The following is a 71,300-nucleotide window of genomic DNA, read 5'->3' as shown; positions in this document are numbered from 1 at the left end:
TCTACTTAAAAAATATGGATACTTCAAACTATTCTCTCATTTAGTAGTTGCTCGTGTTTTTTCCCCAAACATTTAGGCACATAGCTATAAAATCCAAAACTTATAGAGCTATTAATTTTCCTTTTTCTCAGATGTGAATGAATGATATCTAACAAGGAAAGTGTGAATATTAAACAAAAAAGGTACTAATATTTTGAAAATATTCCATGGTTATGGCATACCAAGTTGGCAATATGACTAGGTATGACCAACTAATAGTTGTTTACAAGTGTAGTCAATAATTATGTATAATATGGAAACTAATACACTTAATATATGGAACATTTCATCAATTTATTGGCATTTACTTCTTTTATGGAAATTTTTTATGCACATAAATTTTATTTTCTTATTTTTAATTTTTTTGTAGTATAGTACTATTTAAGTATTAAATATTGGAATGAATTTATAAATATGCTAACAAGTGTAATTATATATAATATTGAAACTAAATGCATCTAAAGTACTTTTCGCATTTTTATGCTTTTATTTCTTCGACTAAATGCAATTATATATAATATTGAAACTAGATATGCTAACAAGTAAAATTATATATAATATTGAAACTAAATGCATCCAAAAAATAAAGTATCGTTTTAGTATATTAATTTATTATGACTACAATTTAATTTTCTTGGCATATTAATTAATTAATATTCATCAAAAAATAAGTTTTCTTCCATCTTTAACATTTTACTGTATATTTTATTGAATTTTTGATGCATATAAATTAATTTGTACCGTTGCATAACAAATGTAAGTGTTGTCTCACTATTAATATTTTATTTTCTTTCTTAAATTTTTTTAATTATTTTTTCATGTTATAAAATATATTAAAAGTTGTAATTAATTATTAATTAATATGCTAATAAAGTTCAAATTAATTAATTTCAATTTTTAATAGTATAATATAAAAAAAATTAAAATAAGAAATAAAATTTATATGCATAAAAAATTTCAAATAAAAGAAATAAAGGCCAATAAATTGATGAAATTCCATATATTAGGTGTATTTAGTTTCCATAATACACATGGTCAAAAAATTAGTAGTTGACCACACCAAATCATATTGCTAACTTGGTATGTCAAGACCATGAAATATTTTCTCCTAATATTTCTCCTTAATGGTATCGCATCGCCATATGGATAGCGTCTAATAGTGTGCATATAACATGTGTCGTCACGTAAATAAAAATTACTAGTAATTTACTTATCACTTCTTAGGCTCCCCAAAATAAATCTATAAGTATATGAAAAAAAGAAGAATTTATAAGTTTCATAGGCACAAAGAGAAATAAACACAATCTCACAAAATTATGAGATACGTTTAATGTAAATCTCAGTATAAAATACATGATTCTGCATAAATAAAAGACCATAACAAATAAAAATACGAAACCCTATTTAAAAATTAGATATCCGAAAAATATAGAGATTCTAAACATCTAATGGAATATCAAATTAAAACTACTGCAATGTATTAATTTTTAGCCCATTATGATGAAAAGCAAAAGGTCCAGAAATTTCAACAAGTCCAAAGCCCATGTTTTTTTAAATAGAAAATAGTTTTTTTTTTATCAAATTAAAAATATCAATCACTAAGACCATCCACAATAGGCGCCCAGCGACCGCCCAGCAGAGCGCCGGCGCTGGGCGGTCTATTGCAGCCGCCCAGCGGCTGAGTGGAGAGAGAAACCGCGCAGCGCTGGGCGGTTATGTGGCGCTGGGCGGTCGGCTGGGCGGTCCGTTCGGCGCTATTGCAGCGCCCGGATCGCCCAGCGCACCGCCTAGCGCGAAAAAATATATTTTTTTTTTCGAAACACTATATATACGCGCTTTGTTCGTCATTTTCATTCGCACGACTTGTTTTAACGAGTACTCTCTCTATCTTAATTTCTGTTCAAGATCAACAACGCAAAATGAGTAATGCTGGTGGTAGTAGTGGTGGTAGCGGAGGGGATGCTGAGGAGTACGAACGTCGAATGGCCGAGGCGTTGGACGCCTATACGACCAACGCGATAAACCAATGGATGGAAAGGGCCTTGCAGCCGGCGATACCTCGACCTCCCCCAGTGGTCCACCGCCGCAGTGTGATTGATCGGGATCACGTAGCTGCACATCAGCGCCTATACGAAGACTACTTCGCACAGGAGCCTCGGTTCAACGCCAACCTTTTCAGGCGTCGTTTTAGGATGACCAGGAACCTGTTTATGCGTATTGTCAACGCTTTGGAGTCTCGATATCTGTATTTCCGCTTCAGACACGATGCGTCTGGCAGACCCGGCCACACACCTATTCAAAAGTGCACTGCGGCAATCCGGCAGTTGGCCTACGGAGGCTCGGCAGACATGTGGGACGAGTATCTCCACATCGGTGAGACGACTGCCTTGCAATGTCTGAAGAATTTCTGTCTGGGAGTGATAGAAGTATTCGGTGATCAGTATCTGCGAAAGCCTACCCCCGAAGACTGCCAAGATCTGTTGCGGATGCACGGGAGTCAGCATGGGTTCCCGGGTATGTTAGGCAGCATAGATTGTATGCATTGGGACTGGAAGAACTGTCCCGCAGCCTGGAAGGGGTTCTACACGTCCGGCTACAAGGGAAAGAATCCCACGATGATCCTGGAGGCCGTACCAACGACAACCAACATGATATGGGCTACTACTTGGCGGATGGGATATACCCTAGGTGGCCCGTCTTTGTGAAGACGATCCGATGCCCAGGAGATGCGAAGAAGGCCTACTTTGCGGCACGGCAGGAGTCGGCGCGCAAGGACGTGGAGCGCGCATTTGGTGTGCTCCAGTCTCGATGGGCGGCAATTAAGGGTCCAACGCGTTTGTGGGATGTCCAATGCATTGCTGATATTATGTACGCATGTATTATCATGCACAACATGATTGTCGAAGATGAAGGTGGCGAACTGACCAATTGGGTCAACGACGATAATGAAGCCGGTCCAAGCCACGGCGTGGCCGCCCCCAACGTACGGAGTGGGGTACCTCACGATGAAGCCGGCCTCTTACAAGCACACGCCGACATGCGCCAAACGACGGCTCATATTCGACTCCAAAAGGATTTAATTGAAGAGTTATGGGCACAGAGGATTGACCGCCATTAATTTTTTTTAATTATGTAATTTTTTTTAATTAATGTACTTTTTATATTTTATTAATATTAGTGAATTTTCTCGTTTTTGTGTCGTAAATTTAATTCTATATATTGTGTGATTTTTAATTATTTCATTTTGTATATATTTGTTATAATGATGTGGATAGTACGTGGCTGGGCTATGGCTGGGCTATTGCAGGGCTATTTGCTTGTTTTGATGATGTGACAGGAGGATTTTTAGTGCTGATGATGTGGCAGTGGCTGGGCTATTGCTGGGCTATTCCTATTGTGGATGGGCTAAAGACCTAGTGAAATTGAATTTGGCTATAAATTTTGTTGTAGATTATCGAGTTAATCTTTGTCTTTGAGCTTGTAGATTTGTGAATCCAGATCTTATTGGTAAGTTTATTCCCTTCCGTACACAAATTTGTTAGTTTTTTTGGTTGATTATGGTGTAACAGTGGTAATATATTTCGATTTCAGCTCTGCAATCAGAGAGAGAAGGAAATGGATCCGGATTCAGTGAAATCGACTCTTTCTAATTTGGCTTTCGGCAATGTCATGGCTGCTGCAGCTCGCGATTACCAAAAGGTTCCAAAGCCTTTTTAGTTTTTTTCTTGGGTTAATTTACTTTGATGAATTTCACGCTCTATATTTCTGCTTCGGGAATTTTATGTGCAGAAGATTTAGTAGAATTGATGAATTGCAGGAATAGCTTATGTGAACTGATGTAATTGGGGTATATTTTACATAATTCTACCTTTTTTTCTGGTAATGTTTAGGTTTAGTTTTTGATGTATGAAGAATGAATGAAGAAGATTTTTGGACATTATTCTACTAGATTAATATCTCCCTACTAGAGCATACGGTGTTTATATTAACAAGAGTATATATTGATGATTCGATTGATGTAGTAAAGGGGAAGTTTTATTTGTTATATGGAAAAGAGGCAGAATTGAAATAAAGTTCGAATGCCGAATTTCAAATTAGATGCTGCAGTTTGGTAGATAGTACAGTTGAATGTTGATTTGTGTGATTTTGATTAAGCAAAAGAATGCATTTTGCTAAATACCATGTGCAGGGATTTTGTCCATGTTTATGTGGCAATTGAGGGTTGTGTTCATTTCAATGTTTCTGAAATGGTATAAGATTTAACTGTGAGCTGGAAGGAGATTGGTTTAAGTTATGTATGCGAATAACATTTCTTAAAGGAAGTAAAGATTGTGGATCTCAATTGCTGTAACTTCCACAGGATTTGCTGGCTCAAGGGAAAGCTAATGCATCAAGCTCTGTTCATGACGAAGTGGATTTGGATGAGCTTATGGATGTAAGTAAGTTTTGCATTTACATTATGTTGCTTTATTTTTCTCTGCATATCTCATCTTTTTGCTATGTTTATGCTACTCGTAGGACCCTGAGCTGGAGAAATTGCACGCTGACAGGATAGCAACTCTTAAGGTATCTATTCTGGTTTATTTTTCTTCTTGCCTTTGAGATCATCTGTCTAGATTTTCTTATGAGGCAGAGCTTGCCTCTTACAGAAAGAAGCAGAGAAACGGCAAAAATTGACAATGCAAGGACATGGGGAGTACAGGGAGATAACAGAAGGAGATTTTTTGGGTGAAGTTACTGGCACCGATAAAGTGATTTGTCATTTCTACCACAGAGAGTTCTATCGTTGCAAGTAATGATGCATAATGTCTCTTATTTGCAGTATTTATAAAAAAACCGGATATATTGAGTTGATATTTTCTGTTATGCATGTGATGTTATCATATTAATTTGTTAAGTAGTTAAGTATTGAACAGATAAAAGAAGAATTTATGGTGACTCTGTCACCCTAGTATATTTTGCAATTATTTGAAATTTTATTCTGAAGATCCTTAAAAAACATGCATTTGTTATAATATCTTTTATTGTTGCATTCTCTAGGATTATGGATAAGCATTTGAAGTCCCTTGCTCCTAGACATTTTACTACTAAATTCCTCAAATTGGATGCCGAGGTTAGTATAGAAGATCGTGCTGCATGTGTGTATTGTACAGCATTCAGACTCAACCAAAAGAAGATGAAATTCACGTGTGCTATTTTTTTGGTAGAATGCTCCTTTCTTTGTTACCAAGCTTGGAATCAAGACATTGCCATGTGTCATACTATTCAGGTAATCCTTATTTACCATACTATTCCTAAACTTCCAAATTATTAATTTTTCCATTAGCAAGTGGGAATGTGGGATTGTTCCATTGATTTATAATTGACATGAATGGCTATGAATTAGATATCAATGAAGTTGGAAAGAACTATTGTTATTTTGTTACTCAGATATTTGTTTGAATCTTATCATATTCATTTACAAGTTACTTCTGTGGCATCCTAGTTTTCACTCTGCCACTGCTGTTGTCGAGTAAGATTTCATACTTCTTATATCCTTGCTATGACTTGCTGTGCAAAATATTCTGCAGATGGGTTGAGAATAAGTGATGGTGACGAAGAAGCTATCTTTAGGTGGTATATTATCAAAGTAAAATCAGGCTATGGCATAAAAACCTTAATTTGTTCATCCTAGCTCACTTGAAAATTTCTCTGTTTTGCCACTGATTCATTTCACTTTGTATAATAACATCACCTAAGAAAGTCTGATTCAAGGGGAAAATAGCATTGCTTAGCATCATATCTTTACATACAAACATTCACACAGGCAAGGAGTAGCATCCGATAGGCTGGTGGGGTTTCAAGACTTGGGGGGCAAAGATGATTTCCCTACAAGGAAGCTTGAACTTTTCTTCTTGAAGAAAGGTAACACTGTTCTCCAGAATCCTGCGTTATAGCTGCATTTATTTACTTTGTTGCAGATTCTAAACCTATGATTTCAGGAATTATCGAGGAGAATAAACGAGATGAAGAGGATGATGATTATCTTGAAGGAAAACGTACGTCAGTGAGAACATCAGTACATACAGATTCAGACTCTGACTAAGAACTCACAGAGCAGCTTGCCCCAAGAACTTGAACTGCAGTTATTTTCTGCTTTTTACTGCACTCTTCGATGGCTGTAACTCTTGCTGTATGTGTTATTTTGTTTTGCTGCATACCGCGTGCCGTTTGTGAGCTGGGATACTTGCTATTATATGCAATACTCGTGTAATGAGAGATATAGAGTGGTAAATTTGCAATGGAACAGAGTCTTAATAAATAACTATGACAACTCTGAATAAAAATCTTTCAAGAACATACAACACCAACAGGCAAAAACAATGCATAATGATAGTAACTGTGTGCTTTTGTGATTATTATTAGTGCAGAAAATAACTAGAGAGAGAGTTCTACTTTGGAAATGAGGACTCCATCAGAATCAGCATAGAGCCACTCGCCGTCGTGAATGAGTGTCCCTGCAATATTAATGGATACATGCTTCTGGCCGATGCCCCTTTTGTAGGACTTCAGGGGATGGGATGCCAATGCCCTGACCCCGACATCACACCCATTGATCTCATCCACGTCGCGTATGCACCCATTTACAACAATCCCATTCCAACCCATATTCTGAGCCAGCAGCCCAAGATTTCCTCCAACCAACGCACACCTCATGCTTCCTCCCCCGTCTATCACCAGAATTCTGCCTTCCCCCTTTGTCTCAAGAAGCTCCCTCACCAATTACATTGTCTTCGAACACTTTGAGAGTCACAATTGGCCCAGAGAATGCACGACACTGCCCATACATCTTAAAAATAGGTGGAAGGACTCGAATGTCACCAACTGCCACCACTGATGCATTCGTGTCACAAACCTCCGCAGTTGCTAAAGAACCCATTTTTCCTTCCTCTCCTCAAACTAGTCAAAACCATTGCAACCAAGTTTTAAACAAGAATGTTAAACTCCATAGTTCAGTTCTAAATGCTAATGTATCAAAATTTAAAAAATTCTATCATTCCAACCCCAAGAGGACCAAATTTTCAGATATTACATATAAATTATTGAAGCTATAAATTACTTAATTTATAAGAATTCACGCGATTAGAACGACGATACGATGTCAAATCGAGAGGGAGGAAGAGCTTGAGAACACATCGGTTGTCTTCAACTCTGGAGGTCACGAATTTAGATATAAAAAATTGGGCAAGATGTCTTCAAATACATAAAATTTTTCTATAAATTCTAGTTACGCCCTTGCTTTTGATCAATCTCGTCACTTGTAAAAGTAGCTAATTAAATCTTAATTGGAAACCGAGCAATCAACTAGTCCTATAGTAGTTACAAGAATGGTTAATTTCTCGCCGCACACCTCTTACCTTTAAATCAATATAAATTACTACGCGATTAAAAGCCACAGCACAGCCAAATTAACACTAGAATATGTAAAATCCTGACGTCAAATTCGAGCTCAATTACGACAAAACTTGTTGTAACTAACCCGACAAAACTAAAGTCGAATTGAAGTTTCACCTGTGAAGAAGAAATGAGATGAACAGCATCCACCGATGAAGCCTTCCCAAACTAATTCTGAAACCACAACTTAAATGATACTGAAAATGGTTTCATCTTTTCGTTGGGTGTGCCATCGCGTATGATCCCACAAATCTTATCCTCCCTTTCATGTCAACAACTTGGTTTTGGATTGGCCCCCAATTTACAAGGCTTTAATATTTTATCCATTAATTTTAAAGATATTACTCCCTCTGCCCCAAGTTACTTGAGTCGTATTCCTTTTTTGAGTAGTTCCTCGTCCCACTCAGCATTGTTAAACGGTTAAGAAGAAGAAGAAATATGGTGTAAGGCTTGATGATATTCTCATTCCAATCGTTCTTGTTAAATAGGAGTACAATCATCCAGTTATGGTAACTAAATCACCCTTAGTCTATGCATGATTTGATTTAATGTGTGGGATTGATCCTTAATTTATTCTCCTAAATCTTTCCTTATTCTAACACTCCCCTCAAATTGAATAGTGGGATCCCCGATACTCAATTTGTCAAGAACCTCTTCAAAACTCCTTGAGCTAACTGTCTTAGTTAGTATATCTGCCAATTGATCTTCTGAACACACAAATGGAAATTCGACCACTCCTTCTTCAATCTTTTCCTTGATGAAATGTCTATCCACTTCGACGTGCTTCGTCCGGTCATGCTGTACTGGATTCTCTGAAATGCTTATGGCAGTTTTGTTATCGTAGTATAGCTGACTCTTGCTTGGAATAGAGTCAATCTCTGTCATCAACTTTCTTAGCCACATGATCTCAGTCAAACCACTCTTGATTCGTCTGAATTCTGCCTCTGCGCTAGATAGAGCTACCACCCTTTGCTTCTTACTTTTCCATGTTACCAAGTTTCCCCCAACGAATGCGAAGTAGCCCGAGGTCGATCTTCTATCCACTGGATTACCTGCCCAATCTGCATCAGTATACCCATGGATTTCTAAGACTCCATTTTTCTTGAATATTATTCCATGTCCAACGGTTCCCTTCAAATATCGAACTATCCTTAGTGCAGCTTCTATATGTTCGGCCAGGGGTTGATGCATAAATTGACTTACCACCCCTACGGCATAAGCAATATCAGGTCTAGTATGGGATAAATAGATGAGTCTCCCAACTAATCTCTGATGCCGCCCTCGATCTGCTGCCTCAACTCCATCTTGTATCTTCAAGCCATGGTTTTGAACAATGGGGGTATCGGCTGGTTTACACTCTAGAAGGCCAGTCTCTGCTAGAATGTCCAAGATGTATTTCTTCTGCCTCAAGAATATCCCTCGTGGTGAGCGAAGAACTTCAATTCCCAAGAAGTACTTAAGGTCACCTAAATCCTTCATTTCGAATTCTTTGAAAAAGCTTTTCCTTCAAACTCTTAATTTCCTCTGCATCATCACCTGTAATAATCATGTCATAATTAAACAAGTAGTCTTTCCATCTTGCCTTTTCAGAAAAAGTGTGTGATCTGAGTTGCTTTGTCTGTATCCATAGCTTTTCATTGCGTCTGCAAACCTACCAAACCAAACCCTTGGTGATTGCTTCAGCCCATACAGAGTCTTCCTCAGTCTGCATCCTTCACCTGCCTTGAACTCATCTGAGAAGCCTGGTGGTGCTTCCATGTATATTTCTTTCTTTAACTCGCCATGAAGAAATGCATTTGTGACATCGAACTGGTATAGTGGCCAATCTCAATTAGCACCCGGACCGTGTCCATCTTGGCTACTGGAGAAAAAGTCTCTGAGTAGTCTATTCCATAAGTCTGAGTGTACCCTTTGGCCACCAGCCGAGCTTTGTACCGCTCAATACTCCCATCCGGTCTCCTTTTAATGGTGAACACCCATCTGCACCCAACTGGCTTCTTCCCTTCGGGTAGTACACACATGTCCCAAGTGTAATTCTGTATCAAGGCATCTATCTCCTTTTTCATGGCCTCTCTCCAATGTTTGTTCTTCATTGCCTCATCTGCTGACTGTGGGATCTCTTCCTCATCGTATAGTGTTCCCTCAAAGGCTTGAGCCATCTCAGTTAGATGACCTTTGGCCAAGTTCGCAATAGAGTATCTCGTCTTTCTGTTGATTCTCTCTGGAGAGTATCTCTTCGGAGGTACTCCTCTGTTCACACGTGGAGGTAGAATATATCTCCCAGTATCGGGGTTGATCCCTTCAATATCGTCCGTTTCAACCGCTTCAGGTTGATCACCATTCTCCCCCTGAGACTCGTACACAATATCAGATCCACTAATCTCATTGACAAGAGCAAGAGTACTTACATCCGATATCAGAAGCGGAGAGTCAATATTAGGACTTGTGTCACCTGCCGCTTCAGTCTGTACCACATCAGAGACATGCCCAGCGGAGTTGCGTACTGCTTCCTCTGGTAGGTCTGCTTCTGGTGCACTTGGCATTGACACCCAGCTTAGTGGGTCACTAACATTGTTCCTAGTATCACTCTCCCCCTGACCGCTAAGATAGGTATAGAAGTACTCGGATTCAAGAAAATCACAATTCATGGTCGTGTACATACGATTTGATTTAGGATCAAAACATCTATAACCCTTTTGGTTCACTCCGTACCCCACAAACACACATTTAATGGCACAAGGGGATAACTTTGTTCGTTCATGTTTTGGTATATGGACAAAGACTGAGCAGCCAAAGACTCGAGGTTTTAGGGAGAGATGTGGAGGTATAGACGTGTGTAGGGCTAGGGTATCGGTTGGAGTTTGGAATTTTAGGATTTGGGTGGGTAGCCGATTGAGAAGATAGCCGGAAGTGGCAAGGGCTTCAGGCCAGAAGGTCTTTGGAACATGTGATTCGATGAGCATAGCCCGGGTCATTTCAAGTAGAATTCTGTTTTTTCTCTCGGCTACCCCGTTTTGTTCTGGGGTGTGGGCACAGGTGGTTTGGTGTATCATTCCTTTTTCTAGGATGAACTGTTTCATTTTGGAATTGACAAACTCCCCTCCATTATCAGATCGAAGGATTTTGATGGGTTTTTTATATTGGGTTTGGACAAGGTGATAGAAGTGGACAAAGTGTTCGAAAACTACAGATTTATGCTTCATAAAGTATATCCAAGTCATACGGGTACAATCATCAACAAAGATAAGAAAGTATTTAAATCCTTGTCCCCCAACTACTGGCGCGGGCCCCCAAACATCGGAATGTATCAAATCAAATATGGTTTTAGTACGAGAATTACTCAAAGGATAGGAGTTTCTATGGATTTTATCCAAAACACAAGTTTCACAATACATGTTCGATTTTGGAGTAATATTAGGAAACAACAATTTTAAATAACCCGGAGAAGGATGTCCTAAGCGTCGGTGCCAAAGCCAAGCTTCCCTATCAGCAGACCCGTGAGTTAGCATGGCAGCTCCTTTTTGGGCTATCTCATCCACGTAGTACAGCCCGTTACTTTCAGTGCCACGCCCAATAATCTCTCTGGTCCTGATATCCTGCAGAAGACAGAAATTCGGCTGCATGGGTAATGTACAATTTAATTCCCGGGTCACATGACTGATCGACAATAATTTATGAGACAGTGAAGGAACATGCAGACAATTAGATAATTCTAAGGTTGGAGAAATCTTCACAGTCCCTGCCCCTTTTACAACTGTAAATTCCCCACTAGCAGTCTGAATATGAGATAAATGAGGTTTATGAATTTCAGTAATATCCGACTCATCATAAGTCATCGTGTCCGTAGCCCCGCAATAAAAAATCCACCTATTGATTTTCCCAGATCCGTCAAACATAGCGCACGCTGTCCCAAAATTTTCTAGGACCTTAAATCTATTTTTACATTCAATTGGGGCTGATTTGCAGTTTTTAGACCCTCTGGGGTGTATTTTAGAATTTTGGGAGTTATATTTGGGGCAAAAATGGACAAATTTTTAGGATGGGGTATATTTTGTAAAGAACCAAAAAATTGAGGGTTAGGTTGTAAACCTAACCCTAATACCCTTTTACCTCCCGCCGTCTCACTCGTCTCCTCTCCCTGAGTTCCTCCAGCGGCGAATTGAGCCGTTCCGGCTGCTCTCGGTGGTGCGCCGGTCAGCTGGTCGTTGCCCCGAGTATGAGCGGCCGCGTCGCGGTTGCCCTCGGCGGCGACGAGACTTGCTGTTCCTCCATCCGCTCCAACAGCTGCGGCGGCGTGGCCTTTACTCCACGGTGGCCGAGTAGCCGCCGATTTATGCTTCGACTCCCACCAGTCAAAATAACCCACCAATTCAAAACATTGTTCTTTGGTGTGTTTGCGTTTTCCACAGTTTGTACACACTAATTTGGACCGATCTTCATCCATTCTTCGGTCATCGGAGGTCCGCTGGTTCCACCCCCGTTTCCGCTACTGCCGCCGCGGCGTGGAGCATTGGGATGATTTGGCCTTCTCGCCGTGAACAACCCGGCTCCAATTCCGTCTCCTGGAGGTTTTCCATCTGTGGTGCGAAGGATTTTCGATCGGATATCCTCCCGCTTCACTATGTTGTAGGCCTGCTCGGCTGAGAGAAGTGGTTCCATCTTCAACACCTCTCTCTTTACTAACTCATATTTGTCATCCAGTGCAGTAAGAAATTGATATAACCGATCTCGTTCTATTTCTTCGTTGTAGATTTCGATATCTTCTGAGCATTTCATTCGGTTGGGACGTTTCTGGTCAATTGCCGTCCAGATTTCGTTGAGGTCGTTCCACACCTCCTCCAGTGTGGTGTTCCCCTGTTTTAGGGTGCTCGCCCTACGGTGGAGATCGTATGTTTGTAGCGAATCTCCGCCGCTTTTGTATGTTACGGCTAGGCTATCCCATATATGCTTTGTCGTCGGTTGTTGAGCAACACGGCTGACCAGCTTGGTCTCGATGTTTTGAACTAGCCACGTGAATATACAATGGTCGGCTTCCTGCCACTGTGTAAACGTTGGATCGGTTCTTGGTGGTAGGGTTGGGACTCCCGTAAGGTGAGACACCATCCCCCTCCCACTGATCGCGTTATGCATCAGGATGGACCACACCGGATAGTTCTCTCTATTGAGTTTAAACCCTACTGTCAAGGGTTGAGAATCGGTTTTGTATATGGTTTTTTCTGGTTTGGTTTCGTGATTTTCTGGGAATTGGCTTTGCATAAGGCTTTTACGCATGAAGTTCGAAAAGAGGCGTGCAAACTCATCCGCTTCGGATGTGTTCTGGCCGCCGGTGATCACCTTTTCGGTTTCTGACATTTTTCTACCTTTTACAGGTTCTTGGCCAAGAGGTTGGGAGGGGTTTAAGAGCGATGGTGAGATTGATTCTGAGCTCCCAGAATCGTTGCTGGCTCTGATGCCATGTTAAATGGTTAAGAAGAAGAAGAAATATGGTGTAAGGCTTGATGATATTCTCATTCCAATCGTTCTTGTTAAATAGGAGTACAATCATCCAGTTATGGTAACTAAATCACCCTTAGTCTATGCATGATTTGATTTAATGTGTGGGATTGATCCTTAATTTATTCTCCTAAATCTTTCCTTATTCTAACAAGCATGACCACATTCTTGAGTGACATGTGATTTATATAAAGTTATTGAGTGTAATAAAGTAGAGTACAAAAGGTACCCCACCCGTTCCGTCATAGTTCAAGCGTTATTTTCGGCATGAAGATTAATAAAAAAAATGTTTACTGAGCTAAATGAATAAAGAATAAAGTAAGAAATAGAAAAAAATAGAGAGAATAAAGCGAGAGAGATATTAAAGTAGGAAATAGAAAGTGAGTTAATTATTACTCCACTATATATAAGAATGACTCGACTATGATGAAACTTTCTTAAAATAGAAAAATTACTCAATTATGATGAAATGAAGGAATTAATCAAATATTTTAAAGAGAAGAGATGAAGTTTATTCCATCTTGATTTGGACAACTCCTTTGGAGGATTGCAAGGTAAAAATCACGAAACACATAATTTACGTATTTTTATGTGTATTTGATGTGTTTATCATAGATCTATATTAATTGCATGAAAATGAAATTTATTGCATAATCACCTAAATAAATTTGTTTAGGGGTCTGTTTGACAATTGTGTATTTCCGCTGCGCAATCCCAACACGACATAAACTCTAACATCTATAGATTCTATCCAATTTTATTAAATTACACATGAGTCAAATTAACAAACAAACCTCAATCAACTCATATATCAACATATAAACATACAACACATTGTATGTAATTGGGACCCAGACTTTTACTTTGTTATAGAAATATCAACATATAAACATACAACACATTGTATGTAATTGGGACCTTGACTTTTACTTTGTTATAGAAGTGAGCTTATAAACTTCGTATAATTATTTAGCTTATTTTATAATTTATTGTTATAGTAGTTAGGAATTGATTTACGTTAGTTGTTAAGATTTAATTTTTTTTCCTAATTTATATAAGATCTTTTCTACCACACATATTATAAATATGTGTTGAGTCTTTTATTGTTATTAAGAAAGAATTTGATACGAGTGGTGCACCAGTAATGGTTACCAACACTTCCGTGACCCAAGATGACAATGAAGGTGGCTTGACGAGGACAGAAGAGGTCATCGCGGAGGGAGCGCGAAGAAAGAAGGGATGAAAGGGTCTGACGGAAGTGGAGCCGAGAGGAGATGGAAGACTGAAGCGGCAGTCTAATGCACTTTTTATTAGCACTAAAAATACCTACAAGTATACATGGTAGATCTAGTATAGCTAAAGGTCAGTACCGGGATATCAAACACGGGAAATATAATTGCAACTGGCTATCATATACTAAGCGTCATATACTATCTAGAGAAACAAGAGTTTTGGGTTTAAATAAATAAAACAAATAAATAAAGCAAGTAAATTAGGCAAATAAGGGAATTCCAAGAATAGTGGTTTCACAATTATGGTTATACAAATTCGAACTACAACACCCTAGCATAGTTCACTTCAGTAGGACGAGTCGCCTAAGTTTTGCCCATGCGGTACAAACGTAGATTACTAACACTAGGGGCGTCAATCCTAGATCCGTAACTCCTTAAAGCTCGTAAGACCCTTGAAAATTCCTCACTCTCAATTAACATTGTTGTTTTAAGGGAAGCTAATTGTAGTGTCTACTAAGTGGACCTAACTCGCCAACCTCCTCTCACGATTATTGATAAGGCTCGTTTCATGCATTGGTTTTGGGTGATATTACATGCTTTTTGGGGAGATAATGCGCAAATTTGAGAGTAAGTGTGCAGGTATCTCCTGGGTCAAGTAGATGCTGCAAACTGACCGAGCAGATACAAAATTAGCAGAAAATGAGTAAAAATGTCAAAAATCCGCTAGGTCAAGAAGAATTATCAGGAGAGCAGGTGCACAAGAAATCCGACAGACCTAGGAGATTGTGCTAATTGACCTGGCGGATACAATCGAGCAAATTTTGAAGTGAAATAGCCGAAGCCGTCCAACTGACCTAGGAGAATCAAGTAGGTGGTGGCAGAAGCAGAAGTGGGAGCAAAAGACCAAGATTCGTAGACACCCTTATTTTAAGGGTACAAACGTCAAATCATGAAGAACATACCCTAGGGATTTGAGCTTGAAGCCTCCCTATATAAAGGGACCAACATGAATGAAGAATGGAGCGCTTAACGCTATCATAGTTTGGTAGGAAGCTCTCATAGGCGCTTGCAGCCACTGCTCTCTTAGCTTAGTTTAGATAGTTAACTGTTTTCTTAGCTTAGTTCAATGGTTTCCGATGTTGGATCCTTGCTTTCTTTACCGCTTTTGAAACGATGTAGTTATATCTCGAGTTTCATCGGAGGAATTGACGACTCCGCCTTTGGATCTCGACATATTTCCAGTTTTATGAAGCTTTGGTGTCTATTTTCATGTTGATGATGCTATTTACTCATGTTTCTTGGATGCTTTTCGCAATTGGTGGCTTAGATGTTTAGATCCATGTTGTTTACATGATTTCGAGTAGTTTAGAGGTTGAGATCTAGTTGTTCACGTGCACGATTTCTGAGATCTGTTAGTTTATGTGATGCATGCAAGGTTAATATGTGTTTATTCTGCTTTCTGCTTGACTTAGGAGAGTAGATTTGGTAGTTCTAGCTTGAATTTCTTGTTTACGTTTTGTTTTGACGCATGCTCTGTTTTATTTCGTCAATGGTGTTGCAGCTCTGTTCCATGCTCTGTTTTTACTTGGTTGTTTGGAGAAGATGAAGTAGAAGTTAGTTAAAAAATCAGATCTGCTTTTTGCTTTTGCTTTTTGTTTTTCACAGCTTTTCTGCCAGCTCCGGCTAGTTTAGGAAAAATGGTCCCCACTTGCTTTTGCATCTTTGTCTGCCTATTTTGGGAATTTTTCAGCATGTTCCTTCGGCTACAGGTGTTCTAGTTAGTTTAACTCCAGTTTACAAGTTGTCTTGAGTTTGATTGTCATGCAAGTGTCCGTACTTTTCCCATCCGCTAGGTACAATAGATAGAGTCCAGTTTAACTCCGCCAGTTCAAGTATATTAGAGTCTTCACCCATTTAATGAATGCGTGGCAGCAGCCGACCCCTTTTCCGATTGTGTCGTAGAAATAATCTCGAGTAGGTACATAGTCTATGTAGTTCGACCCCGCTCTTGCCTCTTATACTTAGTAATATTTGTTGCATTAGTGGGAAAATTATAAATCTTGTTGAAAGGATGAACATGTGCATGCGACACACGTGCAAAAATCCTCTCTTCAATTATGTAGCAAGTTATATTAAAGCATCACAGAATGTGTCACTCAAATGTGAAGCATTATCCAATAACTTAAGGAAGAAACGAAGTAAAAACAAAACGGATATTAAATAGCAAAACGGAATTGTATAACCAAAGTAGTTACTAACACATCCAAAAAAGTCTTATAGTTTAACTACTTATAGACAAATAGCAAAAACTACAAATTAAAGTACAAAACATAAAGAAAAAGCAAACAAAACCCAAGGATGAATTTTTATGCAATCTTTAGTCTTCTCTTGCCTTGCTCCAATCTCCAAGAATGGTGATGGAATGATGAATTGTTGTGAAATCTTTAGTCTTCTCTTGCCTTGCTCCAATCTCCAAAAATGGTGATGGAATGATGGATGGAGGAATTAGGGTTAGAGAATGGAGGGGGTAGCCATGAAGGCTCCCCTTTTGGGGGCTATGAATTGGTGAATATTATGAATTAGATTATGGGGAATATATAGGCTTGAAAAGTATTTAAATTTGGTAAGGAAATATTTGGCTTTACAAGATAATGTCCTCTTTACTTTTTTGAATTTCCGCCTAAAATTCTGCACTTGACAGCTTTGTCAGACTTTGGTAGAATGGCCATAACTTTCTCCCTAGAACTCCGATTGAGATGATTAAGGTACCCAACGCGAAGGTATTTCAAAGATGAAGAGAATGACATATAGAACGCCCTGATTGGACTTCAAGATCGCCGGAAAATTAAGTTTGAACTGAGGCTGTCGTGCGCGACCGGGCCCAGCGGGCGCTGGAGAGAGTCAGAACGTTCTGGAGTGGTTTTCAGCGACCGCTGGGTTGCCTTCTGCTCCAGCTTCCGAACTTTGACGTTTTTATGCTCTTTTTTAGCTCTATTTTGCACATTTCTCACAAAACACGTCAAAATACCAAAATGAATAAAAATATGCAAATAATGGACATGTAATGCAACTTTGACACTCAAAATAGACCAAATAATGCCTTAAAATAGTGCAAAATCCAAGCGTATCAACTCCCCCAAACTTAAATATTTGTTTGTCCCCAAACAAAACAAGAAAGAAACATAAAATAGATGCACGGATTGCATAAGGACTAGACGTCGTAATCCCTCCTCTACTTGATGTGATTAAGCATCAAAAGTCTAAAAGGTCTTTATTTTTTTTGTAATGTAGGCTCTTTGGTAGGTGATGAATATTTGGCTAAAAAGTGACTCAAAAATAAAAATATCCCAAGTAGAGTAAAAATGACTCTACTTTTCTAATAACCCAAGACACTCTTAACACTAATTTCTCCTTCAACTCACTTTCCAAACCTTTGATTTTTCTCTCTTTTCTTTTCTTTTCTTTTCTTTTCACAAACTTTCTTTCTTTTTCTTTTCTTTCACAACCTCTTTTCATAAGCATCCTTTCTAGATTAAACACACATTTTTGCATTTTTTCTATTTCATAACTTGCACTTTTCTATATTAGGCACACTACTTTTTATAACTTTCCTCCTTATCTCTCCAATTCCTTAACAAATAAATATAAAAACTATACTAACCCAAGGAATTGTCCTCATTTATTTGGCTTCCAAAGAATAGGCTTAAAGGCTCAAAATTGGCTCCAAATGAAAATTTTTGAGAGGGTTGAAAATTTGGAAATAAAAGTAGCTAAGAAAAGATGGTCTAACGTCCTCCTTCATCAACTTAAACACTATGTAAACTTAGGCAGACTAGGAGCAAGTTTTAGAAACATATACATGCATGCAGATGAATCACACAAGAAAGAATTTAGGCTCAAATCTCACAAGGTATAAGAATGATTCAAGGCGAACAAGCAATTCACTAATTATGCACCTTTTTACCAAACCATCACATTAAAACGTTAAACCATACTTAAACATAGATGGAAAGAATTAAATATCATAGGCAACTCAGTCTAATGTGTCTCTACACACGCGTGTTTCTAAAATTCTCCATGTAATGCTCATGACACAATTCACCTCGGGTTTTTAAAACAAAAACTAAAAACTTAAACTAAAAACCTAAACTAAAAACCTAAACCCACGGTCCACCACTTTATTCCCCAAACTTATTTATAATAAAGTGTAAAATAAGTTTGTAGAGTCGGTAGGGACGTGAGTAAACTACTAAAACAGAAAACATACCTTGAAATTTTCACGTTGAGACTGAACGGGGTAAAAATTTTAAAAATTTGAAAAAAAATGCGGCTGGAAAACTGTAAACGGATAGCGGTCGCTGGTTGCAATCCAGTGGTAGCTGGCGACGAGCCAGAACGTTTCCAGTGAGTGCCCAGCGGGCTGCTGCGTGCACCACAGCGGTCGCTGGGAAGAGTCCAGAACCTGCGAAAAATTTCAATCAAAACAAAAACACAAGAAGTACTTAAAAATCTGGAAATAAATAGTTGGGTTGCCTTCCAACAAGCGCTTATTTTTCGTCTTTAGCTTAACGTTCTTTGAAGTTCATGACTTATCCCCCATCGTTGGGATTCCGTTAGGATGCCTTTGTACCTACAATTTCACAATGTGAGCATAGAATAAAGAAAACTATAGTAGGATACAACACAATATTTGGCAATCCCCCAAACTCGAATCAAATCAAGGTGTAAAAAAATAATCATATGCAAGACCAATTAATCTACCTTGATTCAAAAATCGTCACCCCATCATGATCTCTATCCCCCCAATAATTTGCAAGAATTTTCAACAATAGACCATGACCATGCAAAACAATTTAACCAAAAAAATATACACAAGTCATGCAAGATAAAATAGTCTCACAATGCTATGAACATGAACTATGCGTATCAATAATCAAGTCAACGGGGTATTCAAGTTTCATTCACAAAAAGAAGATAATTCAAGCACACCCAACAAAGATACACAACAATGATTAATTCCATCAAATCCAACTCAACAATTTATACAAGTATATCATCCCCCATCAAACTCCAATTCAAACTACCAAAATTTATACCAACAATGCTTAGAAATTACAAGTAGAACGTACCTTGCATTGGTTGACAGTCGAGCACAAGAACAATTTGATAGAATCCAAAAAATTTGAGTAGGTGAGCAAATTTGAAGTGCGGGTGTGTGATTAATGTGGAGAAATAGAATTTAAAGAGAGAAGGGAAGTGGATGCTAGGGTTAGAAAGAAAAAGAATGAAAGAAGGAAAAGAGGAAACATACTTTAAATAAAAAGTCGCGTCTATCTTGCCACAGTGGTCCCTGATTGTAATCCAGCGGATCGCTGAGGATGGTTTGTCCTCTATGTTCTTCTTTCGGCTGGCCGCTGAAAACAACTCAGCGGACCGCTGACCCTGCTCCAGTATTTTTATTTATTTATTTTTTTAAACGAAATAAACTGAACATAAAATTTTTTTTATAACAAAAATTTAAAAATAAAAACTAAAGAAAACCAAAAAAATAAAAGCAAAATCGGTACACCTCCATTGTTGTGATCCTCGTTCTCCTCAAGTACCTCGAAAATAAAAGAAAAATAAAATTAAATAATATTACACTCTAAATTAGTATTATCAACCTTTCTACAATATTACCTTAAAGCAAGAATAGTCCCCGGTAACGGCGCCAAAAACTTGATACACTTTTTATTAGCACTAAAAATACCTACAAATATACAGGGTAGATCTAGTATAGCTAAAGGTCAGTACCAGGATAACACGAGGAATATAATTACAACTGGCTATCATGTACTAAGCGTCGTATACTATCTAGAGAAACAAGAGTTTTGGGTTTAAATAAATAAAACAAATAAATAAAGCAAGTAAATTATGTAATATGGGAATTCCAAGAATAGCGGTTTCACAATTATGGTTATACAAATTCCAAGCACAACACCCTATCACAGTTCACTTCAGTAGGACGAGTCGCCTAAGTTTTACCCATACGGTACAAACGTACATTACTAACACTAGGAGCGTCAATCCTAGATTCGTAACTCCTTAAAGCTCCTAAGACCCTTGAAAAGTCCTCACTCTCAATTAACAGTGTCGTTTTAAGGGAAGTTAATTGTAGTGTCTAGTAAGTGGACCTAACTCGTCAACCTCCTCTCATGATTATGTAGCAAGTTATATTAAATCATCACAGAATGTATCACTCAAACGTGAAGCATTATCCAACAACTTAGGGAAGAAACGAAGTAAAAACAAAATGGATATTAAATATCAAAACGGAATTGTATAACCAAAGTAGTTACTAACACATCCAAAGAAGTCTTATAGTTTAGCTACTTATAGACAAATAACAAAAACTACAAATTAAAGTATAAAACATAAAGAAAAAGTAAACAAAACTCAAGGATGAATTATTGTGCAATCTTTAGTCTTCTCTTGCCTTGCTCCAATCTCCAAGAATGGTGATGGAATTATGGATGGAGGAATTAGGGTTGGAGAATGGAGGGGGGGCTATGAATTGGTGAATATTATGGATTAGGTTATGGGTATATATAGGCTTGAAAAAGATTTAAATTTGGTAAAATGTTTCCTCCAAGCAATAATAAATATGGTATTTTCGTGCTCCATGGGTTAAGGAAAAGATTTGGCTTCACAAGGTAATGTCTTCTTTCCTTCTTTGAATTTCCGCCTAAAATTCTGCATTTGACAGCTTTGCGCGACTTTGGTAGAATGAACATAACTTTCCCCACTGAATTCCGATTGAAATGATCCAGGTACCAACGTGGAGCTCTTTTGAAGATGAAGAGAATGACATGTAGAACAACCTGATCGGACTTCAGGATGGCCGGAAAATTGAGTTTGAACAGAGGTTGTCGTGCGCCACTGGCCCAGCGGGCGCTGGAGAGAGTCTGAACATTCTGGAGTGGTTTTTAGCGACCGCTGGCGCACAGTCCGCTAGGTTGCCTTCTGCTCCAGCTTCCGAACTTTGACGTTTTTATGCCCTTTTTAGCTCTATTTTTGACATTTCTCACAAAATACGTCAAAATACCAAAATAGATAATATATGTAAATAATGGACATGCAATACAACTTTGACACTCAAAATGGACCAAATAATAGTCTTAAAATAGTGCAAAATCCGAGTGTATCACAGTCCAAGAGGCCTGTGAAGTTTGGAGACTTTGTGTCTCATTAGCCATAGTGTTTTTATTATTTTGATGAACTTTTATATTTTAGACTTATTTATTTTATAATTTGAGTTGAGCGTAATTATAAGCTCCGTGCCGGATTTTCTTGTTGGTTCTTTCCCGGTATGATCGAGTCGAACCAAACCTAGGGTCCTTAAATATATAAATAGGGATTATGTGTGTTGATACTCTCAATCAATATATCAGATATTTCCTAATTTTCTTGCACTTACTTTTCCGTCAAGTCTCTTCTCCACGGCCAAACCCTAGTTGGAGTGGGAATCTCGGTTGCTCGACGGGGATTTATCTCCGCAAACAGACCTTTATCCGATGAACCTCTCACCCTTGTTATCGTTGCGGTTTTATTCGTAATAGAATTATATAAAATATACTTGTAGTATCTTTTATCATTCTCTACGGTTTCAACCTTTTGGAGAAAATCGATTTCTCTCATCTTCTAAAGAAAATTTACTTTTCTCTATTCAATTTTCCCTCTTTTCTCCAATAGACAGTAATTCATAATTAATGGCGTACCTATTATCTTGTGCTTTCATTGATTTACTCTTCTCCTACCATATCTGCCATGTTGTCAAAGTTTTTATGAATATTTTAAAGAGATTTTTTTTGTTATTGTGATAAAATTGAGAGGAGTGGAAGTGGAAAGTTTAAAAAAATAAATATAATACGCATTTCCATATATTTGACATTAAGGTAATAAAGTTGGGAAAATGAAAAAGATAATTTTGTTTTTGTGATTAATGGGAGAAGTGAAAAGATTTCGGAAGCAAAGGAAGTGAGAGCGGTTGGAAGGAATATAAATATTATTCCTTCCGTTCCTAAATAATATACACTTTGAGTTCGACATGAGTTTTAATGCAAAATTGGTAAAGTAAGAGAGATATAGAGAAAAAAAGTAAATAAAATATTGTTAGTGGAGAATGGGTCCCACCTCATTAGAGAAAAAAGAGTTTCAAAATTAGAAAGTGCATATTCTTATCGGACGGACTAAAAAGTAAAGAGTGCATATTCTTGTGGGACGGAGAGAGTATTATCAAGCCACTTTTATTTAGGGGTGGCAAATCGTGCGTGTTGTGTCGTTATCGTGTCGACAAGAACACGACACGACAAGATAACAACAAACACGAACACGACCTGTTAAGAAAACTCTAAACACGAACACGAACCTGAACACGGACACGACCCGCTACCCTCAGACACGAACACGACACGAACCCATTAACGACACTAACCACTTCGGGTCAACACGACACGATAACAACACATGGCACGACATAATAACGACACTATATTAATATTATTTCTTAACGTGTAACATGAACACGACACCATACTAATACTAAGTGCTCCATTAGACTAAATCTAATTTAAATTATAAAATAAATAAAATAATAATAATATTATAATATTATTATTTCTTAACGTGTAACACGATCACGACACGAAATTTTCGTGTCGTTATCGTGTCGACACGATAAGGACACGAACCCAATAAGCTTTTAAACATACCTATTAATTTCGTGCGAGTTCGTATTGTGTTATCGTGTCGTGCCAAAAATTGTCAGCCCTATTTTTATTGATCTAAAATCTAGAAGCGGCATAGTTTTGTGGTAGATATAAATATTAGTATGATTGATGTGTCATTTGTGTTGCAATACACGTTTAGGATTGGATTATTATTTGTTGATCACCTTATTTTGTATTGAGAAGTGGGTTGCCTCGAAAACTTTTGTTTATTTTTCAGTCTCGCCTTTCCTCGTTTCACATTTATTTCTATTTCTTTTACATATCCAGTCCTATTATTGTTATACCCACCTCTACATTAATTACTATCAAAATTAAATATACAAACTCTTATCATATACTTCCTCATCCCATTCAGTGCGTCCATCTTTCCTTCTTTGTTTGTGTCACTCAAAATATCTATTTTCTTTCTATCTCTTTTCATTAAAATATTCAATCACCTTATTCTCTCTCCTTATCCCACCTAAATAAAAATGAGTTACTATAAGTTGCATGTTACATTTACCTTATCAATCATAACGTGACAGCCAGTTCAAGAATATAAGATGCCGTGCCCACGCTACTTTATTCTTTCAATCTTCATTTAAAAATACAATCAATGAACCGACATTCAAATAATTTAATCATAATGATTGCCACCATAAATCATTTCTTTATTCTCTTCACTCACTCTTCTCTTTGTATAAATCTCCCTCTTCACCGCCACCATAAGCCTCTCTCCCTCCCTCTCCTCTCCTCTCCTCTCCTCTAATTAAAACCCTAATTCTCCCCCCCCCCCCCCCCAACCCCCTCTCTCTTCTCTCTGAAACTGAATTTCGAGAATAATATTTTCATGTGGAAGCGTTGGATGATAGAATTGGAATCATCATGTCACCTTTAGTGAGTGAGATCCTCCTTTCCGGATTCACCATCAACTCCTTCCTACGACGTCGTTCTCACCTCGTCCAATCCTTCTCCGTCGTCTTCCTCTACTGGTTCTACGTTTTTTCATGAACACAAACCCTAAATCCCAAATTCTCATATACAAACCCTAATTTCACTTAAAACAAAATTCAATTCAACCATGGCTTCCCCAATCAGCGGCACCTCCTCCGGCTCGAACTCCGATCATCACAACAACAACCTGCAGTCGGAGATGAGGAAACGGAAGAGAATGCTGTCGAATCGAGAATCCGCGAGGCGATCGCGGATGAGGAAGCAGAAGCTTCTAGATGATCTGACGGCTCAGGCGAACCATCTAAGGGCTGAGAACAATCATATGCTCACAAACATCCATGTGGTGACGCATCTCTACTTGAATATGGAGTCGGAGAATTCGATTCTTCGGGCTCAGATGGCGGAGCTGAATCACAGGCTCCATGCCTTGAATGAGATCACCAGCTGCTTGAGCTCGAGCCAGGGATTGTTGCCGGCTGCTGCTGCTGGATTTGTTGAAGATGATGGAGGAGATTTTGATGATTTGTTGAATCCATGGAGTTTGATCCATGTTAATCACCCAATCATGGCTTCTGCTGATGCTTTCTTGTATTAGATGCTTTATGATGATGATTGATTTATGGGGTTTCATTTAATTTGCCATGTTTTGATTAATAATGTATGGTTAATAGTTGGATGGCTTAATGTGTGATGTAATCGAGTTGAACTTCATTAATCATTTCAAGCATTATTAATTGTATAATCATGTATATTATGTTCATTTTCATCACAAGTTTGTTGTTCCAGTTAAGTCTGTATATGGATATAATCAAATGCAAACTCTAAATATTGTACAAAGTATGATATGGTCTGTTAGAAAATGTCAACATATAACAAAGTAACAACAACAAAAATGCCAACGGTTGACGCTGTGTTGACAATGTGTTACATCAAAATCTTGAAATTTTACAATGTGTTGACACCGTGTTAAAAAGTTTGTACAATATATAAATTTGTATTTTATATTCGATGTATTACATAAAACACATCATAAATGTTTTTATTACTGAAATCAATGATGTTGTTCCGATTTACGCAATCAAAGGCAATTGAAAACAATCTAGAAAGTTTGAATTTTTTAAAAGATAATTAAACAAAGTTTGAACAATTTGGGAAGTTTGAGCTTTTAAAATAAACCAATTAACCAATCCGAACAAGACAGGGCTAGGCTCTTTGTCCACTCCAATAGTTCTCTAGTAAAATCGTATTCCTATTGAGAAATCACAATGTGTTCTTTATTATACATATGCAATCTCAACCAATATTAATTGCACATTTGTTTAAGAAAGTGACCTAACATTTGTTGGACTAATCTCTAAAATCACCATATTTTTAATAGTACTCATCTAGGGGCAGCATAGCTTTTGAACCTTCTAATATTGAGCGTGACTTCATCTTTTTCAATTATTGGCTTGCATGAATTGACAATTTTATTTATAAAACTAACAAAACCCAAAAATTCAATCATGCAATAATGCAATATATATACTCATTGATTATGGTTTTTGGCCGAATCTTTTCGTCTTTTTCAATAAATAATAAGTGCATTATATATCAGGGAATTTGTCTAAATATAGACATGATAATTTTGTAACTACACAAGATAAGCCTTTAACTTAATGTTGCATTGCTAAACTATTACTATACATCAAAATTATTTGGACTACTATGTACTTGCAAGAAATATATTTGCATTATGAATCATTTAAAATTATGGAATAGTAAACTATATGAAAGAAAGAAATGATGGGTTTTATCGGCAAGAACAAGTGTTAAAGAGAATATAGAAGAATAGGGTTTTGGAGAATGTTGAAGTAAACTGTTTATTGCTTCAAGAATGTGATGTACAAAAGGAACTTACTCAAACAAAACTCTACATTAGCTATTTATACATCAGTAAAGGATGAAGTGATCGAGCCTTTACTTCTTGAGTAGTTACAACAACTGAGCTCAATCAAGAACTCTCAACCGCCAACAACGGCTAGTAGCCGTTGGACTTAACCACCTTTCAAATCTTGCACTTCTTGATCTTGTGTGTTGCATCTCCACATTAATTCTTCATGCACACGTGCTGCTTCTTCAACCATCCATCTATAACAATCTCCACCTTGGATGATGAAGCAATACTTAAAACTCAAGCTGATGCACACTGACCAATTTACAGCAGTACCTAAACTTTTCCTTGCACAGAGGCTTTGTTAACATGTCTGCGGGATTGTGAGCTGTGTCTATCTTCACCAGCCTCACTCTCCCACTCTCCACTTCATCACGTATAAAATGTAGCCTAACATCGATGTGTTTACTACGTTCATGGAACATTTGATGTTTGGCTAAACACAATGCTCCATTATTGTCACAGTGTATAGTGACTCCAGTCTGCTTCAGATCGAATTCACCAATGAGCCCAAGCAACCATTTACCTTCCTTTACAGCTGAAGTCATTGCTATATACTCAGCTTCAGTGGTAGATAGAGCAACTACGTTCTGCAAGCTTGACTTCCAACATACAGCAGCTCCAAACAAACTGAATATATAGCCGGTTTGCGACCTTCTAGTGTCAATGCTTGCGGCATAATCAGAGTCACAGTAACCTTGTAATGCCTCCTCCTCAGCTCCACCTTGATCAGTAAACAAAATCCCTAGATTAGCAGCACCTCCCAGATATCTCAGAGACCACTTGAGAGCACTCCAGTGCTGTTTGCCATAAGCTGCCATATGTCGACTTGTTATACTTATAGCATAAGCCATATCAGGCCTTGTGCATATCATGAGATACATCAGACTCTTAGAATATGGGACTACTTCCATTTCCTTTCTTTCTTCATCTGTTTTTGCTGACTGCTCCTTTGATAGTTTAATGTGCATAGGTATTGGAGTTGAAGTCTTCCTCATGTTGTCAACCCTGAACTTCTTGAGGATTTTCTGGACATATTCAGATTGGAACAGCCATAGCATCTTCTCACTTCTTACTCTGACTATATCCATGCCTAGTATTCTTCTTGCATTACCAAGGTCCTTCATCTCAAATGCTTTCATCAGCTGCCACTTAACTTTTCTTATCTCCATTGAGTCTGCCCCGGATATGAGCATATCATCTACATAGAGAAGTAGGTAGATTGGAGCCTTATTCTTCTGCCTTTTGATGAACACACAGCTGTCATACAATGATCTAGTAAAGCCAAGATCAGCCAAACACTCTCCAAACTTGAGATACCACTGCCGGATGCTTTGCTTAAGACCATATATGCTCTTTTTGAGGAGACACGCCTTCCCTTCTGACCCAGGGACCTCGAAACCAGGTGGTTGAGCCATATATATTGTTTCTTCAAGATCCCCGTTGAGAAAAGCTGTCTTTACATCTAACTGCTCCAGATCACAATCTCTTCTGGCAGCCACTGCCATAAGCACTCTAATGGAGTTATGCTTCACAACTGGTGAATAGACTTCATTAAAGTCTATCCCCTCTTCTTGGTTGAACCCTTTTGCAACGAGCCTAGCCTTGAACCTGACCTTCTCTGTGGCTGCTGTCTCAATTTTCTTTTTGAACACCCACTTGCATCCAATAACTTTTCTGAGCTGAGCCTTGTCAATCAATATCCATGTTCTGTTGTTGATTAGCGACTCCACCTCTTCCTTCATAGCTTGAAGCCACTGACTCTTCTCTGGTCCATTCATAGCTTCCTTATAGGAATTAGGTTCTGCTGTTTCTAGCTGTTCTGCCACACTGAGGGCATAATAGAGCATTTCATAGTCATTGAACCGGGCTGGTGCTCTTACAACTCTTCTTGGTCTGTCTCTGGCAATCTGATGTTCTGGTGTGGTGTGTTGCTCATCATCAGCTCCAGTACTTAGATGCTCTGAAGCTCCACCTGCTTCCTTATCTTCCATATTCATTTCATCAAAATTTGTATCAAAATCCATGAATGTAGAAGGAACAGAATCTTTATGGACTTTGTCTGGAGATTTTTGCCTCAGGAATGGCATATCATCTTCAATAAAAACAACATCTCGGCTAACAATTATCTTGTGATTGTTAGGCTCAATACACCAGAGCCTATACCCCTTCACTCCCTTTGGATAGCCTAGCATGATGCACTTCAAGGCCCTTGCACTGAGCTTTCCTTGCTTCAAGTGAGCAAAAGCCGTACATCCAAAAGGCTTTAGCCTAGAGTAATCAGATTTTGATCCATACCATTTCTCATCAGGGATGGATCCTTTTATTGCTGAAGATGGGCATTTATTGATGAGATAGGCTGTTGTTGTCACGGCTTCCCCCCAGAATTCCTTACCCACACCAGAGGATGAGAGAAGGCATCTCACCCTCTCAAGAAGAGTGCGATTGAGCCTCTCTGCCACCCCATTTTGTTGGGGGTTGGCTGGCACGGTCTTGTGCCTTCTAATGCCCTTTTCCTTACAGAAAGTATCAAAATCCCTGGACAAATACTCCAGCCCGTTGTCAGTCCGCAGTACCTTAGAACAAGAACCCTTCTCAGTCTGCATTTATGTGCACCAGCTTTTGAATGTCCCAAAAGCCTCTGACTTTTCTTTCAAGATGAACACCCACACTTTCCTAGAGAAGTCATCTATGATGGACATGTAATACCTGCCCCCACCAAGGCTCTTGACAGGAGATGGACCCCAAAGGTCCGAATGAACATAATCTAGAGGTGCAGTGGAAGTATGAGAACCAACTGGATATGGCAGTTTCTTTGATTTTCCAAGTAAACAGTCCTCACACTTCATCACTTTGTCTTGATTGGTTGCCTCTATCACCCCCTTCTTTATCATCTCCTTCAAGGTGCCCTCTGCTGGATGTCCCAATTTTAGATGCCAAGATTTGATATCCGCATGAACAACAGCATGGGATTCACCAGTAACCACTGCAGCATCCAAATAATACAGACTTCCTTTCCTGTGGGCAATCATTTTGATTTGTTGTCCCTTGCATACTTTCATTTCTCCACCCTCAGAAAGGAAGCTGAATCCTTTCCTTTCAAGAGTTCCTAGTGATACAAGATTCCTTTTAACCTCAGGTATGTACCTGACTTCAGTGAGGATCTTTATAGATCCATCATTCAATCTGAGCTTTATGCTCCCAATGCCTCTGATGCTGCAAGCTTTATTGTTGCCTAGGAGAACTGATCCATCACATTCTTTCATCTCAAAAAACCAGTCCAGATTTGGACATATATGGAATGAGCACCCGGAGTCCATAATCCAAGATCCTTGCTCAATCCTTTCATCAACATTCAGTACCTCACCAGGCTCCTCTCCTTCACTGCTGACAAGATTTGTATTAGGCTTATTTTCTGCAGCCATCTTCTTCTTCCAGCCATAGCAATCCCTTTTTAAATGGCCTGGCTTCTTGCACCAATGGCAAGATCTAGTCTCCTTAGATCCAGAGGCTTGAAATCTTAGCTCCTCGCTTTTCTTTGAGAACTTCTTCTTATTCCATTTCTTGATATTGAGAGATTCAGCTTGAGATTCTGGTTTCTTTGTGCCATTATTCTGCAACTCCTTGGCCATGAGTGCAGAATAAACTTCATTATAGGATATGACAGTATCTTTTCCATAAAGAATGGCGTCTCTTAACTGATCATAGGAGCTAGGCAAGGCATTCAAGACCAGAATTGCCTTGTCATCATCATTCATCATGACATCAACTGCCTCTAGATCATCAACGGCCTTGCAAAAGTCTTCTAGCTGTTCAACAATCGATTTACTTTCAGAGAAGCTGTAAGAGTAAAGTCTTCTCTTCATGTATAAGCGATTGGCCAGAGATTTTGCAAGATAAACTTCATCAAGCTTCTTCAAGATACCCAAGGCTGTAATCTCCCCTTGTACCTCTCTCAAAACCTTGTCTCCTAAGCATAGAATGACAGCACTATGAGCCTTCATCTGCATTTCATCGAACTTAGCATGTGCTTTCTCATCCAACGCAGGAGACTTCGCCTTCCCATCTGATTTAGTCGAAGTCAGAACCGACGCAAGACCCTGCTGAACAAGAACTGCCCTCATCTTCATCTTCCACAAGCCGTAGTCATTCTTGCCCGAGAACTTCTCTGCCTCGAGCCTCGCTGCCATCTCTACGCACTTGATCGATTAACTCGCCTCTTCCCACAGACGGCGCCAATTGAAAGAAAGAAATGATGGGTTTTATCGGCAAGAACAAGTGTTAAAGAGAATATAGAAGAATAGGGTTTTGGAGAATGTTGAAGTAAACTGTTTATTGCTTCAAGAATGTGATGTACAAAAGGAACTTACTCAAACAAAACTCTACATTAGCTATTTATACATCAGTAAAGGATGAAGTGATCGAGCCTTCACTTCTTGAGTAGTTACAACAACTGAGCTCAATCAAGAACTCTCAACCGCCAACAACGGCTAGTAGCCGTTGGACTTAACCACCTTTCAAATCTTGCACTTCTTGATCTTGTGTGTTGCATCTCCACATTAATTCTTCATGCACACGTGATGCTTCTTCAACCATCCATCTATAACACTATACTACTATACATCAAAATTATTTGGACTTCTATATACGGAGTAATTGCAAGAAATATATTTGCATTAGAGTGTCCACTATGGAGTGGACGCGGCTATAGCCGCGAGGGTCGGCGGTCGGCGGGCGGACTATAGTGGCGAGGTTGTCCACCCCGGGGGCGGACGCGGCGGACGTGGCGAGGGTGAGCGGACGGGCGATCGCCGGGTGCGGGGCGAGGACGCGGCGGGGGGACGTAGCCGCGCCTATAGGCGCAGCGACTATAGTGCGGACATCCTCCGCGGCGCATGCGGCGCGATTTTAAATTTTTTTTTTCCCTCTATAAATACCACTCCCCACCACCTATTTTTCATCATTTTCACAAAATCCATCCACTCACTATCTACACAACCACTCTCTAAAAAATGCACCGAGGAGACGACGAATCACCCGACTCTCAGGAATCGGGATATGACATCAATCCATCAAACCCCTCGGCCTATCCTTCGCAGCCATCGGGTTTTGGCGGATATGCTTCTCAGCCGTCGGGCTTTGGCGGATATGCGCCTCCGTCCCATCATTGGAGTTGGAATCAATCTCCCCCACCGTGGGCATCGAGTCCACCCCTTCCTCCATCTCAGTCGTGGAGGTCTTCTCCAACTCCGCCACCTTTACAGCGGAATCTGAGTCGTTCCGCATTTGGAGATTACAGACCCAACCTAGACGCGCTTCACCAGCCGCGTCCGGGTTCCCCTTTCCAAGCCAGCCAATCTCCGTTCACCGAAGCAGATCAAGACGCATTTGATACTATGATGGGTCTGCTCAGTTTTGGCATCCCAGATACGCCGGCAGCACGGGTGGAAACGCCCGTTCCGACCCGAGGAGGTAGCGGCAGTCGGGGCGGAGGCGGCAGTCGGGGCACCGGCCACGTCGGTAGGTGCACGGGCAGCGGGGCCGGCATTCCGAGTGGCGAGGGCGGCAGTGGCACTGGCGGTAGCGGTGGCTCTGGTTCTGGGTCCAACCGGGGCAAGCCATACACCAAAGACGAGAGCATTGCCGTGGCGAAGGCTTGGGATGCTATCACTTCGGACTCCGTGGTGAGCACAGATCAGGCCGAGGGGAGCTTTTGAATGCGCGTCATGTTTGCATAAGAGGAGTTCAAACCCGACGGCGCCGAGAGGCGCGACCCAGAACAGCTCCGAAAAAAGTGGGGTAGGATTCTCCATGCGACCAAGCGGTTCGCGTCCATATACGAGAACAACCTTCGCCACGCTGAGAGTGGCCGCAGCGCAGCAGATGTTAAGAACCTGTCTGAGGGCCAATACCAAACGGAGGGCTGGCCGAAGTTCACCTTGTGGGAAGAGTATCTTGTCCTCGCGGATTGTCCGAAATATAGGTCGATCGTGGCAAACGAGGTGGGAACAGCTCCTGGGCCAAAGCGCACAAGGCACAACCTTGCCGGCGACTACAGCAGTGGAAGCGGCTCGCAAGAGTTCGAACAGTCCGACGAACAAGTCGAAGAGCCAGCCGATAGTCACACTAGGCGACGACGGCCCATGGGACAACATGCCTCTATACGCAGCGCCAGAGGGGGTAGAAGTGCCTCCCGCCTATCGGTCGGCGCGTCCGGATCACGCATCCACCAGCCCGCCCCAATCCCACAGCCCACGGTGTTGGCCAATACCATAGACGTGCAGTTGATGCAACAACTGCAAGACGTATGCAGGTCATACGCAGGGGAAACTGACCCGTACGTCATGAACGTCTACAAGAGGCTCATCACTCGGATTGAGAGTCGACTGGGCTTGGTTGATAATGCGCCTGGGGATACCGCGGCCGGCAGCAGCGAGAGAGGAGGAGGAGAAGAAGAAGAGGGAGACGAGGAAGCCGAGTCCGACACCGAGTAGACGGTGGCGGAGTTTTGTAGTTGTATTTTATTTTAATTATTCGTTGTATAATTTTACCGGTTTGCAATACAACGAATATTCGACCCTAATTACCTCGTTTTCTAGTTATTCACACTGCGATTATTTAAATTACATTTGATTGAAACTAAAAATATTTTAAAATGAAAAGTGATTATAAAATTTAGGGGCTATTGGAGGTGTCCACTATAGTGGCGGAAATAGAATTTTGGGGCTGTGGACAACAAAATTGGGGCTATGAACAAAAATTGGGCCGGGGCTATTGGGCGTGTCCGCCTTATAGTGGACACCCTATGATTCGTTTTAAATTATGGAATAGGATTGTCATTCTTAAATAAATGCCCCAAATTTAAAAGAAATGAATCTGTGGCAGGTTAATGTCGTGTACAAAAAGATATTTTAATGCCATTTTCAAGAAAACCATGTGCATGACACCAATAGGAATCATGGGAACATATTACATTAGTTTATTTGACTAATTTCCTGTTGTTTTTCTCTAATTAAATTTTGAAAATAATGAAATTGATCTTTAAAAATCGCCCTTTTGAATATTAGCAATTTTAATAACGAACTACCCATTTATTTTAATCTTATCCTCGACCCTTTTTTTGCAAAAGTTTAATTAATTGTAAAATGAAACCCTTCTTTAGTGTTTGATCACATATTATAAAAAAAACATATTAAACGTAGTTGAGCACATAAACTGCATATTATATTCTTGCACTAAATATTAAAAGCTAATAAATAATTAATTTTAGGTTTAAGTGTGTTAATTGCAAGCAATGTGTTTGGACGATAGACCCATAACCATAATCATTTTAATGCATTTCATACTAGCGTGTGCACCCAAAATCAATAAATAAATAAATAAGAAAAAGTGGGCATACCACATGCCACCCCCAATCAATATACAACTACAAATTAAATTAGCAGAAAATAATTCTTTATTTAGTATATGTACCTCATCGACGGAGTGGGTGATTCATGCACTTGCAAGTTGCGAGACAAAAATATTAATTATTAATATCTATTATATCTACGTCAAAAATAATTTACAATATATTTTCACCTTCCCAAGAAATACAGGGTGTCCCATTTAAGTCGCACTTATGCTTTGTTTGCTAAAGAATTAGGTCTTGAATTGTGGGATTTTTTTTCATTGCTAAGTGCTAACCTTATCATTTTCTATTTTTTTATTAGTACATGTTACGGTATCTTCCTTTTTAATCCAAGTTTGCTTTGCTGTTGGTATTTCTTTCTTGATTAATGCAGTACGTGATTCTTGATATGATTTATTATTAAACTCGATTATACAACTGCGCTCTATAGACCCCCGTCAGTCGTCTCTTATTTAGACCATCCACAATAGGAATAGCTCAGCAATAACCCAGCCATAGCCTAGCCACTGTCACATCATCAGCACTAAAAATCCTCCTGCCACATCATCAAAACAAGCAAATAGCCCAGCAATAGCTCAGCCATAGCCTAGCCACATAATATCCTCATCACTATTAACAAATATATACAAAATGAAATAATTAACAATCACACAATATACGAAATTTAATTTACGAGACATATACGGGAAAAGTTTAATAATAATATTAAATTTTAAAAAAGTACAATAATTTAAAAAAATACATTAATTTTAAAAAATACAATAATAAAAAGGAGTGTCAATTCACTCCTCGTCTCCGTCGTCGCCGCCTCCGTCGCTGTCGCCACCATCGCCGCCGCCGCCGGTCTCCCTCCGTGCCGCCTCCAACTCGTCCTGCAGGCTCATGAGCAAGGTTTGAAGCACGCTCTTCTCCACGGGATCCGTCGCCACCCGCCATTCGGCCATCGTCTTGATCAACTGAGCGCTCGTTTGGGCGCGAGCGAAGAATTTGAGATCCTCGGTGGATTGGCCAAGGGGGGATGCCGACTGGACCTCCTGGGAAGCCCCGGCGTTCCCCCTCGCCTCCCGCTGAGCGCGCTTGCGCCCCATCGGGCGAGGTCGGCCACCGACCGAACGCGGTGTGGGGAACTCCTGCGTCGTCTCGGGGAGGTCGTGGGAACCACCGCTGCTGCCGCTGAAATCGCCGATATAGTTCAGTCGTTGCTTCTTCGGCCAGCCAGAGTCGACACCTACTCGGAACTTCTCGGACTCGTTCAGCACAAGATAGCAGTTCCAGTAGGTGAAGTCCTTGTATACCCCCTTCAGTGGGAAGGCTTTCTCAGCTATTCTCCTGCAGTCCTCCTCCGTTTGGCCACTGCTCATCATGCGGAGTGCGTTGGTGTACAAACCCAAAAATCGGGAGACCGCACTCCTGATTCGGTTCCAGGCCTTCCGGCAATCCTCCCCGTTGTGTGGCCTCCCCTCCGGGCAAAATCTCATGTAGACTGCTGCTATCTTGCCCCACATGTTGACGATCCTCTGCTCGTTCGAAACGAGAGGATCGTCGCAAACACTCACCCACGCCTTGCAGAGCGCCACGTTCTCCTCGTCCGTCCACCTCGTCCGTGCCTCCTCCTCACCCGGCTGCGACGACTCGCCGACCTTCTTCTTGCCCTTCTTCGCGGGGGCGCCACGCACCCGCTCTGCCCCTCCCCCTTCAACGAGAGTTTCCGGAGCTCCGGGAGTATCAAACACCAAGTCATCTAAGGAGAAACTATCAAACCCCAAGGGCGTTTGGGTCGATGTGTGCGATGAACCAGTCGAAAAATCTAAACTGGGGCGATAGGCATCCCCCGCCGTCGCCGGGGACCCCCCATAAGTCCACTGTGCAGCCGGTACTACCCCCGGAGTCCCCTGTGTCGGCGGTACCCCCCAGGCATCATCTGCATCCCGGGTGCCCATCCCGGTGGTGCCCACCCCGGTACCGCCGGAAACCCCCCGGCAGACTCCCCCCCATTGGCATCCCGGAATACATCTACTGCCACGGGTACATGTTGTAGTACCCGGGCATCTGACCCCATCCACTTCCCACGGGGATCGACGGAGTTTGTGACCCGCTACTCCCGAAACTAGGCTCGTTGTTGAGATCCATTTCCCTTGTTGATCTTGTACAGAAATTAAGATAGAGAGAGTACTCGTTAAAACAAGTGGTGCGAATGAAAATGACGGGTAAAACGCGTATATATAGTGTTTCGGAAAAAAAAATTAAATTTCCCGCTAGGCGGTGCGCTGGGCGATCCGGGCGCTGCAATAGCGCCGAGCGGACCGCCCAGCGCCACGCGACCGCTCAGCGCTGCGCGGTTTCTCTCTCCATTCGCCCGCTGGGCGACTGCAATAGACCGCCCAGCGAACCGCCCAGCGCCGGCGCTCGGCTGGGCGGTCGGCTGGGCGGCATTGTGGATGGTCTTAATTGGCTTTGGGAATATTTCTTAGATGATGTACTTGACATATTAAATTAGAAAGGTGTTAATACTAACATACTTATAATTAAAATGATTAAAATTGAACGAGTTTTCTTTTTTTCCCGAGAAAATCCGGAGTCTTCTTATACGAACTTATAAGCTTATAAAATTTAATGTAATTTTCAATAGCTGCCGTTTTGTTAAATAAGTTTTATAAAGTCTTAGTAAAAATGTTATATACTACTCCTCCGTCCCATAACAGGAGTCATATTAAGTTTGGGCAGAGATTTTAAGAAATATAAAGAAAAGTGGATTGAATAAATTAGTGTAATGTGAGTCTCACTTATATATACCCCTTTCGTTCCCTCATAGTTAAGGCGTAACTTTTCAGCACGGAGTTTTAGAAAGGGATGTTGAGTATGTTAAATAAATAGATAAAAAAGTAAGATGGAGAATAAAGTAGAAAGTGAATAGAGTAAGAGAGAGTAAAGTAAGAAAGAGAAAAAAGTTACTGCTATATATGGAAATGACTCAACTATGAGGGAACTTCCTGAAATGGAAAAATGACTCAACTATGAGGGAACGGAGGAAGTATTAGTTTTGTAATAAATGTGAGTGGAATAAGTTTATGAAATGTGAGACATACTTACCATTTATAGTAAAAATGAAATAGAACTCTTATTGTGTGATAAACAGAAATGACAAAATATGACTCTTATTGTAGGATTGGGGGAGTAGTATTTTAGAGGGAAAAAATAAGCTTTACATTTAGAATGTATATATAAATAGAGGAACAATATGCTACATACCTTTACGTGAACTCCTTTTGTGAGCAACACTTTCGTTTGACGCACGTTTAGAATTGTACGTTTCGATTTATATACTTAGTTTGATTCTGATACATTTAAAAGTTATCGAAATTTTTAATTTCATAAAAATCAAAGTTCGATTTGCTCATTTTCTCTATAATTTCAAATAAATAAATAAAATAACAAATCTAGCTTTTTTATGAATTTTATGAAATTAGAAATTTTAATAATATTTTTTAATATATTAGAATCAAACTAAATATATAAATAAAAACAAACAACGTTAAACATGTGTCAAACGAAAGTGGCGCTCACATAAGAAGCTCAGTTAAGATATGTAACATATCATTCCTCTATCTAAATATATACTTTGATTAGTGATAGAGATTAAGAAGTAACATCTCACTCATAAAATTGTTAACTCATTAATTTTCACATAATATTTCCATTGTTGTTGCGAAACCGACAATTAATGAACTTAGACATTCAAAAAAATCTTAAAATCTCTATGTTTCTTTTTGTAAAGGCAAGTGATTGTTGGCCCATATAAGAACGTTTGGGCCATTAGAATTAAGTAGCAATGGCCCAATTTTATATGGGCCGGATCAGCCAATATACCTGAAAACCCGTCATAAAATTGTATTACCCGCCAATTTCCCAAACCAGCCCTATCTGAAAATGTCGCCACCGTCTTCCGCCGCTAAACCGCCGGTTTCCCCCGCCGCCGACTCTAGCTGCTGGCAGTTTGCATGGGAAGCTCAGTCTCACGCGTCAATACTCCGGCTACTCCTATTCAAAGCAAACACAAAGCCCTCAGCTTTCACCCCCAAAAATCCTGTCGTTTCGGGGATGCGAAGGCCAAACAGAGACCTCGGTTTTGGTTCCGGTGCCGCGTGTCTTAATCGACCCGGAATCTCCGCTCAATTTCAGGGTTTTCGATGATCACATTGAGGTTAAGCTCGTTTTGTTACTTCCGGTCGATCACCCCCTTGTTTCTAACTTCGATTCAATCCTCAACGTCGAGGAAAACAGTGATGAGCTTCGCACGCTTTCTGTGGATTCTGGTAAATAAGAGATTTCCAATTTGTTATGTGATTTTTGTTTGGGGCAAAATTCTACATTTTGTATAGCGTTTTCGCTTCGCATTTGATTAAAAAAATTTCTTTTTTTTAATCGGAGTATGTTTCCAATTTATGACAACCTAGGACTTGCTACATTTTGTTTCCAAATAATCGTGTCTGCTTTAAATTTCAGATTTAAGGAAACTGTTTTGTATGGAGGAAGTGCATTTCTACTGCTAAAATTGCTCTTCGAAGTTAACGAAGGGTCTCAGGTAGATATTCGTTTCATTTCTTATGCTTATCCAGATCTTCAATCTCTTTCTTTGTTGATTATGTCCTTGTAGATGGGTTTTGAAGTAATTTAGTGAGAATTTTGCCCACGCACGAAAAAAAGACTCATGTTTTATATGCCAAAAGCTTAGTTTTGATGGATTAGGTTTCTCAAATCTTTTTATCCACAATTTTAGAATGTGCCACTGCAGTTTCAGTATCTGTTTATTCATATAAACATTCAATAATACAACTGTAACGCCTTACCTTATGTGTGAATGGTAAATTATGTTATGATGATTATGATGAAAGGTAATTTTGGCCCTGATTTGATGTGTTGGTCCACATGCTCTCTTGAGCCAAATGACCAAGCCAAAAACGTGTACACCTTAATAATACCAAGGGCGGTGGAGACCTAGACCTTTAATATCTAAAGGTGATACCGATATATAGTGACAACGAACTTGCATATATGATTATCCGAATATGTTGCAGATGTTTCAGGCAAATGCCTTCAGTTAACTGGAGAGAAGTCGCTGATAATTGGTTTGGAAACTGTTGCTGCACATTTGGAGGTGTAAGTGAGAAGCTGGTTGCGGAATATGCAAAATCATATACGTGTGTCCCAGGTGTGTGCCTTTTGAATTCAACATCTGTTGCTTTGAGCACAGGTGATATTTTAGGTTGGAAGTTACCTGATATGCAGAGCAGGCAAACTTTTGAGCCTGATGTGAATCCCCAAAGCCATGACTGTTCAGACACAGCTTCACTAAATGAGTTTTGTAAAAGAGTACCAGCAGATTGTTGCGGAAATTACAGTGATGGGTTTCTGGGTATACAAAGCATCACAGAAGTCCAGTTCCCTGAAGATAAACTCTCAACAGATGAAGAAACTGAGACTCTGAAGAATGCAGTTGATAGTGATAGTTTATTATCCACCTTTTCTGCTTTACAGATTGAAGAAAACAAAAGATTAATGAATGAAGAAACTCAAAATTGTCATATTAGTTGTTGTACTTCACATATTTCAGAAACCTTTTCTAAGGTGCAAATGAATGGAGAAAATATTGAACTTCTTGAAAACCAGAAATTGTTTCTGGATGGTTATCTGGGGAATGGTTTCATGATTCGAACTTCTGAACTTTCAAAAGATTTCCGCTGGAACTAATATTTATGCCCACAATGCTCTTGTTTGCTTGGAGCATATCCTTGTTTTGATGATAATCTACCAGTAGATGGTGGAGTTCGCCTATTCAAATGCTATATTTCAACTTGTGTGCCTTCCACTGGATCAGGCAATGCATTTGCGTGAGTTACTCAAACTATAGTATTGAATCTAATTGGTAATTACTTTAGCATCATGATGTTGAAATGTATGGTCTATGTGCAATAGGTAATTTTCTTCATGAAACCATATGCTAAAGACCTTAATGACAGGACAGATATATAGTTGGATTTTATCTCTTTGTTTTCTGTAACTGTTTACCTTTCTGTATGAAATAAAGGGCTTAAGACTATCCATGATCCTCTAATGTGTGTGGTTTTCATCTTCATATAGGAATTACTCCCTGGAGAGAATGTTTTCCAGTCAATTGCTCTAAAATGCAGAAGATGAACTATCGTTCAGGACAATAGTTAGAGACAGTGAAGCAAAATTGCCTTTGTTGCAAATTGTTATCCTGAACCCTAATTCATGGGGCTGTTCTGGAAGTTTGCACTCTGCAGAACCAACTGATAGGTTAGTTTTGCAGCCTGTAAGTAGAGTGCTGTTTACTACCTCTGGTCATGGCATTGATTCAATGTAAATTATTTCTCTTAGAATGTGTTTTGGGGTTGGAACAGGGTTTATATGGTTGCGCCTTCCATTTAAGTGGAATATTCTTACAACTGTACTCCTGGCTGATTTGAGCGAGATATGTGGATAGAATCTGTCAATTGTCAATCATTGTACAAAATACTCCCTCCGTCCGCATGAAATGTTTGCATTTTGGCAGGAGGTTTTATGCATTGCTATTCTGTGAGTAAAGTAGATAGAATAAAGTAGAAGAGAGAATAAAGTAGGGATGATGATGTACATCCCAAAAAGAAAAATGAGTCACTTTAAATGAGACGGAGGGAGTATTGTAGCTTTTTGAATCTTTAGTTTACTTTTTGGTTGTAGGTTGAGTAGCTGATACTATAATGATACAACACATACTCAACCTATTAATACCTCTACAATTATGATAAGCCGAATGCCTAGCAAACAAAGTGAAAACAGTCTGCAGTGGTCCTGTGTCTTATTTTCACTTGAATCTGAGTAAAGCAAAAACAGTCTGAACTTGTCCTGAGAGCTTTTTTTTCACTTGGGAATCTTTCTTTCCATTGTTTTAGTGTTTCTTATGACTTGTGTTACATTATGATAGTGAATTTCTATACCCTTCAGAATGCAGATCCAGATTGTATTTGTATATGTAGTTGGTATGTGTCTGAGAACAATTTATGAATTCTTGCTTGAAATTAGCAGAATCATCTGGAGATTATATACTGTCTCGATGTTTTAACATAATCTATTGAATCTTGCCATACTTCATGAGCTGAATATGCATTTTAATTTCTTGAATATAACTCAGGACTTTGGACGAGTGGATGAGAAAGAATCAAGCGGATGAAATTTACATGTTCTCGTCTCAAATGTCCGAACACTAACACAAGTGTTGGAGCTTGCGAATGGCCTATCTCCACCATCATGTAGATCACTGCAGGGCTTGCTTCTATCATCCCTAGCGAGAGGACTGGTCTGGTCCCAACATATGGAATATAACCTGGCAAATCTCAAGATCAACTTTCCAACCTATTTTATTGCTCACTTGTACGTGCTATGCGGCATATATTTGTGTTCATAGCTTCTGTGAGGTTTACTCATCCCCTCCCCGTTTCCTCTATACTCCACTTTTATATAAGAAGTCGAAATCTATCTCTGCAGTGCCTTGTGTATCATTGGGTCTATATCTGTAATACTACCAGTATTTTTTATGAAACACTAATTGAAATAGACAACATTACGTGAAGGCATATATTCACAATTGATGAAACATATTCCTTGAATTTGAACGTATGTTGCATTTGTGAAAATGGAAAACCTTCGATCAAACTTGCTATAAGGGTCAATAACTCATTATAGAATCCAATGTTATTCTCTGATTGGCTTTTAAAATAGTACTTCCTCTGTCCGCCATTTTTTGGTCATTAGTTTCCTTTTTGGTCCGTCCACCAATACTTGTCACACCTATTTTTGGTAATGAACCTCACATTCCATTAACTTCATCTCCCTCACATTTTATTACTCTCTCCGTCCCATAATAAGAATAATATTTTGGCATTTTGGTTCGTCCTACAATAGGGGTCACATTTCACATTTATCTTAAATGATAAGTACGTCTCACGTTCCACTAATTTGCTTCACTCACATTCCATTATAAAACCAATTTTAAAAAGTAGATTTCATATCCCACTAATTTTTCTAACTCACTATTTTTTACATTTCTTAAAACTCGTGCCCACACCAAATGTGACTCCTATTATGGGATGGAGGAAGTATAAAACTAATACGTAGTATATAAAAGTATGACCCACAATTCACTAACTTTTTCCACTTACTTTTCTTTACATTTCTTAAAAATCCATGCCAAGCCAACTTTTGACATTTTAAGTCAGAAGGAGTGATGTGAATCCGGGTGTCCCAAAGAAGGATCGAAGAACCGGATTTGAGGACAAATCATTTCGCAAAGAAGGAGAGGATGATGTGAATCCGGGTATTCACAATCATAGGATACAACGACATCGAGTTCCATGGGTTGATTGTGGTCCGAGAAGAAGGTGGAGACATGGCAAGGAGCCAATCCGGATTTGGAGGTCTGATTCAAACCAGAATTTGCCTTTGAAGATAAATTCCAAATCCTCTCCTAAGAAGACCATTGTCTTCATCGTCGAAATAGCTTCGCATGAGTATCTTGCACTCCTCAATCGGATCCCGGATGAGGAAGTTATGGTCGTTTTAAGAAAGCCGCGCAATGCAAAACGAAACGCGCGGGCGGACAATTTTGCAAGGGGAAAACGCCCGACCGGACGTTTTGACAGAAGAGTTCGCCCGACCGGGCGTTTTGCATGAGAAAAAATGCCTGACCGGGCTTTTTGCGTGACTTGCGTTTTTGGACTCTTTTTGTGTCTTTTATTTAGCATTTTTTTTTTCTCTTGTATAAATACCCATGTCTAAGGTTTTTGTGGGCAGACTTTTGAACATTATTGAAGAACAAAGACTCCTTTGTGAGCACCCATCTTCATCATTGAAGATTTATCCAAAATCCCTTGTGGCTGCATTTAATCTATTGTCGGGCTTAGATTATTTGTTAAGGTATGTTTGCTAGTTCTTGTGTTGCTAGTTGGTGGAGCCATTAGGTTTTTGTTTGTGAAAGTAGCCATTGAGTTTTCTTTCTTGAGCTTGAATCTAAATCATAACACTTATCATCTTCTTCTTTTTTTCCATCTTTCTATTGTCATATTTCTTGTTTTGGTTATTGGATATTATTGCAAGAACAAATTCGGGCAACATATGTTTCTTGAATCCTTAAGATTCACATTAAGGAGGGAGTACTACAAATCAAGAAACCCATTGTTTCCATTTGTATTGGTGTCCATATTTGAGGGCATCAGCAGTGGGGCGCCCTAAGGCGCACCCTAAAGCCCGCCCTATGCACCGCCACGTCAGGATTTTATCCTCTTATCCTTCCACCTGCAGTGGGGCGTCCTATAAGCCGCCCTAAGTATTTTCTTTATTTGAATATTTAAATAACTACAAAATTTGGAAAAAAAAACCTTCATTTCATTTAAAATTAATACATTACAATACAAATTAAAAAAAATACGCATTTTTGTTTGTGAGAGTTATCGAAATATTCGTATGGAATGTGAGCGATGAGAGAAATGTTTGTATGAAAAATAGAATGAGAAACGAGGTTTAATAAATAGACAAAATTCGAAAAAAAAAATGCGTTGCAACGTCCGCGTCGCCCACAGTGGGCGGACGATGGCGCGGACGATGTCATATCGTCCGCACTTCCTCCGCGGACTATCTGTCGGGCGAGGATGACGCATCGTCCATCGTCCGCGCATCCACAGTGGCGGACGATGGCGCGCCCGAGTCATCGGATGGCCTATCGTCCGCCCCACTGTGGGTGCCCTGATAGCAAGGATGATTTTCCAGGCCCTCCATTATTGGGGGGTGTTTAGTCTTTTTGAACACCTGGCGGTCTCATTGGCCAAGCTTCGAGCTTGAAAGTTGAGAAAAATGTTGGATTGATATGGTAAGTTACCAAATACTCCTTCCTCCAACTCAACCTTTGGAAGGATATATAAATAATTTTGTGAATTATGAAATTTGCCGACGCCAAATGGCAAATATCGAAGTGCCACTTGGGGGTGTGCATTTAGTTAGAGGTTGATTTGTATGGCAATAATTGAAGGTCTCGTAAATCCTTGTTCACCTCAAGATCCAATAGGATGATGCCAACTCACCCTTCCATCATTTATATTCAATCCATGCCGACACTCAAATCTGCTACCAGAAATACCTAATCGCTACCATCACTTTCCTTCGCTGATTTGTCGTTTTATGTTAGGATATTTTTGTGATAATGCTGATTTTTAGTTAGAATTCACGCCCCACTGTCCATGCTTTTATTAAATAACTTCAACTGAATTTTAGTTGGAATTCACGCACAAAAGTCCATGCATATTAAATGCTATAACTTCAATGAAGCCACAATTTTAGTAGTGGCTATAAATTATCGTTAATAGTTCTGAGATATTTTTTTTATTGTACTATATTTTATTAGAAACAAGTGGGACATGCGAGAGATATAGATGAGAAGTGATACAGAAGAAATTAGAGGATGAACGATAGAACCTAAAAATATATACAAAAGTTTGTGCCAATATCCAAAAATGGATAACTAATTTTGGAAAAAAGAGTATAATTTGTGTGTGCTTATCTGTAACTGCAATTACATGTGTTTTGATAAGCTTTTGTATAAGGATGATGAAAAATAATTGTATGGTAAATTTTTGGTTAAAGTTGAATCTCTGATATTGTAGTCTAGCGAAGTAGTATTATTAAATACTCCCTCCGTCTGTGAATAGGAGTCTCGTTTTCCTATTTTAGTTCGTCCGCGAATAAGAATGTCGGTTCACTTTTACCATAAATGGTAATAGGGTATCACATTCCACTAACTCATTTCACTCACATTTAATTAAAAATTACTATAGATATGTGGGACTCATATTTTATAAACTTTTTTACACCCATTTTTTTAATATTTATTTTAAAATTCATGCCGCCAAGAAATTTGACTCCTAATGGGGGATAGATGAAGTAAGTAGATAATGAAGGTGTTACTAAGAGCATCCACTACGCGGCGCGTCGGCGTCCCGCGTCCCGTCCCGAAGAGACGGGTTCGTCGCGCGCCGCGTTGCAGCAAACGTCCCGTGTCGTCTCGTCCCGCGTCCCGTGTCACCGAGCTACGCGACGGGCCGGCTCGTCACGCGCCTATGCGACGTGGCGCGACCCGGCGTCGTGCGTGACGCCCACTCGCCGGCCCGCGAGTGGGCGTCGTCACGTGCTGACGCAATAAATAATTTTTTAAAAAAAATTCAATTTTTTTTTAAAAAATTAATAAATTAATAAAAAAAATTTCTAACGGTAATAATACCATTTTTTTTGTTTTTTTTTTAATTTTTTTTATTTTTAAATTAGTTTTTTTTCTCTATAAATACTCCTACATTCATCCTCATTTCACACACAACTACACATCTATTCTTCTATCATCTCAATTTCCTCTCAAATTTCCTCTCATCACAAGATGTCCGGCGAAGGCAACTACGGCGGTTCCGGCTCCGGCGGGTGGGATCTCAACGCCTTCGGCGATTGGGAGACCATGATCAACACACTGGGCGGTTCCAGTGCGTCGACGCCGGGGTCCCAGGGTTCGGAGACGCCGGGGGGTACTAACCACCCAACTTTGATGTTGATGCATATGCCCTTCCCTCGCCCCGCGGTATTTGCAGGGATTATCCCAGATCCGGGAGGATTTTCCCGTTGATCCAACGCCGGGAGTAGGCCGAGGCGGTGGAGGTGGGCGAGGCGGTGGAGGTGGACGAGGCGGTGTACAACCCCAGGCGGGCGAGGACGAGGAGGAGGAGGAAGAAGAGGAAGAGGAAGAGGATCTAGGCCGACATCCGTACAACAACCAGGAAACGTTGGAGGTGTACAACGCCTGGATCACCGTCTCGTACGACCCCATCGTCGGGAATCAACAACCCCGGAAGTGTTTCTGGGTCTATCACCAGATAAAGCCGAAAGGCTCCCGCAAGCGTAAATACAAAATGTTCCGCTCTCACTTTGACCGAGTCGACCGACATGTCAAAAAATTCTGCGGCCTCTACTCGGCCGAAGCGGCGCGCTACCAAAGCGGCGCCACTGCAACCGACATTTTAACGTCTGCTTTGCGCGCCTACTACCAGGACACCCGTCAACAATTTAGATATGTTGATGTTTGGCAGGCCGTGAAGGACAAGGAACGGTGGGCCGGAGGTTTCGCTCCAGCTCGGGCTCAAACTCAAAGCGCACGAAGCATACGTCGAGTGGTCAATACTCGTCTGGTGGTGACACCGCTGAGGGCATCAGCCCACATGAGGCTGAATCGCAGGAGTTTGCGGATACGGTCGGCGATGCTGGAGGATCCAGCCGTGAGCGCCGTCGACCGCAAGGGACGAAGGGGGCGAAAGCGGCTAGAGCGAGGAAGGGCCGAGGCGAATCAAGCCAGGCGGCCTCGGGATCGGGCTCGCGGGGGGGCTCGGACACACTTATGGTGGCGTACATGACCGCCACAATGGCGGACACTTCCCGCTTCTCGCACGCCCAATTCGCGGCCTGGTGGAACGGAATTGTGCATATAGCAGCACAACTTGGCCTTCCGACTCCCCCTCAACCTCGACCGCCTCCGGAGGATGATTAGCCGGCGGAGTAGTTTTTTTAATTTTCTTTAAATTTGTATTTTAAATTATGTTGTGTGTTTTTTTTATGTTGTGTTTTTTTAATAAAGTGTGTTTTTTAATAAAGTGTGTTTGTTTTAATTGAATTGGGTTGGAAAAAAAATAAAAAATGAAATTGAATGAATAGTAATTTAAGGGACGGAATAAGGGACGGAGCGTTGCAGGTTCCGTCCCTTAGTTAAGGGATAGAGGAATAAATTACAGTATGGCCCTTAAATAGTAGTCAAATAGTAGTTAAGAGACGGTATAGAGACAGCGTGGATGGCCTAAGAGGTGTATCCAACTTTAATTAGCTACGTACACGTGTCTCTCTGTGACATGCAACACATCACTCTCTTGGGCTTGTTGGAGCTCCAACATCCTCTATATATAGCGAGTAGAAACCTCATTTTATCATCGCCTCACACTTGACACATACTACAATACAATACCAATAAAGTTAATTTGAATATAAATGGCGGAATACGGCAGGCAGACCGACGAGTACGGAAACCCGACCCGCCAGACCGACGACGAGTATGGCAACCCGACCCGCAAGAACGACGAGACCGACGACCAGTATGGCACCCGCAAGAACGATGAGTATGACAACCCGACCCGCCAGGCTGACAACGAGTATGGCACCCGCAAGAACGACGAGTATGACAACCCGACCCGACAGACCGACAACGAATATGGCACCCGCAAGAACGACGAGTATGACAACACGACCCGACAGACCGACAACGAGTATGGCAACCCGACCCGCCAGACTGACGACGAGTATGGCAACCCGACCCGCAAGAACGACGAGACCGACGACCAGTATGGCACCCGCAAGAACGATGAGTATGGCAACCCGACCCGCCAGACTGACGACGAGTATGGCAACCCGACCCGCCAGACCGAGGAGTATGGAAACCATGTCCAACGCCCTGGCGGAGGAACTGACTCCTACGGATCTACCGGCGGCATGAATCATGGGACTCAGGGTGGAGGGATCGGCACCGGCACTGGCACTGGAGGAGAGTATGGTACTGAGGGTGGAGGAATCGGCATCGGCATCGGCACCGGCACTGGCGGAGGAGAGTATGGTACTCAGGGCGGCGCAGGAGAGTATGATACTGGAATGGGGACGGGCGGTGGGCAGCACCGGCGCTCCGGAAGCTCGGTATGAATCTTTTAATGATAGAAATCCATGGTTCCATCTTAAATCCAATTAGTGATAGGAGGAGAGACTCATAAGACTTTATATAGTGATTTCAGTTCTGTGTGGAATAATTATATTTATATATATAGTTTCAATTGGCAACGGTGAATTTGTTCAATTGTGATTGTGGTTTTATAACATTTACATAAACTGCAGGAGGAGGATGGGGAAGGAGGTAGGAGGAAGAAGGGGCTGAAGGAGAAGCTTTTCGGGGGCAAGAAGGAGGAGGAGCAGCAGAGCTATAATGAAGAGTAAGGAATGATGGATAAGATGAAGGAAAAGCTGCCTGACCACAATTGAACATATATACTACATACACCTACAGCTTCACTTCAGTTGTAGTATAATAATAATGACAATAAGCCGCCTGCTCTTCATCTTCATGTTTGAGGGAGCTGGCTTGGCCATGTGTTGTGTCTCTCTGTCTGTACCTGTATTTGTATTTGTATTTGTATTTGGACATGTCTTCTTTTAAGTCAACATAAATACTACTCCTCACTTTTCTTGCTGTTTATATCCATCCAATTCCATTTTTTACCTTCATTTCATATACTTATAATCTAGTGTTAATGATGAATATATAGCCTTACTAAAAGATGAATGGTTGTGGTCGTTATATGGTCAATTTATTAGTAGTAATCACTAAATTTAATAAATCATCCAATCTGAATCTAATCTATGAACAAAATTCTCAATCCAAACACTGAACAAAACTTTCTACTCCTATCTTAAAACTCGAGCATGATTCACTTACCACACATGATCTATTATTGACACAACATAATTTATTTTGATTGATATGATACGACACAAATTTGATTTACACAATTAAATATTAATTTTAAACGTGATTTACATATTAAAAATTATTGAACCTTAATAATAAAACTAATGTATATATTTTTTAAAGAATTAACATTAATAAAAATAAATTTTAATTTTTTGTGCGTTATCACTTGCCTGAACTCAATCTAATCCAACTAGAACTCAACCCGAATTACTGGAACTTGTTATGTCGATCTAATAAAGACATAGACGTAATGAAGCTTAACCCAATACTTATTAATTTTATGTAGTGTTCATGTTGTGTCAAAAATTATCCGCTCAGCATCTAAGTTGAAATTTATTCGTTTTTTGGGAATTATGACGTGGCCATCCATTTATTTTTAATTCAAAATATACAGGAGTTCCTAGATGAAATAATGGAGCATATCTGCAAAGTTGTGGGCAATGTCATGAAAATTTGAGGTAGTACTATTGCATTATTCTTGTTTTAACTTAGTGCTAAAATGGTCACATATTCTCAACTTTGTCGAGTGACAATCTGCCACAGTCATGAATCCTGTATGAGATTAAAAAGAATCAACGCCTTCACAACTACCTATCAATTGACGGTGGTTTCCTTCATATTTACCATCTTGCTCGTGATAATAAAATTTATGTTTTGTTTGATACTGTTTAAATTTTGGAATTGTTGTATAGACACTATTTACATCTACAAAATTCGCAAAATAGTGTTCGTGAGCAGATTTAGTTGAAGGATTAGTCGATAAGGAGATGGCAGGTCGATACGATCAGAATCCATTTGCTGTAAGTGTTTCCTCTTCATCTGGTATCAATTGTTTAATGTTTGGTGGGATTAGCATTTTTTACTTTTAATTATTTGTGAATGTAGTTTTGTGTACTCTTGACATGAAGAATTTGAATTTAAGATAGGGTTTTTGAGGATGATCAGACTTAGGCTGACTATGTGGCCTGATCTAGTAATTCAAGAGCTCTTGCTCAAAAAATATACGGATTTGAGAGCTACATTTGAGAGGTTTCTAATAGTGCCTTCGGATTGTAGTTTGAGAAAAAAAATGAATGATAAACATACTCTATTTGCATTTGGAGTAATTCTTGTTATGAATGATTGTGGATTTGGGAAATTTTGTATCTTTTGTGACTCCATTTATGAATAATTTTCTTTATATGCTTCAATTTGAGAACCAAGTAGTCTATTGTGGTTATTTTAGATGATATTGTCTATGGAAGAGAGTCTTGTTGTTTACTTTGTAGCAAATAGCAAATTTTACTTTATAATAGAAGGTTTATTGGTGGTTTCCTTTTCTCTTAATTTGCCTATCTTTGGATGAACTAGCAGAATCTTTTCTTTGGGGATCAATATTATTTGTGAGATATGAAAGTGAAGATCTATGTTGGGAGAACATGCAGAATCCGAGTAATGAAAGGTATGCATTTAAAAGTTATATTCGCATATACCCAATTACATTTACAAATTGCTACGAGTACTTACTAGGAAACTGTTGCCACTCTAAAGGAAACAAATATCAGATCGATTGGTATTGTGTTTGAATCGACTGCTATTGTTGAAGAGGTTTGTTACTGCTAGCATAATTTACTTGGTGTTGTATTTAAATTGTTTTGCTATTGCTATATGGGGCATGTTCTTGCAAAGGTGCTAACAGGAAAAGAGAAGACCAACGGAGGAAACACGGTGATGAGGCTGCAAGGGATGGTATAGCTGGAAAAGAGAAGACTGACGAAGGAAACACAGTGATTAGGACTTATCATTTTTAGTACCAGTATTGTTTTTACAGAAGTAAAAGATGACCAACACTTATGCTTAGTTTGTGTGTTTAAACACATTAGATTTGGTGTAATATGATTTGATACTTTTGATATTATTACAATTTTCCATATCATTTGAATGAGTTAGTTTATTAAATTTTGTTGAATAATAAAAAATAATTTGATAAATTTTGTAGATTGAAAAAAAATGTAAATAATTAGTATTTGAATGATTGAAACATAATTTATAAATATTTGAAGGATAAAAATATAAATTATAGAGATTTTGATGAGAAAAAAGTAAATACAATACAATTAGGGTGAAATTGTAATAATAAATATTTATTGGGGTATTTTGTAAATTTTCGTTCAGAAGTTAGTGTAGTTTAAGAATATATATTGAGGCATTTTCAAATGACATTACACGCCATGTTTCATGGCACTCTTCGAGTGCAGTAATACACAATCTATTCTTACTCCTAACCTCTTACTACAGCTACCCACTGCTGCACTTGCATCAAGTGCCATTATAGATGAAGTGTCAGCAAAGTAATTTTCTAGTGACAATTTTAAGTGTCATTACAAGCCAATTTTCTAATAGTGTTTTAAGTCAACATAAATACTACTCCTCACTTTTCTTGCTGTTTATATCCATCCAATTCCATTTTTTACCTTCATTTCATATACTTATAATCTAGTGTTAATGATGAATATATAGCCTTACTAAAAGATGAATGGTTGTGGTCGTTATATGGTCAATTTATTAGTAGTAATCACTAAATTTAATAAAGCATCCAATCTGAATATAATCTATGAACAAAATTCTCAATCCAAACACTGAACAAAACTTTCTACTCCTATCTTAAAAATCGAGCATGATTCACTTACCACACATGATCTATTATTGACACAACATAATTTATTTTGATTGATATGATATGACACAAATTTGATTTACACAATTAAAATATTAATTTTAAACATGATTTACATATTAAAAATTATTGAACCTTAATAATAAAACTAATGTATATATTTTTTAAAGAATTAACATTAATAAAAATAAATTTTAATTTTTTGTGCGTTATCACTTGCCTGAACTCAATCTAATCCAACTAGAACTCAACCCGAATTACTGGAACTTGTTATGTCGATCTAATAAAGACATAGACGTAATGAAGCTTAACCCAATACTTATTAATTTTACGTAGTGTTCATGTTGTGTCAAAAATTATCCGCTCAACATCTAAGTTGAAATTTATTCGTTTTGTTGGGAATTAGGAAGTGGCCATCCATTTATTTTTTTAATTCAAAATAGGTAAATTTTCTCATGTTGATTATCATGTCAAAAACATGTCACATTCAAATTCAAGGAATTAATATGTATCGGTTACGAATTAATTACAATGATTAATACATTGACTTATAATCCCGCACAATGTGGTGGAACCACAAGCCAACCTTAGATACTACCCTCTGTTTCACAGTAACAGTGGTAATAATCAACAGATAATGAAACTAAATGAGATCAAAGGCTTCGGATTAAACAAATTATTAATGAAAGCACAAACGAGTTATTTTGAAAGGTAACAACTTTTATAATTAAAATTAGTTTTCCCCTTTTTTCACAGATAAAAAAATTTATGATTAAAAAAATTTATAATAAAAAATACAGTAAATATCACACCTTTCTTTTAGGCGCAATCCAATTTTCTCTGATTTGCAAGTTGGACAACTGAATTAGTTTATATTTTGCATGTGTCTCATATAGGTGTAACATTTTAAGAGTTACTATAATTATACTGAATAGTTTTACACCCGTGCGATGTCATATCAATATTTTTAAAAGTGCAATTAATTAAAAAGACCATAAAGTTTAATTAAATTCCGGTCTATCCCAAAACATACAAAAAAATGTCCGATTAAATCATAATTTTAACGATTTTCTGAATTGTATCTTGAATTTGAATTTGGAAAAAATTGAAAGTGACGTGAACATCAAGAACATATGACGTTGAATAAATTATTAAACGACACCGTTCCATTCCAGATTTACGTCTTCATATGAATTATTCTCAACAATTTCTTTGCATATCTTTTGTTTATGTTTTTGTAAAAGACGTAAATCTGGAGTTGAACGACGTTATTTAATAATTTATTCCACATCATTGTTCCCGGCGTCCACATCACGCTCAATTGTCCCCAAATTCAAATCCATTGGACGATTCAGAAATCGTCAAAGTTATGATTTAATCGACCATTTTTTAAAGGTAGTAGATAGGCCATAATTTGACCAAGTTTTGTAGTTTTTTTAGCTATTTTAAAATGTCTTATAGTAAAACAACATAATCTTATTTTGTAGCACACATATGAAATTTTAATAAGACAACGAATCAATGAATTATATACAATGTTTAGACAACGAATCAGTATTAGATCAACTGTTTACCTCACCGGAATAAGTACTCCATGATGATATATTATCAATAACAATTTTTTTTATACTACTTAAACAAAATTAAATTATCAAGTATCTTATTTCTAATAAACTGTTATATCAAGGTATATCTAGCTAATTGGCATATACACAATCATAATTTAAATTTACTGATTTTGTGAACAATAATAATTATTCTAAAATTCAATATGACAATTAAAAAATATTATTATATAAATGTTCTAATTTTATTGTCATAACCAATCATTGTTTGAAAAAAAGTATCTTTTCAGATATTTAAGACAATAATGAGTATTAAATATCAAAGTTTTTATTAGTTTTTGCTCTATAATTTTATTATTATTATACATGTATGATTAATAAATTTCAATATAATAAAAGTACTCCTTATCTAAAATAAATACTCATTTTGTTGTTTGATAAGTGTGCATTTCTTTTCGAACTCAAAATTTATGAAAATAGTACTCCTAGTATTTAGTTAGAAAAGTGGAGAAAGCTTAAACTAGAGAACACACAAAATTTTATACTCCATAAGAGCATCCACAATGGGGCGGACGACGGACGATGGCCGTCCGTGCCCTAAACTTAGTCCGCGGACGACGGACGATGGCCGTCCGTGCCCTAAACTTAGTCCGCGGACGAAGCGCGGACGATGCAACGCGTTTTTTTTTAATTTGAAAATTTTGTTTATATAAATACCCCATCTTCATATTTCATTTGTAACTTTTCGATTCACTTTTCAACTCTCAAATTACGCTATACAATGGATTCCGGTGGATATTCAAGTCCTGGTAGCCCGATATTTGGAGATGGCGCACAGTGGCCGAGTACACAACCTGGCGAATATCGGTCGTTCGACGACAACATGCAGTACGACCCCGACTTCAGTACGGATTCGTAGGTCTCTCTGACATGGAACCGTCTCCAACTCGCCCTGCCGCCCTTTCCCGTCGCGCCGCCGCCACCCCCTCCGCCGCCTCGCTAGAAAGAAGCGGACCAAGCACTGCGCATACAAGTTGCCACCTCCGGCAACGAATGAAGAGTACGCCCCCGGCCGTACGAACTACCAGCCGGATGAAACCCTCGTCTTGGCAAGGTGTTGGGTGGATATATCGGAGTACCCAATATTCGCGAACAACCAAAAGCAGCTCGCGTACTGGGAGCGCATCGCCGAGCGCTACAATGAGACGAAGCCGCCGAGCGCGTACAAGTGCCAAAGGGAGCAGCTCCGCAAGCACTGGGATCAGGTGAAGAAGCAAGTCAACCTATTCGCAGCGGAGTACGAGAAGTGCTCGAGGGATCAGGGAAGCGGCGAGAGCTTGAGTGACGTGCGCGATAGAGCGCTGTTGTCGTACCAGTCCATGTACGGCGACTTCAAGCATTTCAGCATCTGGGCGCTCTTGAGGGACAAACAGAAGTTCTAAGGCGGGATTCTACACACCGGTGCGACAAAGAGGACGAAGACCACCGACACTGGTGGTTACACGACTAGCGAAAGCGGAACTTGTCCGGTGGACCTCAACCGGACGTGAACGGAGGAAGAGAATTCCGGCACATCGATGTCCTCCCGGCGGCGTCTCATAGGCGTCAAGGCTGCGAAGAACAAGGGGAAGGCGAAGGCGACATCCTCCTCGGCTGCCGCCCCCCATCGCCGATCCCGACCCCTACCTCGCCCCCGATGACAATTGCCTACTCGGATTTGCCAACGGTCTCGATGGCGCGGACGTTCTTGGATATGCACAACGCCCTTATGAAGCGTACGAATCCGACCATAGACGAATACCTCGATGGGTTGATCGATGAGTTGCGCCGAACGTTGGGGCTTTTGTAGAATAGTCAATTTTTTTATTTATAACCATTGTATCTTTTTTTAATCAATGTATTATTTACTGTTTCTATTTAATCGTTGTGTTTTTTAATTAGTTTGCATTTATATATTTGAAAACATTTAAATTAATTAACAATAAAACCTATAGGGCCCCTTAGGGCGCTTCACTACAGGTGAAAGGACAGAGGAATAAAATGCTGACGTGGCGGTGCATAGGGCACCCCTTAGAGCGCCCCATTTTTGGATGCCCCTAATTACAAGAATACCAATTGCACAGGGAAAAGACAAAAAAGAAGAGTAAACAACACAGTAGAGGTAGTGAATATCGTAAAATGCTAAAATAGAAAAAAAAGAAAAGAAAGAAACAACAACTAAAAAAAGTCGCCCAAAAAAGAAATTGCCGCGCAATTCGCTGCCGGCACCGGCACCGGCTCCGGCTCGTCTCCCTCCTTTCCAAACCTCACCATCTTCCTCAAATTTCTCAATCCTGAATAAACAAGCGTTGCGCGCAGATCAGTTCCGAGCGGCATCCGCCTCAGGTCATCTGTGGTTTTCTGTGTATGCAATGTGTTCGATGAAATGCTTCTATCATTCCTAAACTTGAAACTGTGGAATTTTGAATTGATATCGTAATCCAAAACTATCACCTTGGTGAAATTTTCCACAAATGTTTAATTTCAAACTTGGGTGGGTTTCAGTACTAATTTCTTTGCGATAATTGTGTTAATGTGTGTATTCGTGTAGCTGATCTGAGTGTTTCCCTCCACAGATTGAGTAAGAAATTGGCTGTGGAAAAGGTTCATCATGTTTGCAACTGCAGTCAGGTTTATTGCTAAGAAACCAAAGCCTAAAATGAAGCCAATAGAACTCAAGACTCCTCCGGAGCAAACGCAGACAATCACAAGGGTTATATTCGACGTCTTGAAGGAACACGGCCCTCTAACCATTGCAGACACATGGGAGCATGTTAAGGTACTTGTATCTGAGCTAATTAGAATTTTATGTTGATTTAATGCCTGCTTCTGCCATTGAAAGATATACACGAAAAATTATCCTCTTTGTCAATATTAGGTCATGTAAGATTTTATCTTTATCACATTCTTGATTCATAGTAATGAAATGTCGCTCGTGATCATGTACCAATGTGCACAGTGAGAAGATCAAAGTGATTCTTGTAAAAGAAATTCATTATAATTATGCTTCCTGCTGTGGTGAAGAAGTTCATTATCTCTTGTTGGATATCTGCTCATATCTATGCAGATTCCTCACCTCCATATTGAGTACATGGGATTTAGTATTTATACTCATAGCTATTCAATTATCTAACAATATAACCTTCTTTAACATAACATTATCTGAGCAATCATGTTCTGTTGCCGACTGAGAGATTAGTACGCAACATTGATGGTCGAATTGAAACTCTTAAGTGTCTGGATTTGGTTTGATTTTGTTTATGTTCATAACATAAATATACCTATTTCTCATGATCATATCTGTGTGAAAGAGTGGTTGATGATGGTTTTGTAACCTGATTAGGGTGTTGGGTTGAGAGGACTCTCAAGCAAAAGGCACATGAAAATAGTGATGAGATGGATGAGAGAGCGGCAGAAGCTGAGGTTGATATGCAACCATGTTGGCCCTCACAAGCAATTTTTATACACTACATGGTTCACAAAACCTGATGTCAGCCCAACACGCCCTAGCACGAGGCCGGGAACCAACGACTCTTCAAGACCCAAGCCATGAGCATCTTACATTATCTGCAATCTCGTTTTTGTGGAGTAGCTCATGTTTTTATGACTGATTTTCATATAGGAAAACGTCAGACAATAACTTCCATCGATCATTTTCTTGAATCACGATCGTTCGCCTACTTGTCATGAACTCTTAAATTGTCGGGTGGGGCAAAAAATAGGAGAGGCTGCGAACCCTTAGTAATGTTGAATATGGGATAATTATACTATTCATACAAAATGTTTCATCATTGTTTTATATTGATATAAAAGGGTTTAAAGTTTGCATAAATAATGGAGTACCAAAAATTTCATTTACGTTTCGATTTAATACATTTTGTCATATATATATCTAAACACCTTTGATTTTTAGTTATGTGGTATATAAAACCTAAAATAATGATGAAATTTTTTGTGCCAACATATATTAGTAATGAAATTGTTGTATTAGTGTGAAACAATGTTCACATATTTTGTACTTCATATAGGCAAAAAAAAGTTGACATTATCTACATACAATAGACTGAATGTGTTAAAATTAAACATGAATGAAATTTTTTAGATTATTCAAATTTTTTATACTAATATAAAAAAAATGATGAAATATTTTATATGAATATTGTAATTAACAATGTTGACTGAGAATGCCTTGGCTAGACATGTTGTGGTTGTGGTTGTTGTTGAAAGCCCATTAAGTGGGTAATATAAATTGTTGAAAGCCCATTAAGTAGTTTCCACTAGTAGCCTAAAATATATCGCCGATCAGATTCCGATGTCGTTACTCGCCTAAGATATTCAGGTGATCTTCATTCGTATCTCTGCTCTCTCTCGATTGATCGATCGAATTTCTCGACCTTTTACGAGTGCCCATACCTGAACAATAAATTTAATCATTTTGAATGAATTACAATTTGTAACAAATCTGAAGCTCAAAATTACACCAAGCTGCGATTTTATTCCGGCGAAATTGGGGGTGGAGGATCATTTATGGCTCTAGTTGAACCTGTTATGAATTTCTGAGCTGGAAAATTGGTTATCTGTAGTGTTTTTGGCTGTGTATTTCATCTCATGTTGATTTCGGATAGGATAGATTTTTCTGTGGATGCGATGCATGGATTATTGGCTGCGGTACTTACTGGTAAGCGATGTACTGCTGCTTTGAAATCAAAATTTGAAGCATTTTGTTTTCTGTTTTATCGATACCTGTACATTTGATTTGGTGCATATTTTTCAGCTGCCATTTTTGGCGCAATTGGAGCCGGTTGTGTGGTTGTACCAAGCACTAATTGCTACGTCTTCGATAATACCAGCCATATCTATGATTTTGTATCCTTTAATTTGCTGTACATGTTTCGGTAGCTGAATACAAACAAAATGTAATGTTTTCGCTTCTTGGGACAAAGTTATTTGGTTGTGCATGTAGCTTTAGTTGATTCTGATGAAGGCATAAAGCTTAATCTTGCAAACTGTGTGTTGTAAATTTGTAATGAAGGATGAGATATGTGAGATATGTATGTAGCTAAAAACAATGTCGTCTATGTGAAAGTGATCTTTTGCTTGCGATCTTGAAGGGGCTCTTTCAATCAAGGGAGGCCTTGCTGTTTAATGGAAACGACCTGTTTATCTAATTTCAAATTGTTTTACCTTAAATCTTTGTTTAGAGCAGTTTGTTTGGACAACTTTTCGAGTATGATGATGAGAAGGTAATGCCATTTAGGGATTAGGAGATCGTAAAATATTGAACTTAAGTCTGTCTCACAATGTGTTTTTCAGCTGCAGTTGGACTAGTGAATGACTGTGCTTCTGATATCATTATATTCATGCAGGATCCTGATTTGGTAGTACGATTTTGTAAAGATGTCGAGACTAGAGCCCGAACGGTAGTACACATATACTACATAGCCTTCTCATTCTTTTCAAATTCCATTAAAAGTTGGGCAGTAACATTTTTACATAAAGTTACTTGTTTGACCACACCAAAATGTGAAACAATATGAAGAACATGAAGAAAAAGTATAATAAAACACTTGAAGTGTCATATCTTGGAGCTGAAAAAAAATTAAATGAATCATGAATGTACATATATGTTTGATTTATGCTATACTTTCTGTTGCAAAAATTAATAGCTTGAGGCATGTCCAATTGTCCATTTTCACAGTTTTGTGTGTGTGTGTGTGTGTGTGTTTGGGAGTAGAGTGTTGTATTTTCTATATTGAGTGTGATGGCCTTGAGCTATGATTCTTATTTGGTTTATATGTGTTGTGAATTAATAGGGATATGTAGATTATGGAAGATATGACAGTCTCAATTATTTCATTGCCAGTGCTGGCACTGGTAACTTTCTTCAGGTTAGTTTGACTGCTTATCATGAGTTTCTGTTTGTTTACTCAAGTCACAGGAGTTATATTTGAGGTACTTATGGAGGTTAGTTTTACTTACTTCATAATCAGTTCTATATGTGCATAGCCTTGTACTTATTGTAACTGCAGGAGTTATCAAATGGTGATCTTCTAATTGTCTTAATAGCTACGATTAGTTGAATGGTGCAATGATTGAGATGCTGTAATTTACAAAATAATATGCTATATTTATCTTTTTGAAAGTCATTTGTTTTAAATTTCAAAATGAACTCCCTCCCAGAAAATATTGAGCTCAACAGAAATCTCCTGCAATTGCATGATAACAAAATCACTTTTGAACACTTCAAAAGTCTTGTCGTTGTACATTTCCAGGAATACTTTAATGGTGACATAAAGAACTGTGAGACAACTTATGATAAACTGGGACGCACGGCTCAGGTAGAGATCACTGCTTCACAAAATTTTGCATGTTTCATGTTGGTTCATTCTTTTCTTTTTGTTAGTAATATTACTGAAAAGTGGGGTCATGGAGCTATCTTTTCGGTTCTGCTTGTAGCTAACCATATTATATTTGACGAAAATTACTTTTTCCTCAACTTTTAGGTAAATATAATATGTGGAAGTTGTCCTAATGGACGGTGTGTAGGTATGTGAAACTTCACTGTCATCTACATTTAGAACTGAAATCACAGGAAGATCTCTGTAATTCTTTATGCAAAAGCTTTTTTGTTCATGCCAATGGCTACCATCTCCATTGTAGATGCTGTTTTTAGTATCTTGCACATAGAATGGGTATCCTGATTTGAAATTCTTCTTTCAAGACAATACTTTTATGAAAAAGTATGTGATAGGCTTTGCATTTATGATGTAGCTGGAATTGGATGCATTTGCAGTGTGACATATGAATCTACTTGCAGGTAAAATTCTAGACTCCTCAAGTGAATATATGAGCTAAAATCTGAAGATGAACTTGCAAAATTGGCACATGGGTGGTCAATTTTGTGAAGAGAAACTAGATAAATTGGAATAGAAACATTAGCTAGCATTCAAATGGTTATAGGTGCATAGTCTTGTTGAGAAATTCTTCCTTATTTATCCCTGTTACTTCGACAGTATGTTCTTGTGTTTCCAATTTCTCTGATCATGTGGCTGGTTTGGGCAGAGTACTCATTGATCTCGCCCTACCTTGTGTGAAGCCAGGCTTACGAGTGTTTGAAGGCTTCACAGTTGGTTTTCATCCACGGTCATGGGAAGTAGTAAGGATCTCTATAATTCTGTGAACTTTGCCTTGAAAACCAATTTTGGGGTAGACCAATTTACTAACTACATAAATCACTGATTGTAGGTCTATAATGGCATGACACAAGTGGGCTATGAAAAGGCTTATGATGAATTTAGGTACTACTTTTAGTCATTTCTTCGCTTTTGTATTTCTTTCTTTTTTTGGTAAGTATCAAGATTCAATGCTCTCTATTTTCTACTAATTTTTTAGTAGTATAATTTTTTGATATGACCAATCGTTTGTGAATTACTGCTACAGCTTCAGCACTGAGCAAAGAGATGTAACCCTATACCTAACAGCAGTTGCTTCCTTATCGAGTTTGGTGCAGAAACCCACAATCAAGGTTCATCATTTGTGTATTTGCATCAGTCTACCTAGCTTTTTGTTCTTTTCTTTCCTCTGCCTTTTTTTCTCCTCCTCTTCTTGTTCTTTATCGGATGCTATCTTTCTCCAGGTTTCTCCACAGGAAGGATTAGTGGTTAAGTTGTCTGGTTCAGGAGCAAATGGCAACCCACCAACAACCTTGTCTCCCACAATGATAGCTGTGGATTGGAGATGTAAATATCTTCATGAATCATATGATAAATTGGGATCAGTTTTGTGTTGCTCCTACTGATATTTTTTCGCTACTTCTATTTAGGTGAAATAGCCCGAGACAAACCTTATGAAGTTAATATCACAATTCCAGTATTGAATTATGCTCCAGTTCAGTTTACTTTTGCAAAGTTATGCGGTGAGCATGGAAATGTCAATATTCAACTACTCACTAGTGTGTGCCATAGCACTGGCATCATTTTACATATGCTCACACTTGGTTGCTAACCAAAAATATGTTTTTGAGCTTGTTTTCAGCATTTGCTAATCTCTTTCCACTCTCTTTCTCCGTCAATGGCTCCTTTCTAAAACTGTATAGATCACATTCAGAATGAACGTGGCGAATCTCTGAGAGGATGGGGTATATTTGGAATAATTTCATGCATGTATGTCAATATACTTCTTGAATTCTGCATTAAAACTCTTACCGATAGTGGAACTTTTAACTGCACAATGTTGCTTTTTGCAAACAGATTAATTGTTGGTTTAACACTCTCATGCGTTGGAGGTTTCATCTATAAGATGCGAGTGCAGAACCTGGTACGTTATCTGACATTTGATTATGCTTGTTTCATATTGTTGGTGAATATAGTTCCTTCAGAGCTCAAGATAATTGAATCCAGCCTTTCCCGTGTCCCTCTAATCATTACATGACTCGTTGTTTGAATTGTTGATTAAGTTAGTCTGACACCCATCATTCTGCATATTTCAAGTTTTAACCTTCATTTGCAGCGTGGGCTCGATGCTGTCCCCGGAATGGCGATATTATCTGCATGTTTGGAAACTGTAAGTATACTCCTTTTAAGTTTGATGTATCTTAAGCTGCCACTGTCTTTTAAGTCGAGCTATTTAATGTGCTTCTACGAGCAGTGACTACAAATAGCCAGTAATCTTATAGTAGTTCATAATATGCTTATATGGCTCCGTGATTTGATGTAAAATACACAGGCAAGCGGAGGCTTGGGAGGACCTAGGTATACGCGCCCAGACGAGGCAAATGATCCTTTCGTAAACCAAGCTGCACGGGAGGAGCAGGCAGCTTCGACTCGTCGAACTACATCAACAAGTGAGAAAACTTACGGGTCGATCTGATTACGCATCAAGATTTTTCTACCATGATTCCCGCTCCAGCTTAATATTGCTTTCTTTTCAAGTACTAGTAATTATTATTTCAACAACACCCCATTTTGTTAGTATGAGGTTGTTATTTCAAGTAATGTCAAAAGGAACTAATCTAGTTGAAAAGAGAATAGCGAAGGTAGAATTGTTCTGTTTCGTGTGTACATTTTGTTCACGTAAACTATATATTTACGCAAATTACGCAAGCAGAGATAGTTGTGATGGCGTTCACTTCAAGATTTGATTGCGTTGCTCTGGTCTTTAATCCTTGTAAATATTTGTCTTACTCCAAGATCATTGCCAATGTTTGGTCAATTTCTGAATTAGAAAAAGCATACATGCCTCGATAACACAATCACTAGCTTCAATCAATGGAATATAGTAGCATTAAATTTGATTCAATTGCATTAACCTTTACCTAACCAAAAAACTACCTTGAAGCATTATATAATTTCGACAGAAAGGTTTCAATTTGGAGCATATATTTGTATAATTTGTACATAAATTTTTCTGAACAGGTCATGTTAGCATGGAGGATTAGGAAGTAGTCAAAATGGATGTGTCATGTTATGGTATAATAATAGAATCTTATAAAGTAAGAAGTAAATTATATAGTAGTATATCTTTTGACAAAATCAGAGGAGCAGTTGCCCTACTATTATGTCTGCATATGCCCTTTACAAACCAGTCAATTGATTTTTTAAGTCACATGCAGCTACCAAATTAGTCAATATTAATTATTTTGAGTTAAGCACCTTTTGTCAACAGAGTAGGTGATGGATGTACTTCTCCTCTAATCAAATATTGTATTTCAAGTTTATATTTTTTTCATGCGAAAAAACTCTTAAAATCTTGTTACACGTGGCCTTGATAATGATTCTATCTCATCTAGTAAATAAGTGTGGATAACTCCACTTTTCGTAATGTCTTTTAATGGAGTGAGTGGTTCATTTCTAATATGGTATCAAAGCAAGTCCAAGTAGATGAAATGTATCTTTCTCTCTTATCTCTTTTGCCTAGTCCACATCGATGATGGATCTTTTTATCTCTTGTCTCTTGTCTCTTGTCTCTTGTCTTATCTATCTCACGTGTAGAAGTCCGATGTTGATTCATTCCGGCCCACATTGACAATGGATCTCTTTATCTCATGTCTTGCCTACCTCACGTGCGGAAGTATGATATTCTAGTTCATACGTGCAGGGGCGTGTTAAAAATCATTTAAAATCTTATCTTATATCGACTTGATAATAATCTTATCTTATTTGTATAAGTGTGGAGAACTCTCCCCTTCATAAAATCTTTTAAGGGGGTGTGCGACTCATTTCTAATAGCTCAAATCAAAAAAGACTTGAGAAGAATGAAAACTCAGACCATACAAAAATGCTAATCTCTATCTTGGAGACAGTAGTAACCAATCCAACTAAAAATCCTACCAACTCCAATTATTACTCTGTGTGTGTGTGTAATGTACCTCTATAAATACTACTGACATTCCATATCTCATATCATCAAACAAGCTTTTCCTTCTTCAATAGCAATTGTGCAACAGGCAATACAAAAATGGCTAAGTTCATCATACTCAACTTGTTCTTCATCATAACTAGTCTCGTATCACTTGCCCCTCTCTGCTTCTGCCACAGCACCAATGGAGGCTATCTCTACCCACAATTCTACGATAGATCATGCCCACAAGCTCTCCAAATCGTCGAGTCCATCGTCGCCAAAGCCGTCGCTAAAGAGCCTCGTATGGCTGCCTCACTTCTCAGGCTCCATTTCCACGACTGCTTTGTTAAGGTATCACTGTAGAAATATGCACAAACACATAAAATCAGTTTTTTTCACAATGAAGTAATCTTGGTTGTTTGTTTTTGAAGGGATGTGATGCATCACTTCTTTTGGACAATGGTGGAGGCATAACCAGTGAGAAAAACTCAGTTCCAAACAGAAAATCGGTTCGTGGATTTGATGTGATTGATGAGATCAAATCTGCACTCGAGAAAGCCTGCCCTCGAACTGTTTCTTGTGCAGATATCCTGGCCATTGCTGCTAGAGATTCCACCGTGCTCGTGAGTTCGTCATCTTGGACTAATTCATTTGTTGAATTTGCCGGGCCGAGTCACTTTTCGTGCATAATAAGTGACCTAGCCCGGCCAACATATGTATCAAGACAAGTTTGATAAACTTAGGTAATAACAAAATATGAGATATAACATTTAAATGTAATACAATTTCAGGCCGGTGGACCAAGCTGGGTGGTCCCATTGGGGCGAAGGGACTCGAGAGGCGCAAGCTTGAGTGGGTCAAACCACAACATCCCTGCTCCAAACAACACCTTCCAAACAATCCTCACCAAATTCAAGCTACAAGGATTGAACATTGTTGATCTTGTAGCATTATCCGGTAAATTAATTTATATGTTTAGTCACTAGGGGTGAGTCGGTACGGTATACCATTACTGAGAACGTCATACAACACTGAAAACTGCAATATGACAAAAATATCATACCTATACTAAAAAATCGGTATGGTTAATTTTTGGTAAACCACAGTATAGGAAAGCGTCATACCGCATACCGTACCGAAAACTGCAATATGACAAAATATCAAATTTTTGGTATACCGCATACCATACCGAAAACTACAATATGACAAAATATCAAATTTTTGGTATACCACAATATAGGAAAATTAATATTGTTACCGTACCAGTGCGGTATTTCGGTATTTTTCCCTAGTTTAGTGTACTAAACTCCATCAATTCTCACTTTTTCCTTTGTGAGGGTTCAACAATCCACATCAGAACTCCACATTAGTACGATATTATCAGGCATTGCACTTATATATTGTTTGCACATTTTCTAATTCTCTGATGCGGGATGGTTTGAATCTCAACATTTACAAAGTTGCTAGCTATTTGAACATTATTTTTTATTGCAGGAAGCCACACCATAGGAAAGGCAAGATGCACAAGCTTCAGACAAAGGCTGTACAATCAGACTGGAAACGGGAAGGCGGATATGAGCTTGGAGCAGTCGTACGCGGCCCAGCTTCGGACGAGGTGCCCGCAGTCCGGGGGCGACCAGAACCTCTTCCCCCTGGACTTCGTCTCTCCCACGAGCTTCGACAACAGCTACTTCAAGAATCTGCTGAGGTTCAGGGGGCTGTTGAGCTCGGACCAAGTGCTGGTGACGAAGAATGAGGAAACACTGGAGCTGGTGAAGAGATACGCGGAGAGCAAGGAGGTGTTCTTCGACCAGTTTGTTAAGTCGATGGTGAAAATGGGGAACATTTCGCCATTGACGGGCCGCAGAGGAGAGATCAGGACCAACTGCAGGATGATTTCTTCTTGAATCAACATGCATCATCTTGTCTTTTTATTACTACTCCATAATTTATTCTTCGAGATGTGTAGTATTTCTTTGCTTTGATTATGTGAAATCTTATTGTTGTTGTTCTACAATTATTAATGGGAATACTATGTTGTGTGTATTTACCTTGTTCCTAAAAAGTACTGAACTCCAACCTTTTTAGTCCGTCCCTGAAAAGTTTTAAATTTTCTAATTTTAGAAATTTCTTTCTCTCTCTAATGAGCTGGAATTTATTTTCCACTAATAATACTTTAAAAACTTTTTTTCTTTTTATCTCTCTTATTTTATCAATTATGCATTAAAATCCGTTCAAACCAAATGTTCATACTACTTTTCAAGGGCCAAGGGAGTATAATTAACTCAACATTGTATATACTCCATTTATCCATAAAAATAGACTAGTTTTACCATTTTTTATAGTCTCCTATAATTAGATAAAGTCTAAATATGAAAAGTTTTTCAACAAATTATAATCATACACATGATCTTTCAATTCACTAATGCCATCCGCAACGGTGGCAGCCGTCGCCACCGCCGTCCGCGCCGCTGGAACGGATGTGTCTCGCCGCCGCTGCGCTCGTGCCAGCGAGCAGCTGACGTGTCGCGCGGCGATTGGGCAACGGCATAGCCGTTGCCTTTAAATGTTTTTTAATTTAAAATCGGTTTTTAATTAAAAAAACCGATAGAAAATAAAAAAAAATTCACTTCCCAAAAAAAATATAACCGTTTATTACCGGATCTCAAAAAACAATTGGGGTTGGTGCCGCCGGATGCGTAGTCTTCCTCGGGTAATATTAGCCAATAATCATGTAATTTTTAATTTTTAGGAGTTTAATTATGTAATTTTTAATTTTTAGTATTTTAATTATGTAATTTTTAATTTTTAGGATTTTAATTATGTCTTTTTTATTTTATTTGTAATTTGTAATATTTATTGTGGTTTTTTAATGAATTTTAGTATTATGGAAATGTTTTTGTTTAATTGAATTTTAAATTAATTGTGCTCGTCCTTGCGGAAGAGCACAGCTGTGGGTGTTGTGCTCTTGCCAGAGAGCAGACAGAAAAAGTGGGGTCGAGCCCACAACCGTACCGCTGGCAAGAGCACGGTTGTGGATGCTCTAATACTCATTCCACTGTCCTTTTTTCTCTCCTTATCTTTCTTCGTCTCTTTCTTACTTTATCTATTGAGCTTTAAAATATGTATCGTTTATATGTTTGTCAATATCTTTTTCAAGGAGGGAAGTACTCTACATTATTGTTTTGATTTTCATTAGAGCATCTCCAATGGCGGACGTCCGGTCGAATGTGCGCGACGGGCGACCGGGACGTCCGCCATTATGGCAGGGGAGGTCGGATACGGACGTCCCGTGAGGACGTCGGGTGTCCTCGGACGTCGGCGCGACGGGCGGGCGGACGTCCGCCATTGTGGCGTGGGTCGGACGTCCGGGTCGGACATCCGATTTTAATTTTTTTTAATTTTTTTAAACTCTATATATACGGCTCGTTGAATTTTATTAGTGCATCCACAATGGCGCCTAGCACACGGCCTAGCCGAGAGCCTGCGCTAGGAGAACCATTAGAGGAGCCGAAAACCGTCGAGCGGTTTTCCGGAAATCAATTTCGCCTAGCGCTAGGCTGTCAAAATCCACTGGGCTATGCGCTGGGCCATCCGCTCGGCTCCATTGCAGCGCCCGGATCGCCCAGCGCATAGCCCAGCGGATTTTTTATTTTTTATTTTTATTTTAAAATTTGTAAAATATTTTTAACTATAATACATATAATAAAAAATATTAAACTTATATTTATTCTTTTATCTACTATAATAAAAGTTATATTGAAATTAAAATTTTTAAAGTATTCACAAATTTAATTTTTATTATAGGTAAATTTTTTTATTAATTTTAATTTTAATTAATTTTTATAAAATATTTTATAAATTTTAATTTAATTAAATTTTATTAAAGGTAAAAAATATCTTATAAATCTTAACATTTAAATAATTACATCAATCTGGTTAATTAGATTCATTATTAAATTATTAATTTGGACAAAACATATTTTTCCAAAACATATTAAGTAATGTACTTTTTGCGATTTTGAATGTCATTTTTTTATTAATGTACTTTTTAAAAATTTTTGTACTTTTTTTAATTTATTGTACTTTTTTTAAAAATTAAAATAGTATTATTAATGTTTCCCGTATATGTCTCGTAAATTAAATTCCGTATATTGTGTTATTAGTGATGTGGCTATTGATGTGGCTGGGCTATTTATGATATGGCTAGGCTATGGCTGAGCTATTTCTGATATGGTAGAAGGATTTTTAGTATTGATGATGTGGCAGGAGAAGTTTGTTGCTAGGCTATGGCTGGGCTATTGCTGGGCTATAACCACTGTGGATGCTCTTACTATGTAATTTTTTTTTCAAATCATGTATGTTTTTTTAAATGAAGTTGTTAATTTTTCCCGTTCGTATTCGTGTTGAAATTTTATTTCCGTATACGTAAATTGTTTTATTTGTGAATTTGTGATTTTTTTATTGATGGAAGTCCTAGTGGGAAGGGCGATGGGAAGGGCGGATTGTGAAGGGGATGTCCTAGTGACGTGGCAGTGGGATGGGAAGTCCTAGTGACGTGGCGGGAGGTGTTTTCGGGATGTCCTAGTGGATGTCCGAGTGGGACATCCGCCCACTGGAGATGCTTTTAGTTCTATATTTGGCCTTTGAATCCATCCGGGTTGAAATTAGGATCCAGATTCAAGATAACCCACCCGTATCCTTAAACCCTGTTTGTTCATCACTTCGATTCCGCATTTCCTCAGCCAAACCCCTAATTTCCGATTCTTCAAATCCATCTCTACCGCTGCAAATTACTGCTTTTTTCCGATAAAATCTAGGATTTCTTCGGCAATGAGACACTATTTCACCCGCTTCCTTTCCCAATCCCTCACCCGCCGCCCCAAATCCATCACACCCAGTCCCCGAATTGCAACCCCGCTGAAAAGCCCTAATCTGATTCGACGATTCTCGGACACAGCTCAGGAGTCGAAGCCTGCCCCATCACAACCAGTAGATGAAATCGTTGACGAGCTTTCTGGTCTCACACTGCTCGAGATAGCTGACCTTGCCGAGGTTCTGAGGCAGAAATTGGGGATTGAGGAAATGCCGATAATGGCGGTTATGATGCCCGGGATGGGATTCGGACCGGGAATGGCGGGGGGCAAGGGGAAAGGCGGTGGAGGCGCGGCCAAGGAGGAGGAGAAGAAGGAGAAGACGTCGTTTGATTTGAAGCTAGAGGGTGGTTTCGATGCGGGTTCGAAGATTAAGATTATTAAGGAAGTTAGGGCGTGTACGGATCTGGGGTTGAAGGAGGCCAAGGATTTGGTGGAGAAAGCGCCTACGTTGCTGAAGAAAGGCGTGACGAAGGATGAGGCGGAGAAGATTATCGGGAAGATGAAGGAGATTGGGGCTAAAGTGACCATGGAGTGAGGTAAAGCTGTTGATCATAGTCATTGATTCCTGATGTTCTACTTAAAATTTGTAGCTGAATTTTTATTTTTGGTTTGGATTTGATGGATTTCACTATGTGATGGATCCAATCGAAATTGCTACTGAAGCAAGGATGGATTTTTATGGGAAAATCCATGTATTGAACTTGAAATAGATAGGTAAAAGTTTAAGGGTAAACACAAATTTGCAGTATTTTCACTGCCATTTTGGATATTTTGCTAATTTTTGTTTGACATTTGTTTAGTTTATGCAATTATAAACTAGTTCATGTATAGTTACAAAAATATTGGTGGAAACTAGTTGGAAAAGTGGCATTGTCTGGTGCACTGAAGTGTTAATAAGGACACCATAGTGCAATTGTGTTAACCCAGGTAATGCAGGTTCTGGGTATTATGAGGAGTGGAGGTTTTAAGTCCTTGTGCAATTTCGAGATATTAATGTGTCCATACTATGATGAGTTATCTATGATTGCTCATAGCTTAATATTGCAATCCACTATTTCGATGCTGGTTTATCTCTTAGTTGATCTTGTATGTCTTAAGAGCTTTGAGGAATTTTTCTTGAAGTGCTTCGTAGAGTTTTTGTGTTAGTGGTTGATGTTGGTGATGAAATTCACCTTATTCACAAAAAGGATAGCATCTGTTGTAGTTTAAGCTTCATAATTAGCTTCTCAAATGAGATTCTGTTTTGGGTGTGTCGTTATATCTGTTTCTGAACTCTTTTTAGTGAAGGTTCTGTAGAAATACTCAAGTAATACATGGCTGAGACCTTGATATATGATTGAATTTCCTTTGTCTTCCAAAATTCAAGATAGCTGTTTCATTTCAATCTTTGGTTGTGTTTGGTGTTCATATTGTTGTCTTGCTGGATCTTTTGATGGTTTGTCCATGTGCCACAATCACCACTCCGAGCATTGTGCTAGGAATCATATGATACGCCGGAATTTGAAGTCATTTCTTACTTTATACAACTTGGTACTTAAAAAGGGTTGATGGGCCATCTTGAAGCATGAGTTTCTACTTTGAGTTAGGCACGTGTACATACTATTATTCCACACGAATGGTGTGTCTGAGTTGCATATTGAATCATTATATTTTGGGGTTGGATTGAAGAATGGCTTTGAACTTTTCTGCACAGTTCGTGAGGCACACAATTTGTCCATTTCTTTGCAGTCGAACTTTGGTTTCACGGTCATGCTAGTTTCTCTGAAGTGAATCATTTTGACTACTCATATGATCTCTCAATGATTCTTTTTAGCCATTTTTGCTGCAACAGCAATGCCGGCTTTTATCCACGTACACAAGCGACTTGATGAGCAAAGAGAGGAACCAGACTGATTTTCTGGTGATTCAGTGACTTGGGCAGAAAACCTGGTTGCAGCATCATACTTGAACGGTCCCAAAAATTTGTGTGGTTATTATTAGTGTAGAATTGCTTTGGATTTACATTTTAAAATGTTACTCCCTCCGTCCCGGATAATTTGCCCCATTTTTCTATTTCAGTCCGTCCCACGTAATCTATCACATATCACTTTTTACCATTTTTGGTAGTGGACCACATATTCCACTAACTCATTCTTACTCACATTTTATTATAAAACTAATATATAAAAGCAGGACTCACATTCCACTAACTTTTTCAACTCACTTTTCATTACATTTATTAAAACTTGTGCCCGGTCAAAGTGAGACGAATTATCCGGGACGGAGGGAGTAACATATTTTTCAGTATTTCTCTAATTGAGAGGAAATTGATTGAAGGCAATTGAACTCGGAGGCCTAGTGTTCAAGTTGAGACCGAAAAAACTTAGTCAAAGCATAAATTGACACTAAGCACTACTAAGATTGCACATAAGAATATATTTCTTGCATTTATAGTAGTAACATATAGCAACCGATTGCACTTATACATCTCATTAATCTGTATACGTCCAGGCTCCAGCATAATCGAAAATCAAATGGATATTAAAGAGCAACAACGAGTAGTAAAAACTGGTCCTTCATAATTTAAATTAAATTAACAGGTTGATTGCAGTATGGCCTTATCAAATTAAACACATATTTTCAAGAGCGCAATTAGGGTAAACAATATGATCTGTTTAATTTGGGCGATATTGATCAAGATATCATTTCTGCGATGAGGACCAATTCTTGACTTCCGATGATGAGTGTGCGGTGTGCCCAACATATACGTGCCGCTGCCGCCTCTGCCTCTGCCGATCACAATCTCACATTTCATTAACTCCTCACTCACATTTTATTATAAAAATGATACTAATATATAAAAGTAGGACACACATTCCACTAAACTTTTCAACTCACTTTGCACTATATTTCTTAAAACTCGTGCCAAGTCAAAAGGATTCAGTTAATAGTGAACGGAGAGAGTGTAACTTAATTAATGTCGAGAGACCTTATTGGCAGATAAAGTTACATTTTATCACAATAAAACACGCGAAACCAACATGCTCGAAATTAATGGATTTGTGTCGAACCTTATTAGGTTTATATCCTTATCGGGTTGACCCGTAATGAACCTGATAGTTTCAGGCTGGGTTCGAGTAACTTGCTAAAAAAATATCACATTTAATTATTTTTACTACGCCATCCGTTCCATAGAAGATGTCACACTTGTGAAACGACACGAGATTTTAGGAGGTTTTGTTTTGTGTGTTAAATGGAGAGAGAAAATATAATTTTTATATTAATGTGAGAGGGAACTTTTTCCAAAAACAGAAATGTGACATCTTTTGCGGGACAAACTAGAAAGGAAAGTGTGACATCTATTATAGGACAAAGGGAGTATTATTTTTTGAAAAATTTTACTTATTCTATTCTCTAGGTTCATGTAAATCAGGTTTTTATTGTGTAAATTAGGTTAGAAAATAGGTTTAATTTTGTAATATCAAGTTTTAATAACGTAAGTTTGGTTTGTGTCGCTGTCATGTTGGGTCAACCCGTATTACATCATGTCGTTATCGGGTTCATGTCGGGTGCAAATTATGTTCGGGTTTGAAGGTAGCGATTCTTGTTGGGTTGAAATTTTTCTTAATACGTTGAATTCGGGTTAGGCCTTATTGGTTGAGTTGTTATCAGATTGATTCGATTTACGAATCAACCCTTAACAGGTCAAGTTTGGGTTAGGCATTATTGGGTTGTTTCATATTAGGTTGACTCGATAACGATCTAACATGCATGATTTGTCGCCCCTAAATAATACTCACTCCATCCATAAGAAGTGGTGGATTTGTTTTGCCCACAAGATTTAGGAAAAAATATTTATTACTCCTACTATATTAAGTGGAAAGAGAATAAAATAGGAGAGTGAATAAAATTGAAAATAAAGTAAAATAAGTGAAAATATAATGGATAAAGTATAT

The 71,300-nt window shown here is 38.9% G+C and overlaps 6 protein-coding genes, 2 long non-coding RNA genes and 2 pseudogenes across 9 annotated transcripts; 9 read left to right on the top strand and 1 right to left on the bottom strand.

The window, feature by feature from the left end:
• The first annotated feature begins 3,390 nt into the window (after positions 1-3,390).
• LOC121767264 (thioredoxin domain-containing protein PLP3A-like) lies at positions 3,391-6,343 on the top strand. Its single transcript, XM_042163502.1, has 9 exons — positions 3,391-3,546; positions 3,631-3,738; positions 4,400-4,474; positions 4,558-4,605; positions 4,689-4,831; positions 5,080-5,152; positions 5,247-5,308; positions 5,846-5,943; positions 6,021-6,343. The coding sequence occupies exons 2-9, from the start codon at positions 3,655-3,657 to the stop codon at positions 6,122-6,124; spliced, it is 687 nt and encodes a 228-aa protein (XP_042019436.1). The 5' UTR covers positions 3,391-3,546; positions 3,631-3,654; the 3' UTR covers positions 6,125-6,343.
• On the bottom strand, positions 6,333-7,752 carry LOC121767265 (annotated as a pseudogene).
• A 15,996-nt stretch (positions 7,753-23,748) lies between these two features.
• LOC121767791 (bZIP transcription factor 44-like) lies at positions 23,749-24,656 on the top strand. Its single transcript, XM_042164118.1, has one exon. The coding sequence runs from the start codon at positions 24,027-24,029 to the stop codon at positions 24,492-24,494; it is 468 nt and encodes a 155-aa protein (XP_042020052.1). The 5' UTR covers positions 23,749-24,026; the 3' UTR covers positions 24,495-24,656.
• A 12,512-nt stretch (positions 24,657-37,168) lies between these two features.
• Positions 37,169-40,862, top strand: LOC121766793 (annotated as a pseudogene).
• A 5,448-nt stretch (positions 40,863-46,310) lies between these two features.
• Positions 46,311-47,614, top strand: LOC121769292 (stress protein DDR48-like). The gene is made up of 2 exons (XM_042166048.1): positions 46,311-47,061; positions 47,257-47,614. Exons 1-2 carry the CDS (start codon positions 46,366-46,368, stop codon positions 47,353-47,355), a joined length of 795 nt encoding a protein of 264 aa, XP_042021982.1. The 5' UTR covers positions 46,311-46,365; the 3' UTR covers positions 47,356-47,614.
• A 1,645-nt stretch (positions 47,615-49,259) lies between these two features.
• Positions 49,260-49,627, top strand: LOC121768014. The gene is made up of 2 exons (XR_006043263.1): positions 49,260-49,331; positions 49,421-49,627. It is a non-coding gene; the product is annotated as an uncharacterized LOC121768014 (long non-coding RNA).
• A 4,638-nt stretch (positions 49,628-54,265) lies between these two features.
• LOC121767550 lies at positions 54,266-55,982 on the top strand. The gene is made up of 3 exons (XR_006043133.1): positions 54,266-54,496; positions 54,727-54,929; positions 55,494-55,982. It is a non-coding gene; the product is annotated as an uncharacterized LOC121767550 (long non-coding RNA).
• Positions 55,983-56,439: 457 nt separating this feature from the next.
• On the top strand, positions 56,440-61,282 carry LOC121769061. Its single transcript, XM_042165729.1, has 18 exons — positions 56,440-56,489; positions 56,776-56,828; positions 56,925-57,016; positions 57,352-57,393; positions 57,517-57,570; positions 57,964-58,038; positions 58,423-58,488; positions 58,654-58,696; positions 58,922-58,967; positions 59,213-59,306; positions 59,396-59,448; positions 59,591-59,675; positions 59,787-59,889; positions 59,973-60,065; positions 60,246-60,312; positions 60,400-60,466; positions 60,659-60,712; positions 60,875-61,282. Exons 2-18 carry the CDS (start codon positions 56,798-56,800, stop codon positions 61,016-61,018), a joined length of 1,209 nt encoding a protein of 402 aa, XP_042021663.1. The 5' UTR covers positions 56,440-56,489; positions 56,776-56,797; the 3' UTR covers positions 61,019-61,282.
• A 1,276-nt stretch (positions 61,283-62,558) lies between these two features.
• On the top strand, positions 62,559-64,518 carry LOC121767204 (peroxidase 72-like). Its single transcript, XM_042163420.1, has 4 exons — positions 62,559-62,839; positions 62,920-63,111; positions 63,280-63,445; positions 63,983-64,518. Exons 1-4 carry the CDS (start codon positions 62,606-62,608, stop codon positions 64,393-64,395), a joined length of 1,005 nt encoding a protein of 334 aa, XP_042019354.1. The 5' UTR covers positions 62,559-62,605; the 3' UTR covers positions 64,396-64,518.
• Positions 64,519-67,168: 2,650 nt separating this feature from the next.
• On the top strand, positions 67,169-69,388 carry LOC121769538 (50S ribosomal protein L7/L12-like). Of its 2 annotated transcripts, none has more exons than XM_042166377.1 (2): positions 67,169-67,901; positions 69,197-69,388. In XM_042166377.1, exon 1 carries the CDS (start codon positions 67,322-67,324, stop codon positions 67,898-67,900), a length of 579 nt encoding a protein of 192 aa, XP_042022311.1. In that variant the 5' UTR covers positions 67,169-67,321; the 3' UTR covers position 67,901; positions 69,197-69,388. The 2 variants fall into 2 exon arrangements, with proteins under 2 accessions (XP_042022311.1, XP_042022312.1); XM_042166378.1 differs by having other exon boundaries at positions 69,179-69,388.
• Positions 69,389-71,300: the final 1,912 nt, after the last annotated feature.

This window comes from Salvia splendens, chromosome 15, assembly GCF_004379255.2.
Source record: "Salvia splendens isolate huo1 chromosome 15, SspV2, whole genome shotgun sequence".
In the NCBI taxonomy this organism is placed as follows: Eukaryota; Viridiplantae; Streptophyta; class Magnoliopsida; order Lamiales; family Lamiaceae; genus Salvia; species Salvia splendens.
The sequence above is the reverse complement of the archived record's forward strand: the minus strand, read 5'-3'. Positions and strand labels throughout refer to the sequence as shown.

Excerpts from the sequence above, each read along its gene's own strand:
- LOC121767264 (XM_042163502.1), top strand. The coding sequence starts at position 3,655 with ATGGATCCGGATTCAGTGAAATCGACTCTTTCTAATTTGGCTTTCGGC. Across the intron at positions 3,739-4,399 it reads CAGCTCGCGATTACCAAAAG|GATTTGCTGGCTCAAGGGAA; the intron begins GTTCCAAAGCCT and ends TAACTTCCACAG. Across the intron at positions 5,944-6,020 it reads ACTTTTCTTCTTGAAGAAAG|GAATTATCGAGGAGAATAAA; the intron begins GTAACACTGTTC and ends CTATGATTTCAG.
- LOC121769292 (XM_042166048.1), top strand. The coding sequence starts at position 46,366 with ATGGCGGAATACGGCAGGCAGACCGACGAGTACGGAAACCCGACCCGC. Across the intron at positions 47,062-47,256 it reads ACCGGCGCTCCGGAAGCTCG|GAGGAGGATGGGGAAGGAGG; the intron begins GTATGAATCTTT and ends CATAAACTGCAG.
- LOC121767791 (XM_042164118.1), top strand. The coding sequence starts at position 24,027 with ATGGCTTCCCCAATCAGCGGCACCTCCTCCGGCTCGAACTCCGATCAT.
- LOC121767204 (XM_042163420.1), top strand. The coding sequence starts at position 62,606 with ATGGCTAAGTTCATCATACTCAACTTGTTCTTCATCATAACTAGTCTC. Across the intron at positions 62,840-62,919 it reads TCCACGACTGCTTTGTTAAG|GGATGTGATGCATCACTTCT; the intron begins GTATCACTGTAG and ends TTGTTTTTGAAG. Across the intron at positions 63,112-63,279 it reads CTAGAGATTCCACCGTGCTC|GCCGGTGGACCAAGCTGGGT; the intron begins GTGAGTTCGTCA and ends ATACAATTTCAG.
- LOC121769538 (XM_042166377.1), top strand. The coding sequence starts at position 67,322 with ATGAGACACTATTTCACCCGCTTCCTTTCCCAATCCCTCACCCGCCGC.
- LOC121769061 (XM_042165729.1), top strand. The coding sequence starts at position 56,798 with ATGCATGGATTATTGGCTGCGGTACTTACTG. Across the intron at positions 58,968-59,212 it reads ACATATGAATCTACTTGCAG|AGTACTCATTGATCTCGCCC; the intron begins GTAAAATTCTAG and ends TGGTTTGGGCAG. Across the intron at positions 60,313-60,399 it reads TTTGGAATAATTTCATGCAT|ATTAATTGTTGGTTTAACAC; the intron begins GTATGTCAATAT and ends TTTTGCAAACAG.